Consider the following 72,089-nt stretch of genomic DNA (forward strand, 5'->3'; position numbering starts at 1 on the left):
AGTCATTGACCTTTAACCTGTGTTGAATGAGTCTGGAATCAAACAGACACACAGTACTTAAAATGACTGTGGCTCTCAGTATGGTGGGTTGCAGTGTGTGTCTGTGTCTGTGTGCTTCACCTTAACAAAACCGATACGCAGGTCAAAGTCTGATCTCCGAACGTTAACCTGCATCTCTCCGTCTTATTACAGCCCTCTCTGGCGTGAGGGTCCGTCTGCAGCTCTTTTCCTTCGCCTCACAGCCTGTGATTGATGGAATGAGCCGAGGAGCAGATACAGACAGAGGGAGGCGGATGTATTTACTGAAGCAAATAAAAAATGGATAGAGCGAGGGAGGAAGCAGGAGAGAGAGGGATGAGCTGTCAGGGGTTCTTGAATGGCGCGGCAATTTCCACCTGCAAAAACAAGGCCTTTGAATCCCTGCTGCACCGGCTGAGACACACTGAAAAGATTCTCCCCGCGATGGTATCTGACACGCTGTTATTGCCTTCACTCGCTGCACTTTGAGAGCGCTAATGGATGCCATACATGTACACACACACCGCACACACCTCTCGGAAGTCACTTTTTTTGCATTTCTCAAGTGGAAGCGAAATCAAAGCGTTTTTCTTCCATTTGGGTCATTCGCTGAGTTGGGTGTCACCCCAAAGCTGGCAAAAGGTGACAGCGAGAGGTAGAGCTGCGGTGTGTACGCGCCCACGTAAACACCGTTTCTGCACTCCGAGTGCTCTCACCTGTTCTTAAAGAGGAAACAAAATAGAGGCAGAAGTCAGAAGGCAGACGCAGTGTGAGGAGCTTGTTAAAATCGGTGTCAACAGAAAGTCAGAAGTAAAATAAGGGCCTCTCAGAAGTTCTAGAAGAACCTGATGTCAACAAAATGTTACTCTCTTGAACACTGGTGGACTTGAGGCGGGGGACAGGGCAGAACCCGCCCCAGTCGGCGCCCCCATGTTTGAAAGATGCTGAAGATGTGTCCTCTTGGATTCCCCCGTGGTAGATAATACATGAGAAATTACTTCTAGAATGACCCCCTGTCCAAGACAACTTGATGAAGGGTATTCTAGAGTCCCCTTCCAGTAGACAAAGCATGAAACATGCAGTGGTTCCCAGTCTTTTTTTCCTTGATTCCCCCACTTACCGATTGATTCCACCAAGCGCAGTACGTCTGCACCACGGTTCTGATCCGTCTTCTGCACGGCTGCAAGACTTTCTTCTGTCTTTATGATCATGAGTCTGCACGGGGTCTTTTATTTTGAAAATTAATCAGATTCTCCCTGCCTGCTCTGTGTCTCACTTCCTGCCTGTTCAACCTGCTCTGTGCTCATTTTGTGTATAAAAATGGCACGGCTTTAAGGTGCTGGAAAAGCTTGAAATGCTTGAAAAGTGCTTGAAAATGACTTTGGAAAAAGTGCACAAACCCTGAAAATGTGATTTCAGTTGATATGCGCAAATGTGATTTCCAATACAGCATGATAAACTGCGTTCTAGAGTTCCCCTCCAAGAGACAAAACTTGATAAAGTGCCCTCTAGAGTGGCCCAATTTCCAAGATATCAAGATCAAGTTCCCTCTAGGATGCACACCCAGTGGACAAAACATGAAAAAGTGCCCTTTGGATGGCTTAGTGTCCAAGAAACTCAATAAAGTGCCCGCTTGGGTACTCTTCCACAGGACAAAACATGATAAAGTGCCCACAGGGGGGCCTTCGAGAGAGCAAAACATGAAAAAGGGCCCCCTAGAGTGGCCCAATGTCCTTGAAAGTCTCCTCCAGAGTGTCCTTCAAGTAGACAAAACATGACAAAGTGCCCTCTAGAATGGCCAAATGTTGTCCTTACTAAAGATAAAACATGAAGAAGTGCCCTCTAGAGTGGCCTAGAGCCCTTTCAGTGCACCATTTTAAGTGCACTGGTGCCCCACCACATATAGCTGGAGCCCTCAGCCCCCCCACCCCTGTCCCTCAGACAGCCTGAGTTCACCGCTGCTCCTAAATCTGTTAAGGAGACAAAGCAGCAGAGATAGCCTGGTTACACATTACACCTTTTGGATAAACTTTAGATAACAAAACACCCACTAATGGTTTTACAAATGAAGGAAAGACAAACATTGATGTGCACACTGCAATAAAAAGTGGATGAGTAGCTTAAATGGACAAACAGTAGGTGAAGAGATGTCGGCGAGGCTGGGACAGAGGGACAAGGTGAGGTGAGTTGAGCAAGGGGATGGACCAATCCTCCTCTCCTTGTCCAGTCCCGATGGTGTTGGACTTTGTTCTTCTCTGGCGCGGCCGGCCGAGAGCTGGGTGAATACGTTACCCAGTCCACCAGTTTATAAGTCATCCCCTTAAACCTCACCGGAGAAGAGAGAGGGAGGAGGAGGAGGAGGAGGAGGAGGGAAAAGGAAGAAGGGATGACAGAGAAGGAGAAAGAAGCATCAGGGGAACAAGCAGACGAGTGAGAAGAACAAAAAGACGCAACAAAGTGGAACAGTGGAACTCTGGGGTTTTCCAGCACTTCTGCAACATATTCATCAGATCTGCAGTGGTGTGGTCCAGCAGCTACAGGGATGTGGATTGATACCAAAGCGGAGGTGGAGGCCAGCAGGAGCCGTGCCAGCCTCAGTCGGCGTGCGTTAAACGGTCTGCTGCTGTGTAACGGGGACATGAAGCACCTGGATAAGTACATGCAGGGTAGGAAAACTCTCACTGCTGCGCCCTAATCTTAAACCCAAATATAAAATGTATGAAATTGTTGGACTTTTATCAAACTGCTTTGAAAATACATAATTCATCAAGTCTTTTTATAATGTGATTAAATACAAAACTTTTCAACGAGATAAAAATCTCAAACACTTGAGTTAAGCTGTCTCAATCATGAATAAATGGGGGTGAAATGCTTACGCCGACATTAAAATATGTAGATGTAATCATCACACAACTCCCACGATGAATGCTGCTGCACTCTTCCTCAAACATAAAACACAACATCATTAAACTTGTCTTATAAAACCCCACGTTCACGTCAAGGAACCCAACTGAGAAACAAGTTTTGTGTTGTGTTTGCGTCTTTAGTTCCACTTTTACTACATTTTGAGGGGGGGGGCTGGAAATATTTATTTTTCCCAAAAGGTTTGAGGAGAAAATGCTGCCAAGGAAAATGTGTAAATTGTTTTTCTTTCTGTGTTCTCAGACAAGTTGTTTGTGCTGCAGCTGTCGGTGTGGGGGCTGAGAGGGGTGGCCAGGGTGATTCTGGCCAACAACCCGCTGAGTGGTGCTCTCATCTTGGCTGCGCTGTACTGGGCCTCCCCCTGGCAGGGCCTGCTGGGAACTCTGGGGGTACTGGCCTCTACGCTAACAGCTGTTATCATAGGACAAGACAGGTGGGATACTTACATTCAACACAGGAAACAACAGGTTTAGCAGCAGCAAAATACAGCTGGGATCAAGAAATGTAACAGCCACCTCACTAATGGTTAAAACTGTAAACCAGTAGAAAAATTTATAGTGACCCTTCCTTAGTCCCGCCTTTTTTTTGCTCTGTGCTCCAGTAACTGCTGAGCAAGCTTGCTACCTATCTTTTCATGTTTTTCTGTACTTTGACAGGCTACGTTATCTGCTCTAAGTTGAAAAGGGAATCAATTTTTGCTGGATGACCTGTAAAAGTGACACAACTAACTGGCAGCAGCTAGAAGGAAAAGCACTGAATAAATTCTGGATTGTTGGATTCTAGGTGTTTGAACGTTTTTGGAAACATCTGGGATAACATAAGCACACACACACACAAGTAACTTTACATTTTAATGCATAAATGTTACATAATATGGCTTGAAGATATGACTATATACTGTAAATATATGTCACTTTTAGAGGTCCCTCAGCATTATCTTTTAACTATCTTAAAATTTTGGTTTTCTTTTCAACACACAAGTCTGGCAAATATCATATTTAAGTACAGGAAACAGCCTATGAGAAAGTTTCAAGGCTCCAAAAAGGGGCGGGACAAAAGTGGCAGGAAGTTACCAACATAAGCCACCATGTTCTGAACAAAAGCAATTCATTTAGGAACATAAAATAGCTAACCTGCAAACTACTCAAGCCATGCATGATGGGAAATATGGCACATCACTGCAGTTTTTGATCTGCCCCTTACTGGCCGGTTAAAGTTACTGCAAAATGCCCCCTAGCATTTCAGTGAACAGTGCAAGTTCATCATGAGGTGGTGAGAAACCTTACATTACATTCAGTAAATTTGATTGTTGCTGTGATGTACTTTGCCGTCTTTGCCTTTGCCATAAGGCAAAGCTCTTGATTTACTGGTCAGTCTTCGTTCTTACTCTCACCGATGGTCATGAAGGGTAGGTCACGACCGAAAGAACGATATCATGGATATAAGCGGCCGAAATGGGTTTTCTCAGGAGGGTTTCTGGTATCTCCCTAAGGGGCAGGATGAGAAGCTGGTGAGTTGTGCTGCTGCTCCTTTGTGTAGACAGGAGCCAGTTGAGGTGATTCGGGCAACTTGTAAGGACGCCACCTGGTCGCAACCCGAGGGAGGTGTTCCAGGCACGTCCAGCTGGGAGGAGGCCACAGGGCAGAGCGAGGACTAGTTGGAGGGATTATATCTCCACCTTGGCCTGGGAACGTCTCGGGATCCCCCAGTCAGAGCTGGTTAATGTGGCCAAGGACAGGGAAGTCTGGTGTCCCCTTGCTGGAACTGTTACCTCTGCGACCCAACTCAGGATAAGCAGTTTGAGACGGATGGATGGCTGCGATGTACTTCTATATTGCTATAAATCAGTGTTTATCAGTGGTTTGTTGTGTTCATCATGAGTTTATAAATGTAGATTTTATGGTAATTCCTGACACCTTTGGTATAGAAGCTAAAGAAAGTGCATGTATGTATACACACATTTAATGACCAGGACACTCAAAACCACACAACAGAAAAATTACCCTTTCAAACAGTCGAACCCTCAATAAAAACATCTCTGTTGCTGGGAAGTCGACCCTGTTACACAATCCTGTAATCTGCTCGATCTTATGGCTAAAGTTGATGGAGGATCCTGCTTAAAATTCATGAGAACAACAGCTCCATGACTGATATCACTGCGTTCACCCACACCCACCGCCTAACAATTCTTATTTTAGTTCCTGTCCTAATATTTATGCCATGCACAGTATAATATATGCTAATGCACAACCTTGTTTTAAGGTATTAAAAATAATTCCAGCTGAACTGGGGCTCCTAATTTTGACACACTGAATATGTTTAATGTCACCCTGAGGCCTCTGCTAATTATAAGCCATGCTATGTTTGTGTATATAGAATAAATACAAAACGCAGGATGTATTTGTGAAGAGTGAATCCTCCTGTTCTGTGTGTTTAGTGCTGAGGTGTCGGGAGGTCTCCATGGTTTTAACGGCATGTTGGTGTCTCTACTGATGGGAGTGTTCAGCTCAGCTGGAGACTGGTACTGGTGGCTGCTGCTGCCTGTTTGCTTAGGGTCAGCCACATGGTAAGACACACAAACACACACACATAAAACAATAAATCAAGAAACAAATCAAGAGATTAATTAATCTATCTATTAATTATTAAATAACCATATGATAATCACTCCAACAGACACTATAGCTAATGTCAGTTAGGAGTTTTTACACATATTTCCAGAAAATATTCCAGCAGCCCAACAGAATATGGACACTGCACATGTCTGCAAAGAGCATGTATGTAAACAAGTTCACCCCCTGTCCCCTGTCTCCAGTGTCTTCCTGTTCAGTGGTCTCTCCCAGGTTTTGGACCGCTGGGACGTTCCCGTCGCCGTGTTTCCCTTCAACATCACGATCGTCCTCTACCTCCTTTGCACCGGTCCGGACAACCCCTACTTCCCGCACCGCACGGCCACGCCACCGGGGGCGCTGGAACCCAACGGCACTGAGCTCGTTGCAGCAGAGGTAAGGCGATCCGACGTTGAATTAAATGTTTGTGTTGAATCATACGGGAAGCGGGTCGCTGTTCAAAAGCAGAACCATAAATCATGATTGATCAAATTTATACTTAAGTAACATACTTGAGTAAACACATGTAGTTACAGGTTAAAATGTCATTTAACACGGCTTTAAGGTGCTGGAAGAGCTTGAAAACTCACTTTGAAAGTGCTTGAAAAATGCTTGAATTTGACTTTGGAAAAAGTGTACAAACCCTGAAATTGTGATTTAAGTTAACATGTTGAAATGTGATTTTGAGGACCACAAAAAGTCTTGGGGACAAATGCTGTATAGTACAATAAGATAAGATAAGATTAGATTGGGTATCTGTCCAGTGAAAGGTCAGACCTTAGTTGCAACCTGTTTGATGAGTATTTTTAAATGAGCTTGTCACTTAATACGTGATGATATGATAACAATAAGGACAAATATAGAGGGAAAATAAAAAATAAATAAGAAGAGTTATGTAAGACTAAAATAATAATAGAAGTAAAAAAAAAAACATGTTACACAGTAAAGTGACAGTGATGTGATTAATCACATGAATCAACCAGTCAAGTATGAAAACAGCATACAGCAGAATAATAAATTAAATTACTTCCATTGTTTGGGAGATTCTGCAACACTGTTTTCCTGAGAAACTCCAGCAGTGTTTTGTGGACTAAAAAACTAAACCTGACCTTCAATCAGCATGAGGGTGAGTAAATAATTACTGAATTTTCATTTTTGGGTGAACTATCCATTCAAGTAGGAATAATTTTAATAATAATACTTTGGTTTTATCTATATTAATATTGCAGCATAATAGCAATATGAAATAGTCTATAATAAGAAAAACGTCTGGACATCCACATACCAAAGCAAAGCACAGTATTAGAAATATAGTCTGTAGTTTTGCAGATCACATACATTTTAAATCTTAAATGCAGCAATTCACAGGAATGTTTATGCTGTAGAAAGCTGCATAAACTCCTGACATGATCCTTTTGAACGATTCCACATTATAGAGGTTTTTCCTGCTTTCTTTTCACGATCAAATGACCAACATAGTATTGATTTAACAGTCAAGATGCTGCGTCTCCTCTTTGGTGTATTAAGCTGTTCATGTTTGATGGGTTTTCCCTGCTCTGATGAGAGGGAAAGGACTCTCTGAGGCTCAGTTTGCGCTTTTTCATCATCTGCATCACGATGGGGATCCGTCGGAGTAACATCTGCAGACGGCCGTCAAGTCACACGATCACAAAAACAGGTGCAGATCATTAGTAGTCTCAAAGGGAACTATTAGAAAGGACAGGGTGTATGAAAAAACCAAGCAGAACTTTCCTGTGTGTGTGTTAGTGTGCGTGCATGTAGCAGCTCAGTCTCCAGAGTGAAGTAACTGATAGCAGCACAATATGTATAAGATCAGCCAGCTATGACTCACCAGTTACTTAGCAACAGTCACTGATGGAGCTCCTGTTCGGAAATTATAATCAGCCCAAACTGTTTTAATTAACGATTCTTAGTGATTGAAAGTCACACTGGCTGGTTGTAAGGCGTTGCATTACATTGCACTCGTATTGCAAATAAAAGCGTTAATGTTACTTTTGTTCATTTTCTTTGATTGTGCAGAATAATCAGAGCTTGTGTTTGGACACGGTAGTGCAGGTTTAAACAGTGTGAGTGTTTCCAGGAAGGATACATTCAGGGTGATTTTACAGCCGCTGTTACCTTTGTGCAGGGAGAGGAAAACAAACAACAACAGTAAAACCCAGAGGCCCAAAAATTTACACCTCACTGAAAAGTCCACTTGATTAGAATGCAAGCTGTTGCACAGCACACACTGTAAAGAAAACAGATAGTTCACCTCGACCGCTGAATATAAATGAGATGCGCTCGCCTGGAGCCGCTTCTTGCTGAAACTTTGGCGGAAGAATCCAGACTCTTACCAGCTGCCGCGGTCGTCGTTTGATCTCCGTGAGCCAGCTGGCGTTCGGATGCTTGAGGAGCGACTGGATTTTAATCTCAAGGCTTTTGTTTGGAAGCTGACAGAGCAGATTATGTGATCCGAATCAGTCAGACGAGCTCTGTATCATCCTCCAAATGTAATGAATGTACATAAAGATTACTTGCTAGCATTTGTGCATATAATGACAACAAACAAAATACTGTAAATATACAATACACTGTATATTCATTCAAATTCTATATTTTAGCAGAGTAACACATGATATTGTATTATGCACAATGTTGCAATCATTTTCAAACGACAGTAGCAATGAGTAAATATGTGTAATGTGGGCAGATTCACTCAGTGATGAACACAGAGACCATTATCTGTGTTCCTCTCAGCTCTACAGAGTGATTTAGCATCATTCAGTTAATTGTTTAGGTTTTATGGTCCACAGCTTTACTGTTTGGTCTCTTCTCACCACTCGCATCAAGACGCCCGGCGCCAAATAACAAACAGACAGAGTTAGGGACAAGCTGGTGAACACAGCAACATGATGCGAGATCATCAGTCAATTCGCGTAATATTGTGCTGGGGAGTTCTGTGCGGAGTTTGCATGTTCTCCTTGTGTCCGCGTGGGTTCTATTCGGGTTCTCCAGCTTCCTCCCGCGGTCCAAAGACATGCAGCGTAATAGGTTAGAGTGAGTGGTTGTCTGTCTCTACGTGAGCCCTGCGATGAACTGGCGACTTGTCCAGGGTGAACCCCGCCTCTCACCCGATGTCAGCTGGGATGGGCTCCAGTCCCCCGCGACCCGTCAAGAATTGCAAGAATTAGCAACAAGTAGCTAACTGCTATCTGTCCATCAGCTCAACATTTGACAGTCTAATAAAACATAATGCTAAACAGTTTAATGTCAAGTTGTTATGACAAAGACATCTCAACAGTCACAACTTTCCTAAAGTCTCCTTCATATTCGTGACACGTGTCATGACATGGTTACGACAGTGTGTTACGCAGCTTTCCAGTCGTGGCAGCCAGTAGTGTCCTTAAAAGGACATTTTCTTCCTCTTATTTTCTTCAGCCCTGTTAAGATGGGAATGAGGAGAGGAGGTGTAATTTAATTTTCTCCAGAGCACCTCCATGACTTTAATCCCATCATAATCAGTCATGTCACTACATTGTGCAGCGATGAAACAGAAACTGTGAACAGCAGCAAGATGATGTGCAAGAGAGAAACGGATTGACAAAAAGAAAAAAAAATAGACCACCTGGCAACAGCAGCAGCAACATGTTTGACCCGTGAATACTCAACACTCAGAACTACATTATTACATGACAGACAGGTGTATAAATACCTGTAAAATTACTCAGATAGTCTCTGTGGTAGTTTCCACCACAGTAGGTGTATCCACCACCTCACCTGACTCACAAAGTCGCACAATACCGGCAGCTGGTAATAAACACAGACTGTAAAATCTATAGCGGACGGAGCCTCAGTGAGCTACAGGTTTCTAAAGCTGTTTTGAAACTCACGGTGTGGTGTCTCTGGCCTTCGCTATCTTGGTAGTGTGTGACTCAGCTAACTCCAGGATAATATGAAAAAAACGGGCAAAGAGCGCAGCGTGGGTGGAGCTGAGGCGGTCGAATGAAGCAGCGACCTAGCGTGATGCAATGCATAACTTTAACAATAAATCTCCCCCTGTTGTCATGGATTAGAGACCAAATCAAATTTTCGGACCAATTTTTTGTAAACTTGTTGCTGCTGTACAGTTGGGCATTTTAATATGGGGATTGACTTGCTGTTAAGAGTCTGCCTCAAGTGGCCTTTTGAGGAACTGCAGCTTTTCGCTCTTCTGCCTCGGCTTGACATCTCAGGTTCCAACTTGGGGATGAACTGCATTTTAGAAAATCATTTGAAGTGTCCCTGTGGTCTAAGTTTCCAGTTTGGTTCCACTTGGGGAAGTTTGCTGCATCAAACCTGAATGTAAAAGTCAGTTTATTCATTCACCACATTAACCTAAACACTGTAGATGTACTTTTTTATTTTAAGAGCTCCTTATAAAGTGGGAAAACACATTTATCTCTGTCTCCAGGATGATGCTGCTTCATTCTTTCTTCCTGGAAATACCCTCTTAACATTATACTGAAGACGGAGACGACACCTAACTAGGCCTGTAAGATGATATTAAACCGTCTGACAGAGAACGTGGTCTAAATGTGTTGGATTAATTTACCACATTGTGTGTTTTCGAAGCACGGTGTGAACCAAGAGCGGAGAAGGATGTAGTACATTTCTGCACATCATGATCTGCAAACTGACTGTGAAAACTAGATTAGCCACGCTGCCTAAACCCTCCTGGCGTTGTTAGGTGTCCTGAATATAGAGTCAAGATTTACACACGATTCCATTAACAAGCATCACGCCCCGTGGCGCAGTCTGTCCCTCACACAACATCAGTACTTTCCACAAGTTTCAGCTCCCTGACTCACAGTATCTCCTTCCGTCGCTCGGTTTCTTCCTATATTTAAGACTTCCTCCCTCCATCTGTCCGTCTCTCGCCTCATAAACGCCGTCCCTTTCATTTCATAAATTCCCTCTGGTTTGTTACTTGGGAGATCTGAAACCTCTAAATCCTCCTTTTCATCTCTCCGCTTCCCTCCTCCCCGTTTCTCTGCTCTGCCATGCTAATCTCCTTCCTCCTTCTCCCACTTTCTGCATCACTTTTTTCAATCCTCCTTTTCTCTCCACCATTGTAATCCAACAGTAAACAAGTAGTCTATGTAACCACATTTCCGAGGACGGCACATTTAAGTGATAGATTTTGTTTTGTGGATCAATCTCATCCCCTTCATTCACCTCTCCTCCTATTTTTCCCCTTTTCATTCCTTTTTTTTAATGTTCTGTTGCTCTCCTCCTTCCTTTTCTTCCATCTCCGTTCCCTCCTCCCATCTTTCCCCTGCTCCTCTCCTGAGATGGCGATGACGTCGGTCCTATTTATATTTAATGTCTTCGGCTTTCACTCTGCCGTGGATGGCGCTCCGGCTGCACCGCCATCGCGGCCGCGTATATAATCTCCCTGCGCACCCGTGCACATACACGCAGGAGCACGTTCGTGCAAGGAGTTGTGCGGCAGCAACATAATTAAAGACCATTTATGACTTGTAAATATCAGCGACGGGCAGGTGCACCCATCACGTCGCCATGGAAACGCTTCACTTCTCACTGACTGTTGGGAAAGCAGCATATGTGTGTGTGCGTGTGTGTGCGTGCTTAACTGGGCAAAGAAAAGAGGCTGATTTTGACTGGATAGGTTCCACACATTTTCTCTTCATGTGTTTTCTGAGAGTGTTTCTGCTCTCGGGATTTTACACCTGAACATAAAACTCGTGTTTAATAATTGGCAATACGCTCCATCGTGTAAAACCCTCCTCTAACTCCTCTCGTCCCTTGCTCAGGTCATGCGTGGCATCCCTCTCGGCGTGGGTCAGATCTTCGCCTGTGGAGCCCTGGGGCCCTCCCTCCTGATCCTGGGGGCCGCCCTGCTCTACTCCCCCCTGCTGGCCGTGCACGCTCTGCTGGGATCGGCGGTCGGAACGTTAGCTGGTGAGTCTCCATCCGTGTTTTTGAGTTCCCACATGGGAGGAGTGGGAGAGTTAGTAAAGTGGGGATTTTATTGTGTTCTTTTGTAGGTCACACTGTACATGGTGCAGCAGAAAAGCTTCAGTTGTTTCCTCCATATTTCCACAGAATTTGACACTGGTTGCCATCACCGTGCTGTGATTGGTGATATGATTTACTGCACTGATTAAGGAAACATGCAAAATTGAATTAAGTCATGAATCAGTTGTTTGAAACTTGAGACTCGCCCCTCCTGCCTCATACTAGCTAGTGCGCAATTCTTACATAACCTCTATACTTGATACTGGAAATATATCAATTAAATTTGAGAAAAGCAGCTATTTTGGAGCTTGTATTTCGAGCTGAAGGTCTCCGGTTGCATGAATCACTCACTCACTCACGAACAAGTTTCATGCCGCATTTCGACAACATGAATCACTTCATGATCAGAATTTTATCCACTTTGTCCGATAACATTTGGAAAGTCTAGAAGAGCCGCGCGATTCAATTGTTTTTTTTTCCACTTATGTTAACTCTGACAACAATGCTACAGCCAGTATGTTCTCCTTTTGCTTTTGTTTTTCATGTTTCTGTACTTTACATGGAGCTAAAATTATCACTGAATGTTTGCCGAATGAGTCAGTATCTGTTTGTGAGTCATAAGAAATCATTAGAAATATTTTTAGAAGATGTTTACAACAGATAAACTGAGCGATATGTTAATGGAGTCTGGAACCCTGTTTCCAGAGTGTGAATTGTCAGAGCAGTGCGCTTTTGTTTTTGGAATAATGGGCTTAGATTTGCAAGCTAGATTTTCTTTAACTGGGATTTAGCATTATAATGCCGCCAACTCTCCACCAAAAAAATTTCCACCAAAACAAGTAAGACTGGTGTCCGTGCAACCTGCAGATCTTTGAGTTGGAGGCCGCAGGAAACAAGTCACTCCAATACTTATAATTTAGACTGCAGTACCCATTTTTTGGGTGCAAGGGTGTTACATAGTTCTCCTTTAAACTACGCAGGAATGACGTTTTGGGATGACATTTCAATATCTCTACCATGTATTTTTCAGTGCCAGTATCTCACTGTAACACACACACTTTTGGTATTATTACTTACAAGGAAAGTCCTAAAATCTCACACATAAATGTCAGGTTGGTAGTCATGGGGAGTACTAGTCAGTCTGTAAATAACAGTTGTGTAACACTCTTCTGTGGATCTGGAGGAGCTTTGTTAAGAAAATAACCTCTAATGATATAATCAGGATGATCTCAGCTTTGGCTCGGAGACAACTTTCATAACAAAAGGCCTGTAATATAAGCTGTGGGTGTAGATTTTGAAAGATATTTGTGTTTACAGCGCAGGAAGGATCAAATAAAAAGTAGTTGTAGTAGTATTTGAGGCATTTCTGTGCCTTTGTTATAGACAGTAGAGAGATGACAGGAAGGGGAGGGACAGGGGAGAGAAATGCAACAACGGTTCGCAGCTGGACTCAAATTCTCTCTGTCTCCACGCCTGAGCCACAGGGTCGCCCCCATTCTGTCTTTTAATCTGTCTCTTGTGAGGTCCCCGATTTGGAAATCCATCCATTATTTAACAGCACCTACCCTGCCATAACCAGCTGACTTTGGGCAAGAAGCAGGGTACAACCTGGGCAGGACTCCAGACAAAAATTCACACTCACATTCACACAATTAACCTGAGCTGCATGTCTTTGGACTGTGGCAGAAAACCAGAGCCCCTGATAGATAATGTTAGCAAATCGCTAGCTATCTACCTCTAGCTCTATCTGCAAGTGTTAGCTAGTTAGTTAGCGAGCATTTTGCAAACATTAGCTAACTTAAGATGTGACTATAAACAGATTTATTTTACAGGTTCCTCAGCAACATCGTTTGACAATCTCCAAAATTTGCTTTTCTTTTCAACAAGTAGACCAAAGTGATTTTTTTCACAGGATGGTGAAGGCATGACCCACTTTGCTCTGCCTCTGACTGGCTTCCCTTGGTGTTCTTTTTTGTTGGACTTTTTTTGGTGGGGCTTTTTATCCTTTTATCGACAGGATAGCTATGGATTGAGAGCCACTGCTAAGGCCCCAACCCTTGTGCATGAAGCACACACTCACTCACTGGCAAGTGAGCTACCCTTACCCTGATATTCTTACCCTAACCCTACCCAATCTCACTCATCATACCTATGCATTATCTCCTTCAGCTGCCACTCAAACCATTCAGTATTTCTTAGCAACGCTGGCTGATTAGTAGGTGAAGTCCTTCATTTCCATGCTGGGAAAGAATTTATTTTAATTGTTCACTGGTTGAGCGATTAGAGCCTTTTATACGACAGCGTTTATCGACCATGTTGAAGTTGAAGTTAAACTGTTTTACGGCTAGTTGAACGCGTTGAGGCTACCCAGCTAGATTAGTCGTAACAGTGTACGGGTCACAGCGGGTGTCCTCCTAAGAATAGTCGAAACGCTGTCAGTGCCGTCACATTCCCATTCCCAAAGAGCAATGTGATTGAAAGAACGGGGTTACCTTACCAGCACAGTATACAAACTTACAGTTCAAAAATTAAATAACTTTTAACCCCATCCTAAATTGTCTTATAGTACATTTTATTAATATAAATGAGGAACAATAATCAATAAAACAATAAGAATAAAAGCAATGTCATACTTGTTTGGTTACTGACACTATGTTTGGCAGTTAACACGGCATGAGTCATCATACCTGTGCCAATAGCATAATGCAGTATCATTAACCTTAATGTTAGGTAGCAGTCAGGACCTCTTATAGATGGCAGAATCAGCTCCCTGCATGGCAAATGTGGAATTACGGTACGTTTTAACGGGGTTAAATAAAACAGAATGTCAGCAGCGCGTATGAATATGAAACTGTACGACAGGCAGCAGCAGCAGCAGCCTGTGGGCAGCCGCTCTGAAAGACACAGAACAATTAGCCTCGGCATGGATAACTACTGGCTTATATACAAACACAAAGGCCTGTGGCTGTGTCTGCCTTTTACATTTGCCTCACTGTGACTCCATTCACCGAGACAGAGAATGACAAATGCTAGAAGTCTAAAAGGGTTCTGCCCCCCTGCTTCCGTCTGCTGCTACAATACAGAGTCCTAAAATACTTTGGTGTGTGTGTGTGTGTGCGTGCATTTGTAGCTATGAGTCATACTGTAAAAAACAGCTGAGTGGGAGTGAGCTCGTGCATACACAGGCTTGCACGAACCCGCTGACACGTGCTAACAGTGACAGGTACGCACGCACATGCACACGCTTCTGCAATAAAACAACAGTATGACAAGAAAGTAATCAGAGAGATGTGACTGTGGTGAGTTTGTGTGGAGCCCGAGAGGAAACAGCCTGCTGGAGCGTGGCAGTTAAATGCATAAGAGCAACGCAGCAATCAGGGTCTCTATTGATGCCATTTGTACATTCTCCCTTCTTTACATCCCTTCTTCCTTCTTTCTGCTATGTTTCCTCGAGTGAATTTCATTTTTCTCCAGCTCAGGGTTGCAGCCGAACTGAAAAAGTCAACTGTGCTTCTGTTTCTTTCATCCAGAGCTCCACCAGAGACAATCTTCTATCTTCCCCAAATTTAAAATGCTGCTGTTAGGCTTTTAACTGATTCCAAGGGACCAGGGTATAATACATTAAGTCCTGCTCCTCTTTTCTGGCTGCATTCAAGTTTAAGTGTTAATTTTATTGCTTTGAATATCTGAAGGATAAAGCTTCTGATTGTGGGCTCCATTTTTGTGCAGACACTGCTAACTGGGAAGTTTTAGTAGTAATTTACTGTATTGCCAGTGGGGTTTCTTTAATATTATTACATTTACTACATCACATAATGTGTTACCAAGGGCACTGACTTTATTTTAGAAGGAGGCCCTTTAAATACAGCAGCTGGTGTTGACAATTGACCCTTCTTAAGTCCCACCTCTTTTCTGTCCATCCTCCAATAAGGGGCCTGGACACACACACATAAATTAAAGGGAATTATCTGTTAGTTTGCATTTTTTTTTATTGATAACGAGTTTAACTTTGGTGAACTTTGAGGGGGCAGAGTCACAGACACATCTGTTACAGAAAACTTTTTTTTAATGAAATTATACATTTGTGACATTTTGTTTTGTAAGATCTACATCTTTAGAAGGGATAAATGGGGCTGAGTGAACAGTAGGGAAATTCAGATGTATTGGCAGACTTATTATGAGATTTGTTACTAAAAATAAAAATATGGATTAATACCAGCTTTATCCTTGGCGAGAAACAGCTCCTAACTACATTTTGGATACTGTATGTTAGTCTTTTATGATACACTGTGCAGCTTGAGATCCTCATTCTAAAAAAGTCCTTTCCTCTTTAATCTTTTCTTTAAAATTCTGCTATATAAAGGGAATTTAATGCTTTAATCCTGTGCATTTTTTACCTCTGTGTTTCTTCTTATTTTAGTCACACTTTAACCGTCTTCATTCTTTGTTTGAATCTTGTACTTGCTTGTTATAATTGTTATTTTTATTAGTGACTTTTGGTGTCATTAAATGCGCATTTCACCTTGGAGCTTGGTGAACCGGCTGCCCTGACTAAATGTAAATTCAGTCACACACACCCACGCGCAGAAACAAATGAAGCCGGGGCACACAGTGAGAGAGTTAAGAGTGTGAATAAGTGCTACAAGGTCAGATTCAAAACTTAATCCTGCCTGACAGAGACCCCGAGGGGAAAAGAAGGATCAGTGTCAGGAGACAAAAAGGAAAGTGTCAGAGGGAGATGGAGAGGAAAGAAAAGGGATAAAGAGTTGAAAGGGGGAGAAAAAAAAGCAGGGGGCATAAATTGAGCGAAAGAGAAAAAGTAGTGCCAGAGAGGGGAGCAACAAAAGAGAAAGATGCTGATAAATCCATCAGAGATGAGGACTCCCTACATGATCAAGAGGGCCTGAAAATGTTTGTGCGCTCGTGTGTATTGGATCGGCACCATCCTCTCCAACAAGTTGTGCCCTTGGCTCTGTCTTTCTTCTTCTGCCTTACCTCTCCTCCATGAACAGCCCTTTTCTTCTGTCTGGTCCTCTCTCTATTCTCTTTAAGTCTTATCAGCCTTTAAAGTTCCTCTCATTGTTCTTTTCACTTGTATCTGTCTCTCCTCTGCTGGTCTGAATTCATTATCCTTCAGTTCCTACAAAACGCTGACTGTAAAGATTTAGGGATATTGGTCAACTGTATGATTAAAGGTTGCCACCCTTGCAAGTCAGCACCAGAAATACTAGTCCGTTAAACCATTTATCAATATTTTATTCAAGCACAGTGCCAGTTAATTGTTGCCTCTAAGGTGTTATGCAGCCTCCGGCCACTAGCATGTATGCCTCGGTGGCCCAGGTGTTCCCAGATGTTTTTATCAGCAAAGTCAGACAGATGACAGCTCGTAAAACCAGCGCGGTCTGGCAGTGTTTTAATCTAGAAAATGGAAATAACATTGAATGTAGATTGTGACAGAATAAACTGGAATATTATAATGTGACCACATTAAGCACAGACACAAACATTAACCTGAAAGGAGAGCAGCAGCTGCTGCTAGCACTGCTAACATTAGCCACTCTGTGTAGCAGGCTGGTAGCTAACGCCAGCTCTGGTTTGTTTACCCGCTGAAACTGTAATCCAGATTCCTCAATTTTAACCGCATTCTGAGTGTTTAGACTAGTCGACTAGTTTAAATTAAATATTGCATTTAATCAACAGGGAAATAAGTGCTGTAATGTCGTTAGCAGCCCTGTCCTAGGGTTTACGCACCAGCAAGGTTTAAGTTAAACCCCTTTTACACTGGACAGACCTGCTAACATCCACAAACATCTGGCTTTCTTTCTCAATGGGAAAGTTCACAATCAGCATACGTTCCTGGGTCACATGAATCTGCAGTTGTCAAAGGAATTTTTTTTTCCACCTACAGCTCTTTTGCCCCTTTTCCATACACGTTTCTTGCATTGACTGGGATTACATCTCCACTAGAAGGTGTGTCTTTACTGATGACATGCTTGGCTTGGGTCAAAACGGTGTATAAACACACTCCATTTCCTATAAGTTCTTCACAATAAAAGTCCCTCATAATTTTGTTATTTAAAAGCTTTATGAAGCAGCAAAAGCAGGAAAATGTTGGGTTTTCATCAGCAATAACATAACAAGACTCCTGTAAAGCTGAAAGCATCATCCTCTTCATCCTTCAGCCTACTATCATCATCTTCATCATTTTCATTGACATCATCATTATTTCTTCCAATCATCATCACGAGGATTGTTTCCTTTCAGCACCGTCAGAACAGTTAAGACTTGAGTATCATTGCTGTCGTCACCGTCTCTTTCATTTCGACCTTTGGCGCCGTCGTTTAATCATTTTTTTCAGGGTGAGAGCAGACAGCACCCCTGACAACAGGCAGGGGAATTCACCGCGGCTCTGTATGAGTAATCAGCATCCTAATCATCACCTCTCGATGTCTATTTTATATGTGAGAGGAAGCGAGGACGACGGAGAGATACAGTAACGTGGGTCAGACTGAGGGAGAAAAGAGACATGAAGTTCGCAGAGGACAGGCAGAGTGTGAGGCCATATTTAGAGCTGCCACTCAAACCATTGTGGTGTAAACTATTCCCCTAAGGGGTCTCCAGAGGAGGAGATCAGGGGCTGTATGTAGGCCAGAGCTGTTACCTCCTGCTGCATTCGCGTAACAGGAAAATAATTGTAGAAATGCTTCAAAGTGGGATCAAATTCAGGAGGGAAGTGGATGTGAGGCAGTAGAGAAGTCAGCTGGGGTTCACTGCTGAACTCCGAGCTCTTTAAGTTGCTCCATATTTATTTATTTGATGTGAAACCAGATAAAAGGTATTTTCAAGTGAGAATCTCACATCTGCCGTCTCTGGTGTGACATACTGTAGAGCAGCATCAAACAGGAAAAAAGAGGAGGAAGTGAAGGGCTCTCAGTTTGCCCCCGCGTTCAGGAAGAAAGTATTTTTGTTTATTCATTACCTGCATTAATATCATAATACAACATAATACTTACAGTCATGAGCAAGACCACTGGGTGTTACTGTAGGGGAGACCAGGGCCAATTGTAACCTTCCTCATAACTCACATATTACTTGATGTGCACTAGTCATCTTTTGGTATAAGAAACACACATATGTGCACTGATTAATAATACAGCTGATGCATTTTTACTAAGAAAAACAAGACTGTAATATTGTATTTAATGCTAGAAGTCAGACTGTTATAATTTGCACCCTTGCTGGAGGTAATTGTAACAGTGATGGGGCAGTTGTAACGCTGAGAAAATTAGTCATATTAGCTCTATCACATGCATTTGAAGTAAAAGTCTATTTCTAATTTTGCTTAAGACTATTTAACTATTCTAGTGGTAACTACATTTTAGTTGATGTTAAAATCTACTACAGAAATGTATATCGACATAGACAAACATGCGTGCTTATATTGGGCCAGTTGGCGCAATTGACAACGGCATTAACATATTGGTTTATTATATGTCTTTATCAGTGACGAGTATAATTTTACCTGAGGGCGATCATGCAGGAGACACAGAATGGCCAAAAACTGTGCCTTAGTGAAGCCTCACAGAGCAACTAGCATGGTTATAGACTCTTCATCTTGATTGCAAATTGTTCACACTGTAGTTTCTGTACTCAGTTGACTGAAGAGTTTATACAGCAAGGATATAACTTCCAAAAAAAGAGAAAAGGCCTTCATTGACCCAACGGTAATCTTAGGGGGATAAATCACAAACATAAAATTCTTAGAACACATGAATAGACGCATTAAAGGCCTTCAGACAGAAAGAGGATTGCAGAAATATGCCTATAAAACATCTGAAATTGGCTCTTAGTTGGAGAAACGCTGCCGGAAGTTGAGACTAATCACGCAAACACACACAAAGTAGTTTTTTCACTCAACAGTTCCCTCTGCAGCTCCTGCTGCTGATATCTGGACAGCGCTAACGAATGAGCCCACATACAGAGCAATCCATTTAGCCGCGTCCACAAACAGTTTCCCCCCTCGAAGGCACTGAAGGACAGAATGACGGAGGATTCGCCAGATGAATGAGGAGTAGAGGCCTGAATACAAAGTTAGCCATTAGCCGCTAACACTGGAAAACAAACCATTATGCACAGTACATTCCAACCTATTGCACTATCCTCCATTTAGTCGGTGTGGTTTGATGCAGGCAGCTACTGGAAACGAGGAGGGAGATATCAGGTTTGATATGATAAAAGCTCTCTGACTCATTCTATTAGCATAGACAGCATCACACTGGGAGTGACTCACTCACACACACACACACACACACACACACAAATACACACACACATAGTAAAAAAACTGTAAAAATTTTAGGATCCTCTGGGGGGACCCCTCCCACACTGCCATTAGTCTTTAATGACACCCCTATGTGGGGAGGAGAGCAGAGTGAGAGGGTGTGATGAAGGAAGCAAGGAAGGAAACAAGAGGAACAAAAGATGGAGAGGAAGATAATGAAGTGTAGAGACAAGACAAATGCAGAGAAGAAGAAGAAGAAGAAGAAGAAAAGGAGGGTGGCTGTGGAAGAGGGAAAGCAAAACAGGGAGTGGACAGAGGAGGGGGTGGATGGCGGACACAGAGCGAGGAGGCAGCGCTGGGGTGTGGTCAGTCTGCTTCAGGACCAGACTCGCCAAACTGCAGCCTCACAATGCCTGTTAATGAGGAAATCAATCACAGCACATACCCCCCCCCCCCCCCCCAGGGGCATTTATCTACAGACAAGTCTCCAAAATTTACTGTTGCTGCAGATGAATTCTTTGAAAAATCCTGCAGCATCAGTACGGGGAAGGATCAGGGTGCAGCAGCTGCACCACCGGTTAACAACATGAATTATAACTTACATTTATACTGCTGTCATTTCAGTCGTTTATCTTTTGTTTGGTGTGGATGGTCATGCATTTACAGCTTGGCCACTATTGTCAGGGTTTTGAAACAGCTTCTTTTAACTAACAAGGCTACCGAGCAAAATAATAATTCCTCGTCCTTCACCCAAGAGCACATTCATCTTAGCGCACGTGTGTGTAAATAATATATGCCTGCTACAGCAAATACCGCCGGGCACAGCCAGACAGGGTTCAGTAATATTTCATGGTGTTACTTTTACTCAGGAAGGTAAAAAATACACACTTTTCACCCCAGGGTTCATGCTCGCACAAACATAAGTAGTGTATATATCAGTGAAACAGTCGGTAAGCAGTTTTAAAGCTCATTCCTCTCCAGGCAGCTGCTCTGGGTGGGGCTGCAGGACTGATACGACCTCTGCTTACACACACACACGCACACACACACACACACACACACACACACACACACACACACAGATGCAGTGTTGTTCCCTCTGACTCGGTGTGCACAAAGAAGGAGTCATGCAAGCAGAAATGTTAAGTGCGATTAAATCTTTACCAGTTTATTCAGGGTTTCTGTGGGCCCTTGAAAAGTCTGAAATCCAATAATGTGATTTTTTTTGGCCTTTTAAATGTTTTAAAAGTCTTAAATATGATTTTGACAGATTTTAAAAATGGAATTTAATTTTAAAAAAAAAGTTGCAGAAACTTAAATCTTGTTCTGAACTGTGTTTTCAGAAAAGATCTCGCTGTGACAACTACAAAATGAAACCTTTACTGCTATCACTCTCGTGTACTAATATCCCTCTTACTTTTTTGCCAGTATAATTATGAAAGCGATAATTACCAACACAAACCACCATGTTCTTAACAGACAGACAAAAAGTAGTATTTGTATTTTGCCATATAAAATAGCAATCTTAAAATACACGACTCTAGCCCAGCAAGAATTATTGGAAATGAGGACTGGGGAATAGTTCTGCATACATTGCCTGAACCAGGGATATAATTTCCCCTACTGAGTGTATTTGTGAGAGTTTTTGCAATTGTCTTCCTGTGTGATTTTGGTAGACGTGTTATCTCTGAGTATTCTGGAGGTGCAACACATAGAAAACAACTACAGGGTGAGCCAGTACACTGTGACATCACTGCTGGTTGTAGGAGCGACAGAGCACACTTCTGACCCCGCCCATCGGTGATGGTTTTGTCAGAGCTGCAACAAGATTCAACCAGAAAGGGCGACACAAAAACTATCCACTGGTTATAAATATTTCAAAGTTCAGTAGAGCAAACCATTATGCTGCTGAGTCATTGTGAATGAAGCTTGCCGGCCTTTGCAGCTGAACTCGGGGTCTCGACTCCTCCTGATGTCATTGTGACTTTATTGTTATTCCCCCTCACGTGTGGGCCGAACGACACGGAGCAGCTGCCGCATGAGGCCGGCAGAGAAAAGGTCAATAATTCCGGCCTCGGTGAGATTTATCTGGGCGAGCTTCCCCTCCTGTGCGGTCTGAATATAGCTCCAGCCTCACGGTATAGTGTTTGTTTAGTGTGGATGTGAGTCAGAGGTGAGACATTGACCTGGTTTCCCTCCACCTACAGTCCTGCATCAATACTCTGCAGCAGCAGCAGCACGGAAAGACTGATGATGGAGTCCAAGATGAAAAACGTTCAGAAAAATTAGATACAAACAAGAGGAGAACCCTTTTGGGTACCTGGGAGAACCTTTTAATAAAGGTTTCACCCTTTCAGAGGGGTCTACCTAGAACTCAACATGAAGGGTTATAACTAGAACCATCTATGTGAGCTTCTATCCAGAATTTTTCCACCCTATGAGAGTATGCTAAAAATAGAACTTATCCAGGGGGTTCTACCAAGAACCCTTTTATATTCCAAGGGTTTTATCCAGAGCTCACTCAAGGGGCTCTACTAAAAACATTATATAGATTGCAAGGGTTTTATCTAGAACCAACTCTCAAGAGCCCAATACATTACCTGACTTTTTTCTAGAGCCCAACTATACTGAGAACCCTTTTATATTCCAAGAGTTTTTCCAAGGGTCATTACTGTAAAAGACCTGAAACAAAAAAACATCAAACCATTTATTTTAGTGTAACTCAGCCTCACTGGAGAGGAGACAGGCAGGGTCTTCGTCAGCACTTCCCCTCCCTCATGCTCATCATCATCACATGACCACTGGCTGAACGGGAACGTGGAAAACTCACGGAGAAACAAAACAAATGAATTAAATCTCAGCTCCTCCTCAGTGGTACATCATATCATATAAATACTGTTATTTAAGACTCCAAACTAATAGCTTGCTAATGGCAGATCTGTATTCAAAATATGTTTTTAGCAGGGATTAAGAAAAAAGGCCATCCTCCATGTTGGATCAGATAATCTTTATATCTAGTTACGGGGGAGTAGAAAGGCAAGATCGACATTTTCCCTTATTAGGTTACACACAGATTCAAATTAAAACTGAAGGCAGCAACACAACAGCATGAGTTCAGCACCACCATGTGGTTGATTCTGGCACAGCAGATCTAACAGACAAACACCAGTGTGTATGTGTGTGTGTTGTCCTCCATTTTTCCCTCTGTGACTCCCAGATGTCAACAGCAGTGACTCACTTAACCCTCACTGTGTGTGTGTGTGTGTGTGTGTGTGTGTGTGTGTGTGTGTGTGTGTCTGTGTGTGTGTGTGTGTGCAGGTTTATCCATGGCGGTGCGTCACGCGTCTCTGTACTCTGGTCTGTCGGGGTTTAACGGCGCTCTGGGCTGTATGGCCGTTGGAGGACTCTTCTTCACCTTCAGCTGGAGGACCCACCTTTTTGCCATTGCCAGTGGTGAGACACACACACACACACACACACACACACAGTTGCTGTATACAGTACCCAACATAGTTCAAGTACAAAGCATGTAAAAAAAAACACAATGTTCATATTAAAAGAACTATTTTTTTTTCCAGCAAAACACATTATTTTTTATTTATGTTTGTCCATGTAGACTGAGGTACATGTGACTGCTGTTCTAAATACTTTATTCTAATATCATACTGCTAATCATATGGTTCATCCTTCTAGTTTTGAAATACGGTACAGCTTAGTTGTCACAAATATGCTCAAAAGCATGTGTCAAGCTAGCATGGTGAGCATCATGCATACTTAATACCTTTTTTAAATTAATTTTCTGCAGAAAACCGAGATCCATATTAACATAATTTTCAGATTTTCTAATATTTACATAAGTTACCCTACATGGTTACATGTTGTGTTGGTTCATGGGGATCAGTGTTGGTTCCTGCATGTCACCGAACCATATTTCAGGTCCACCCCAAAAATCCTGAACGCATAAATGGTGAACAACAGTTTAACAGTTTACCTCCACAGTTCAGCGCTACACAGTGCTTAGTTTTCTATTTTCAAACATGTATAATGTGTTTAGAAAAAATCCAAATCCTTCTGGCCTCTCTCATTATTCCTGTGATTATGTTGCTCAGCCACTTGAGGGAGACAGAACTGAGAAAAAAAACAAAAGAAGCTGCTTCAATATGATCTGTCCATGGTGCTGAAATAAAATTTAATCTCTCATTGAGTCTCTCCATAGAGGTGAGACAAATGTAGTATTTATTATTGTCTCTGTCCATGGTGCTGAAACAAATATAATGATTTTTTAAAGTCTGTTGTCTGCAGTTCTTCAACCACAACAGAGTGCATGTCAAATAATATGTTGGACTCCTGGCTGGGGGGGTTTGTGGCTGGGGCAGGACTTTGCGTGTTCTCCTCATGTCCACGTGGGTTCTCTCCGGGTGCTCCGGGCTCCTCCTGTAGTCCAAAGACATGCAGCATAAGACATGTAGCCCCCCCACCCACCATAACTCAAACTGACACCCATTTAAAATGTTGCAACCTTGACCTTGAGCCTTTCACCAGCTCTTTTAAAACTTTTTCTTTGCATTAAATGACTTTATTTACTCATCCTCAGTACTTTTGGGCTATACACATAAACCAAAGACGCTCACACAGAGCAAAAACAAAACATTCAGCTAATTGACCTTTTTCACGTGACCCCTGGTCCCATAGAACCTTTTCATAGATTGATTGGAGCCAATCAACCGAGGCTGGTAAACAGCACAGTTCACACTGGGTCGAATGTGTCACCTGCTTGTGTAAAAGCCATCTGGTTGTGAGTTTATGTAATTTGTGTGAGCCCTTTGAGTAATCACGATGTCGCTAAGTGCATCGCCGCTCTTCTGAGTAAATCATGCTGTTGAATAAATCACACGCCTTCTTAAGGAGGTAAATGCGCTCAAATTACAACTAAAAAGTGTTATTATATTAATATGCAACACATTAGTTTATTCAGCCGGCTCATTTTGCTGTGCACGGACTTGTTTCCCTTCATTCTTATACATCCACTTTACTCCCCTTTGCTTATCCGTCTTTGCATCTCTGCTTATCTAAACCCATTTCCATCACATCCTTTTGCAATTTCTCTGTTTCTCTGTGCCAAATGGCTTTAATTGCAGAGAAGAGGTTAATAATTCTGCAATTTTATCACTTCGGCTTGATTTAATTGATCTATTTAGACTAAACCTTCCTTTGCCTCCAATCATGGATGCAGACAAACTGACAAAATTATGCACAGCGTCCATCTCGCTCACTATGAACATTAGCGCTGACCGGTTTGGCACCGAGCTATCCACACACATTAGGTAAATTTGTTTTAATTGGAGCTTCTGGTGTGTTTCCTATCGAGGCCAACTGCAGGCAAACTCTGGAGAAAGATACAGAGTGAGCGTGTTGAGGATATATTTAGCTTAATCTCCTCTCCTCTGTCCGCAGCCTTCCTCTCTGCATATGCTGACATCGCTCTGAGCAATCTGCTGGGAACCGTAAGTGCACACTCCTCAAGCCCTCGACATGTTTGCCCCGAGCGCAGGACGATTTCAATTTTAGCTTCATTTTTTTGCGTGCTCTGTAGAATAGCATTGTTGGAAAACAATTTCATGCTTCCAACTGGTGGGAACTAAATCTGAAATTGGCATAAAAAGGTTTTTCTTCAAGGCAGAAAAGCATAATTGCTCTGACTTCTGTGAGCCAAAGGTTTTAAGTCTCCTGCGTTATAAAAAAGCCTGAATTTCCTCAGTTGCCATCGCCTTTTCTAAATGTTGACACATTTTTTCCCATTATCACTGACTGCAGATCTAAAACTGTTGCTGGATGGTGTTAAACATGTTATGATGTACAGAAAAAGGGTCTTAAGCAGAAAAGCATCACTGCTCTGCAGAAGGGCTGCTGTGATTGTGAACAGTCCAGTCTATTGCTTCATTACTTCAGGGTGTGAAAACTTTTCTGCATGGCAAAAAGACAGATTTTGGAGCATGTGGACATTGTGATTGGTTCATAGCAATTTTAAGGAACTGAGGATTTGTTGTGTTGCCTCAGACAGTCGGCATTTGGCTGCAGTCCAGCTCTTCTCCTTTGCGGTTTCAAAATTTGCAAATGACTTTTCCTCATAATGAAATCCTGTTTAATGTGTGACAAAGGAAAACTGACGGGGAAGCAGTTATTAATGCTGAAGTGAAGAATTTGTTCTGACTCTCCCTTATTCATTATTTAAAACCTCCTCTCTTTCCTCAGGTTGGTCTCCCAGCATGCAGTTGGGCAGCTACCCTGATAGCCACGCTGATGCTGCTGCTGACCGGCAGCTTAGCGGCTTACCGCATCCCTGTTGGTCAGGTCATGGCTCCCGAACACAACCTGCGCTCCCGCAGCCAATGGGAAGCCGGGAACACGACAGATAGGGAGAGCACTGATGTGTGACACCGAGAGACACACACACACACACACACACACAGAGTGCTGTATCAGTACCTCTGAGGTGGATAACACATATACATTTTTAATATAAACTTTTATAAATAGTTTACATTCCCATCTCATCACAGGGCTTTAAGTGACTGTAAAAAAAACTTAGAACGTGAAGCCTCAGGCCACATTTTGTCCACAAGGTGGCGATATTCAGCAATAAAATGTTGGAAATGTTACCTCAAAGTTATAATATAAGCCTCTGTGTTCAAACCCAAGCATTTCTATTAAATGAGTAACATTTTCATGAATTTGCTGTTTCTGTCCAGTTTCTACTCATCATCAAAAAAAAGACAGACAATTTAAAGGGAAAGAAAACTTCTTTTAATAGGCATGAAATCAACAAGTCAATTCAATAAAATTAGTTTTTAAAATGACAGTTTAACTGTTTATCGTCGATTAAAAACACAGACTGAATTCAACAGTAATTTTTTTTAACCCCTTCATTACCCTGCATAGACATACTACATAGCACTCCACTGGAACTCATTGTATAAACAGACTGTACACGTACCTCGGTGCAGGCGGACAGTGAGACAATGAGTTCACACAGACGACAGGTGATGTGTTTATGAAATGCTCAGCTGCTCAGGCCAGGAGGTTAAAGGGACAGTTCACTCTGAAATCAATATTTTTCCTCCAGCCTGTTAGTGGTGGATGAATGGATAAATAGCACAACATGCTAGGAAAAAATATGTAATTTTGATTTTGGGGTGAACTGTCCCTTTAAAGGCAACTGTTTGAATTTCAAATTATTATTATTATTATTATTATTATTATTATCATTATTATTATTATTATTATTATTAAATGACAAAGTGAAGGTTTTTATTTGTGGTTCATTAGTCTTTTTTCACAGTGCTTCATTTTGCCTGTGTCGATTATTTTTATCTAAATCCTCCTGTCAACATCTATATTCCCCAAAACACATACACACACACACACACACACACACACACACACACACACACAAACCATACACCCCAGTCATGTCAAAATATATTAAAGAATACTAAATATTAAAAGATTATTAAAAAGATTATTTTCTTCTTTTTTTCCCGTACAGGTGAAGTGACACATTCTGCCACAAACATTAACGTCTTCTCTAAACATTTTTTCTTTACATCATGCATTTCTATCTGAGTGCTTTTTTTGAATTATTTTTTTATTTTATTTTTTTGTCTACCTCATTTTCAGGTCTGGGACTAAATTCTTTTTTATCATGAACTACCTCACAGGCGATGATGATGATGAGGTTGGTAACAAAAAGAAACATACAAAAGTGCCTCTCAGTCTGTGTTTGATAGAGCAGAACAACAACAATAATAATAATAATAATAATAATAATAATAATAATAATTAAAAAAAAGAAAAAGTAGAAATATAAATACTTGCACAAACAGTACTTGTGTCTTTTTAAGCTGCATTACAAAATAATGAACATTCGTAGTTCTACATACTTTCAGTTGAAGGTTTGATTGTGAGTGCTGTTGTGCTTCTTTTAGCATGACTGTGCTGTGTGTGTGTGTGTGTGTGTGTGTGTGTGTGTGTGTGTGTGTGTGTGTGTGTGTGTGTGTGTGTGTGTGTGTGTCTGCTTGTGTTCATTATGGTTCAGAGTAAAGGCAGAATGATGCAGCTGCAGAGGCGGCAAAAGTAAAAACATTCTTTACTCAAGTAGAAGAACAGATACTGGTGCAAAAAAAAGGACTTCTTACTCAAAGAAAAAATAAAAAAAATACAGGCTCTGAAACATTAAGTCTGTTGTAGTTTTTTGTCTTGTTACATCTTTTACATTTTTTTTGTTTTCATGTCTTTTATGTCATTTTTCCTCTCCTGTCTTTTGTGTCTTGTTCGGCCTTTTACCTACAAACATCTTTTACATCTTAGTACAACTTTTGTGTCTTGTTTGATCTTTTTATGTCTTTGATGTCGTTTTGTGTTTTTAATGTTGTTACATCATTTGTGTCCTGTTAGGTCTTTTGCATCTTGTTACATCTTTTACGTCTTAGTATGTCTTTTGTGCCTTGTTATGTATTTTTCTCGCATTGTTTCGTCTTTTTCGTCTTGTTGCATCCTATACATCTTATGTTTTGTTTGTCTTGTTAGGTCTTTCACGTTTTGTTACCTCTTTGACGTCTTCTTACATCTTTTATTTCTTGTTATGCCCTTTGTCTCATGTCTTTTACAGCTTGTTACATCTTGTTTTATCCTTTACATCTTTTGTGTTTATCTTTTACGTCTCGTCAGGTCCTACGTGATGTGCACTGATGGATACACCACAGAATAGTCTTTTCTTTATGTTGTTGTTCCGTCCATTTAGAAATCATTCTTGATGCTGGGGAGGCGGCACACAATGATGCAAAATAAAAATAATCAATAATTCCCCTCGAATGCATTTAGTAACAAATAACAGGCCTGTTTTAAAAATATAAAGAGCAGAACATACAGATGTTTGTGTTAAAATGTAGGGAATAAAAGTAAAAGTCATACAAAGAAATAAAGACACCTGAAAACTCCACTTAAGTACAGTAACAAAGGGTTCTTATTTACTTCCCACCTCTGCACAGCTGTCGTAACTGACATGTTTGCACACACTCTCTCACACACACATACACCATGTACAAAGTACCTGCACACACACACGACACTCGCCGCTTATGTTTACAGTATCTGACGATGAAATGGCGGAGAGGTATCTATTATTATATCCAATTGAGCCCAGTGTAAACTTCAGATAAGTGTGTGTGTGTGTGTGTGTGTGTGTGTGTGTGTCATGTCTGTGCGTGCGTGTGTGTGTGTGTGATGCATCTTATCTGTCTGCATGATTGTTGCCATGCACAGAAAATCTGACTAAATTGTTTTTCTGATGGATTTTAGCGTGCATGCAGTCGCATTTTTGTCGTCACGTTTTCTCCTAAGACTTAACAGCTACAATGGCCGCGAAAAGTCCAATAAAAAAAATCTTCGTTAACGTCGCCACGTTGGAGCATTCCGTTGAAATCATGAATGTATGTTTGCGTCGATGTCAGTATACATGTAATCCTACTTTGTGAACAGCCACACAATGTTTTGTTCTTCATGCATGTAAACATTCATCTAATCTAAGCAAGTGTAAACAGTGACGCTGTGCCTGCAGGTCCAGTCTGGAGTTTGTTTTTTTTTTGTGTTTTTTTTTTAGCAGACTCTATTCAACCAACAAGACACGAGCTAGAAAACAACAGCCTAACTTTTAACATAATAATTACGGCTCATGAACAAAGCAGAGGGAGCAGAGCACAAGATCGCCTGTGGCAGCTCAGGCGTGGGATTATTTTGCGTCAGCTTTATTCAGAAATACCTTTATTTGCTTTCTTGCTGAGAATTAGATGAGATGATTGACACCACTCTCTTGTCTTTATGTTAAAAACAGAGCTACAAAAACTGAAATCTGGGGGAAACAACTAGTCTGGCTCCGCTTAAAGGTAACAGATTCCTCCGACTAGTCCAGCCCTGAATGGTTCGGGAACGTTTACTGCTTGGGGTCGTGTGTGACTGAGAGCGAGGATCGATATGCAGGGAAATCTGTACCGACATATATTCCCAACTAAATTCATAGCGACATTGCCGGTTGCGAGGGACAAGCACGCAAAAGGTTACGCCCACCTGACAAAAGACGTTTTCAACCAATCATAAGACTCCAAAAGCAACCGGAGTCACAGTGACTCCAGACATCAAACGTTCTTGAAAATATTGCTTTTAAGGTATCAAATGCATGTTTCTGATTTCCCAGACTTGTGGAATAATAAGAAAATAATATACGCTGATTGCCTGGCAATCACACAGCAACGACAAGAATCCACAAAGTTACTGCGCCTGGCCAAGAAATAGTACCAGAACATGAGGTGTTTGGCTAAGAACAGTAGCTCTGAGGCTCCTAAGGTTTAGGGTCTTGCTTAAGAGTACTTCAGCAGGACGGATCCTTGTTCCTTTTTAAATCAATAAAATGTACATATATCATCTCCAGCTGTATTTCTTAAGGACCCCCCCCCAAAAAAAAAATGCACATATGCCTGTTAAAATACGTATTGCACATTGGAGTTTCATTTCCAGCTTATTTTCACTTAAACCTGCAAGAAGTGATTTTTTTGTGGCCAGTCGGCGAACAAGCCATGAACACGTCACTGCTGAGTTTAAGTTTAATATTTAATCTCCTTGTAGTTTTTGGTAACATATTAAAGCAAAATATTGATTGCAGCTGCTGTGATCTGATGCTCTGCTCCCGTCTCAAACTATTCTGCTGTTGACTTCCTCGCAACTCGACTAAATCTTGTAATCCGTATCCAGCGGTGGAATCCAAGAAAGATTAGCACGGCTCTGCTGAATGTTTAAACTCAAAGCTTATTTTATATTTTGTAAATCCCTCAGAAATCTCTGGGTTCATCCCATTACTGCCACACAGACTCAAAGCAATCCAGGATTGTCTCTCTTGACAGTGGAAAATACAGACCCCGCTTCTTTTTCAAAGCTCAGCCGTCTCTGTGCTGTACTGTACATACTGTGTTTCCAACATCTCTCTCTGAGTGTAAGTGCCTCTGTGTATCTACTGCATGGGTGTGCAAGTGCCTTCATGTGTTTCTGGTGGTGTGTATGTGTGTGTGACCATGTGTGTGTGTGTGTGTGTGTGTGTGTTTATGTTCAGAGCAGCCTCCCCAGCACCACGCCCTCTCTGCTCCTCGCTTCTCCTCTGAGGATCTCCAGGAAGCCCAGTTTTGTCAAGAACTCCAGCCTCTGACGGTCTGTCGGCTGCACCTCGCAGAACACACCCTGAGAACCTGCGCACAGAAAACAAACGCTCGTGATGCACGTGATGTTTTTCAAGACGGCTGCTCTCCAGCTAAATACAAAAATGCACAAACAAATTCTCTTATACGTTAAGTCAAATATCCATACAAAACAATGAACTGTACAGAAGTTAGTCTGCAGTAAAAAAGTTAACAGTTTCTGTGATGCCCCTGTCTATAATGCATTATAATAATTTATTAACATACTTAGACTGTATGTGAATATTTTCCACATTTCTGATTGTACCATATACCTTAATCTTGTCAGAAATAATGGTGCTTCTAGAACTCCATTTCCAAAGTTTCAGACAGACAGCGACATGATCTTACCGTTGGCCTTGAGTGCAGCGAGGAGGGCGGTGAGCAGGGTGCGGCTGACGCTGATGTCCACCAGCTCGGGCAGGGCGTCCAGTCGCAGCTGAGAGGGGAAGTGATAGAGGAGGGAGTCTGGGTACTCTCCCTGGTCCTCCTCCATCAGCTGGATCAAGTCCTACACAAAGGAAGGCAGAGACACAAAGACGACGGTTAGTGGTTGAACACATGTATCTACAGACTTAACAATAGTAGTATAGTATAGATACCTTGGTTTGTTTGTTTTTTATCTAGAAATAGACAACAGAGGAAATCTACTCCATGCCTTCACAATAAGACGAACAGGACATGACATAAATAGTCTTATGTTGTTGTAGTTTCCCACAGCTGCCACTAGATGTTACTAATGGGCCATATTTGACTGATTGTCCCTTATAAACACTCAAAAGCCCAGGATACCTGCAAGTTACCCAGCAACCTAACAACATCATTTACCCTTTCTTAGTAAATCATGTCCCACCAAGAAAAAACTTATCCAAGACAACAACTCACAACTTCAAACAATTTTAAAAAGCCTTCAAAACTAACAACTTTGTTTTAAAAATCGATTATTTATTAAAATGCTGGCCCTTTAAAGTTGTGTCTCAGATTTCTGTCAACTTAGATATAACACAGATATTTACAAAAACACATTCAGGCATAAAACAGCATAATTTAAGAATAAAAATTAAGACCCCCTACAGTGTTGTACCAGTTCTAAAAAAAGAATTGAATTGAGTTGCATACAAACAGACAGTATAGACTAATTTTGAGCCTACATTCAGTGTCTTGTAACGTCAGCAGAGTACCTGCGGTCTTTGTTCTGTTGACATACTGTAGACCTCAGTAATTAGTCTAATGTACCTCCTGTCTGAGAGGCTGGTAAGCAGTTTTTCCTGAAGCGAAACTGCAAGCAGAGAGGTTTTCTCTTCCGAGTTTTTAAGTCATAAATCATATATTAAGGAAGTTATACAAGGGAGAAAAGTATGAGTGACAATAAACCTATTGTAATAACTGATTATGTAAAAATAATAAAGCAGGATAAGATGCCAGTCAAACATTTTCCAAGCTTGTTTGGCTCACTCGGCTTTGAGTGACTGTAAATCCTTCAGCTGGAGAACTTTCCTTACCTTCGCACACCTGTGACAGCAGTGTGAATGATAGTCATCCAGAGTGTGACTGTCAGCGTGCACCGTGACGCACAGAGTGGGCAGCTAAATCCTCCACAGATGTCAAGGACTGACTGTCCCTGTTGCTCACCACCGGCTCTGCTTGGCTCTTTGCCTGAGATCACTCAACTGTGATGCCGTGATGGGCGACAACAACCCTACAGCCAAGTCTGTTATCTCTCGTCCTATGTTCAATCAAGAGGGACAGTTATTTACTGGCTGCGGTGGATGTTCACCCCTACCATTTCTTTAAAAAAAGTCAAATCTGTGTGTACACTGTGTGCATGGGCATTAATCTGTATGTGTGTGCGTTCCTGTGTGCGTTATTTGCTTTGTTTACCTCTGTATGCCTCCCACATTGGTTATTAATCCATCACTGAGGGATCCAGATGGTGTAACTGCAGGTAACCTTAAGTCTAAACACGTGTGCATTAATTCACCTGTGTGTTGTGTGTGTCTGCCCCTCAGAAACACAGGATAGTTATAGTTTAATACCACATATTCACCTGTGTGTTGTGTGTGTCTGCCCCTCAGAGACACAGGATAGTTATAGTTTAATACGACATATTCACCTGTGTGTTGGGGTGTGTGTTGCCCCCTTTGGGAGGGTATTTGTCCCTCATGGCAGGCATCCAGCTGGCCTGGCACCGCTTGGCAAAGGAGCGAACGTCCAAGATGCCCAACACACAGCCGCACACACCCAGCTCGTCCTCCAGGATGAAGCTGTACTCGGGGCACAACGCCAGGCACGGCCCGAGACATCTGTGGAAATTAAAGACATTACCGTTTAAAAGAAAATATGTGAATTCGCTACTACTTGATTTTGATTGGTCATTATGCTCTGTGCACCAATGACCTTGGTCAACTTTCTCCTTTACCTGTAAAAGCGACATATCAAGTCACATGTTAAGTTAGCTAATGTTAGCAAATGGGTGGCACGCGGGTGCAGTTTGCATGTTTTCCTGTGTCTGCTCCAGTTTCTCCACCATCAAAATCACTGTACATTGTCACTTATATAGTATTCTAGTCTGATAAATATTCATTGTGTAAATGTTTTACAGTGCAGACCATTGTTCTGTCTCCTCTCATGTACACACCTGTCTCCTATGACATCTGGGTGAGCAGTGCTGGACTCTTGGCCACCCTGAGTCCTCAGGTGGAGCTGACGCACCATCCGATACAACTCCACCTACAAACACACACACACAGAATGATTATTGTTGTGAGATACAGGTTGTGATTTCATGCCCTTATCAGTCAGTTTCCCCACATAAAACAGAGTCGTTTAAAAACTGTTAAACTTATAAGGATTCTAGCGTGGCACTGACTGAGATTTTCATAAATCTTCCATGACTTTCCATCTCTAAGTCAGAGTGCCCTTAAAATGTCCCTCCTTCCTGGGTTGTTTCCAAATTAATTTTCTAAAGAGTGGTTTTATGTAACTGCAAAAACCTTCACCGATATCCTTTCCCTATCTTAAATGCACCTCTTTGAATCCATGACATTCCAAGAATTATCCCGGCATTATGTGCGAAACAAGAACGTGTGTGGGCGTGGCCTCTCCTACCTTGTCCTTGCTGTGGTAGGGCCTGATGTTATAGAGACGAGAGGTAGGGAAGAGAGGAGGAGGATGAGTGAAGAGTTCACTGCTGCTGCCTATCGGGAGAAGCATCTACACACACACACACACACAGGCACAGAGGCAGTTATAAAAGGACCAAGGTTCAACGTTACGTATTATTAAGAATTTAAGAATAAGAGCATGCACACATACACGGTGACAAAAAAAAAGGGAGGATATTTTACAAAATCCATTCACCTGCACCTCCCCAGACACACCCCCTTTGAACACCCATGGCTCTGATTCCACTCCCAGTAGGTCCGCCCCTGTGGACTTCCCACACCCTACCACAGACAAGAGCCAAACCGTCAGTGTGGTTACATCGTGTGGTGAGGATGGTTGTCAGTGCAAATGGAAAATGATCATACAGTTAAATCAGCTTTAAATATTCATACCAGCATAAAAGTTCCATGTTTTACAGCATTACACAACCTCAAGAGATGCTGGCTGAAATTAACTTCTTTTTTTCGATTTTTATGCTGCTGCCATAAATATTTGAAGTATAACCGGTGGTTCAGTCTTCACTGCACCCTCTGCTCAGCTCCATCGAGCTGGAGCTGAGAAAATAATGACTGGATCTTGGGTTCACAGTGGAAAATGTTCAGACTGGCTTTACTTTAAATGTGAATGATTTGTGCAGCACAGACTACATGTAGGTAGTTTTTGTTCAAACAAAGAGTTTCGAGGTCTCACAGTGGAAGCAGTTCCTCCAGGTGCCCAGGGTGGAGCTGTCACTCAACACTCGTCCATCTGAGTGACACAGATCAGTGGGTGGAGTTAGATTATTATATATAGTATAGTACAGAAAAACAAAAAATACAAGAGCACAGCACTGCATAGTACTATATTACAGTTTACTATACTATACTATACCATACTACAATATAGTATACAAAGATATGCTATGCTATTGCTACTCTATACCACAATATAGTATACAATACTATGTTATGCTATACTATACGATAGTACAATATAGAGTGCAAAGTTACACGATGCTATACAATGCTATACTATACTACAATACAGTATTCAAAGAAATGCCATGTGATACAATGCTATGCTATACATAGTATGATATAGTATACAAAGCTATGCTTTGCTATGCTATACTACAATAGAGTATTCAAAGATATGCTACACTATACAGTGCTATACTATACTATACTATAGCCCAATATAGTATACAATGATATGCTATGCTATACTCCAAAATAAAATACAAAGCTATGCTATGCTATACTGTGCTATGCTATGCTGCAATATAGTATACAAAGATAATCTATACAATGCTATCTGTACTACACTACAATATACGATACAATACTATGCTATGCTATACTATACAAGACTATACTACAGTATACAGGAGTACAGTATACTAATCATTCCATGCTATACTATACTGGACTATACTATATAGACTTGCACCAATTTCAACTTTCTTCGCCGATTCTGATTTCCGATTTTTGAGGGGTCTGACCTACCGATTCCGATTTTGGCTGATTCCGATTTTCAGTCTTTCTAAGAACTGTAATTGACAGCATTCACAAACATTTTTGCAGCTTTTCTTGTAAATATGTTCATAATAAGACACTGACTATTAAATATTCATTTAATACTTTCTCCAAAATCATCCAGATTTCAACCAGGCCTTATTATAGTTTTATATTAAGATTATGAATTGGGTGAACGTGATCTCGCGGGATTTCGCGGGACGCGATATCACGTGATCTCCTGTGGAAACGGATGTAAACAAACCGCAGACTGACGCGGTGCAACAGTTTGCAGTAAAACTTTGCCGTGAGAAAAACAGACACAGAAGTTAAACGAGTCTGGATGAGAAAATGTTTGAGGAGACACATCAACTCAGGTTGTTTATTCTTCAGCCAGAACAGGAGGTGAGATTTTAACTGTCCCTCTGTGAACAGCAGTCTGCTGCTAGCTTGCTAACATTAGCCTGAAGAGCTAGAGAGTTTAAGGCTGTTCTGAGACACTGTCAGCTGCTCTGTCTCGTTGTAGACTGTCTGTCTTCTCTTTATCCTGTTCTTGGAATCTGTCTCTGACACCAGCTTCAAGCAGACGTGTGTCAGTGTGTGTAGCTGTTATCAGCGCTGTGTTGACGTCACGGTCAGTTTGTCTGCTGCGCGCATGACGTGACCATCGTGCAGAACACGTGTGTGACAATGACGGGCACAGAACTGCATTTGTGACGCTGACCGGCTGGTCACCGGTCAGGGCCAGTCACGTGAAAACCGGCCCTGTTCCGAGCATTGCCGATTAATCGGTGCAAGTCTAATACTTTACTTTATTATACTATACTATACTATACTATACTATATGATACTAATACTATATTTTACTAATTTTTGCTTTGCTATGCTATACTACACTAATCTATGCTATGCTATACTGATATACTATAGGCTATATGTTACTGTTTTATGGCAGAACATTACATAGTACATCCTTGTATCAGTAGTACAATAGCATTAGTATAGTATTCTTGTAGTTTCCTTCTTTCATCCTTCTTTATACTCACCCAGCCAGCATATGAATGCTTTTGCCACCAGCGCCATGTTCCTCAGGTCCCATACATACGGATAAAGGTCATAGAGCACAGCCCTGTTGGCTCCACCCACCACGCTGCAGTGGAGCTGAGCTATGTCTTCACACAGAGACAGGAACCTGGAGGCCCGACCTCGCCACTCATCAATCTGAGGACATACAGACGTAATACAAAGTCATGTACGTCTCATCACTCACGTTCATCAGTCATGCACTCCACAATTCAAATTTTACCAACGAAAAATCTACGCGTAACACGCTCCGACCTTCTGAGGCGGTGCCTTCTTGTTGTTCGTGCTGACCAGGTGGCAGTTTGTTTTCAGCCAGGTCAGGTCCTGAAGCAGTTTCTGGGCAGACGGGCCGTGCTCGTGCGGCAGATAATGAAGCCCAACCAGCAGCCGCACCTGGGACTCACTGAGTAAGCCCTTCCCACCGGAGGAGAGTCCCCGACCCTGGGCCTTCTGACCCCTGCCTCCCCCTGAAGGTGCTCCAGGCTTGGATCCCGGAGGTTTTTGACTGGGTTGACCGGGTTGGTTTGACCTCTTCTTCTCCCCTTCTCGTCCCTCCCTCTCCCCCTTGGCCTTAGTCGGGGGCGACGACGGGGGTGAGCTGGAGTTCAGGGGGAAAACGGGGAGTTTGGCCACAGCAGAGGTTCCCCTCACGGAGGAGGGGCAGTCGGATCGGTCAGGAGTTTTGCAGCGAGATGTTGGAGCAGAGGCACGTTGGTCTGCTCGTGAGCTCTGTCGACCTGTGATCATTAAAAAAAAAAGTTTTGGAGTTTCCCTCCAGATTTTCTCTATGATAACTGAGCTGGAGTGTGATGTCAGAAGAAAATGGCAGCTGTGTGAACATGGTGCACGAGCAGCACCACAAAATAATGTTTTACCTGCTTGTAGTGGTTGGTTGAGTTCCTCCATCCAGTCGTGTAGTGCAGCAGACAGAGCTCTATCAGGACAGTATTCACACTCCTCATCTAGAGAAAATACAACATTGTGTTATTATATATTAGCCGACTGAATTACTCATATTCATACAGTAAACGGTGCAGTACATAATCAGTCTGTGACGTTCCTTGCATTCCAGTTGGACAAGGTTGTTGTGGACAAACCTACCCACACACATCGCACATATCCCCCACTTTTTATGCACGACTAGGAGAGACGTCTTGTGTTTTCTGCTGGAGCTACTGTCAGTCGAAACTGAACTGAGAATACATCATTTTATTCAAGTTTCGGAAGGACTTACACTACAGTCTTAGAAATAAGGGTTACAAAGTGGTTCTTTCTGGAGGGCCGAGCTTCTAACCAGAACCATTTTCTTCTTAAGAACCCTTATTTGAAGAAGGGGTTCCTTGTGTGTGAGACCAAGGGCTCGATGAAGAACCCTTTTCAATGAAAGACCCCTTTTTGGAAGGGTTGAAAAGGTTCATCAAGGTTTGTACCATATTATAGAAAGGCTTTTGGTAGAACCCTTGGGGTGGGTACAAGTTAAAACTTCTGGAATATAAAAGGTAAACCTGATATTTTTCTGGTTCCAGCTGGGAACCAGAATGGGACCAGTTCCAGATTGGTGGAAAAAGCCTCTGTGGGACTTCTAGTGAAACCTTTCACAGATAGTTCTATGTATAACTCTTTCTGTTGGGTTTTAGGTAGAAGCTTCCACCAGGAACCAAAAAAGGTTTTCTAATGAGGACGAGCCCAAGAGCCCTTTATGGTTCTAGCGGACGCTCGTATTTCTAAGAGTGTAAAACATGACATTGCAATTCTTGCTTTACATTAATTTTTTTGACCACATGCCCGACTGTATTTACGCTGGAAATACTGCAACACTATGTCATGTGTGAAAAACGATCTATGGGAATAAAGAAATCCACAGCACCAAAAAACAAAAGTCATACCAGGTGAGACAGACAAGACAGGCCTTAACACAAAAATCTGGCAGAGAAAAGGCGCCTACTTGAGGGAGACCATCGGCTTCCCCTCAGACAAAAAAAGGCCCTCCCTCAGTTTACTTGCTTAGTCTCACTCGATTTCCTTTTGATAACTAATGTACTATTTTTTCAATTCCATTCACTGGGCCTCCCCTGAAACTGTTTGGAGGCCCCACCTCCCACTTTGAAAACCTCTGTTCTGATGAATCTGTCAGCTGCCTGTGAGAGGCTTTTTTTTCGCACTTCATGAGTAATTTTTAGAAGCAAAATTGCACGCCTTGATTCAAAGAACTTTCAGATCCAGCGTCTGCTGAGGCTGAACAAAAGATTTTGGTAGTCCTGCAGAGATGAGGGAATTTCTAACAAAGGGAGAAAAAAAGGCTTAATTAGACCTGAAGCGTGTTCTTGTGTTGATCATAATGTTCCGAGTTCTGCTGCCGACATTGGAAACTGATTTGCACATTTGCACAACAGTTAAAGGTCACGTATTATGCAAAATACACTTTTTCATGGTTTTTCATCAAAGATAAGCGTTCCCAGCGTCTCTAAATACCCTCAAAGTTTGAGAAACTTCCTCCTTCTCTGTTTTTTCCTTGCTTCCCCTTTCAGAAAATGTGAAAATGATGTTGAGACAAGATAATGGCAAAAAGAGATAATGAACTGTCAGATCAGCTGGTTTCACTGAGACCAGAACGGTGTTGTGAGACAGGTGAAGTGTTGTAACGTGTCCACTGCACATGGTAGTACATCGTTCTTTATTTTGAAATGTATTTTATAATTGTAATCCTGTTGATAATCTCTGTTTTTACTAAGTGTAACTATAATCTGATTGTCTTTATTTTTTTGTAACTGTAATGTATCCTACTTACACAGTCCTGTTAAATGTAATCATAGATAGTAGATAGATAGAATTACACTTTTTCTCTACTGGAAACATATCAGGATATTATATCGATTTATTGCCCAGCCCTCCTAGTAATCATGAAGTTAGATCCTTCTCATAAAAAAAGACTCAATCCAGTAGTTACTGCATTTACTACTAACACCCCCACGTCTCCCTCCGTCTCATGCTATCATTAAAATTCCTCTTCCATTTCCATCCACATCACAGACATCAGCCTGCCCTTCATCTCTTTTCCCATCCCCTCCCCTAAAGCCGGTTTCTCCTCCACAGAGGGACCTTCCTCTCTCCTCATTTCTTTCCTACATCACACCACACAATTATTCCTCTGCCGCCACACACACACACACACACACCCAGCTCAGGCTTCAGAACAACATCACACGCTACAGCGGTTCTCTCGCATACATTTTTACATCCAACTCCCTTGTTTCCGCTCTCATTCTCTGGTGGTTTTCTCATGTATTTCACTGTCACAGTAAATTTAATACAACAAACGTGAACCAAATGTCAAATTAAGGTGAAGAAACAGCTATTACAGCTCCACACTTACAGAATACTTCAAATACAGACCATCAAGCACTTTGTGCTAAACAGACAGACTAAATGAATCCACTCTGCTGTGAGAGTAGATGAAACTGGTAAATTAACTCTGTTATGGAAATATTTTCATGCTGCTTGTTACCCACGTTCTATCTATTAACATTGGGAGGGTGGTTTTATGACTTTTACTGCAGCCAACCACCAGGGGGCGTCTGAGATGCTTTGGCTTCTCTTTTGGGGAGCTGTAATCCAATCTATTTCTAGATTGTTGTTAGTGGCGGTAGTTGTTTCCTTTTATTTACTTAACAAACATAAAATTAACCAACTTTGCTTTCGTCCCTCATGCTGCTTCTCTTGGGGTCGTAACATATGGCGATCATTCGGGATATGGTCGGACATCCAGTCACAGATTTTTGGTCATTCCCCCTGGTTTTGGTAGTCCTCTGTTTTCTAGTTTGGTGTGGAGACATATAGTCTGTCTCTCTCTTTTGTTTGCTCCACAGTGGGACAGGTTATCTGAGCGAACCAACTGAAGCAACTCCTCAGTTCATCCACCGGCTCACTACTTTATTATTTTGCCTTGTTTGTTTTGAGGTAAATCTCTGGTGAGGGTACGCTTTTTCAGGACCTTTGGTCTTTGTTCTAGGCCAGTGGTTCATGAAGCTCAGCGTTCGCAGTTGCCCAGAGCCTGGCACGCCTTACAAAAGACTACTAGGAATTTCTTTCTAATAGGTAAGGACTGGGGTTTCCTGTGTAAACATGTCTGCAAAATTTGCAAGCTTTGTTTCACTGTTTCGTGTTGTCAGGAGAGCTTTTGTTTTGAACAACTTGGCAGCTCAGGGTTTTGCAGCACTATAGTCCACACTTCTTTTATTTAAGGACTAGTATTTCTCTGAGTTTAAGGGAACCTATTTGTGTGCTACTCACAGTGTTAAGCCCTTTTGTCATCTAACTTCTTGTTGCCGTTTCTTGGTTTTGTGAAAAGAGAGCTTTGTGTTTACCCCTTTGCATTTAGTTGCACTACTTTGGCTGGATACTTGTGTGGTGTTAAGTGGCACTCTTGTTGTTATTGGCGCTGATAAGGTGACGTCTCAGTGATATCTAAAAGATATCTCAGTGTTGTTGAAAGTCTTTATGCCTGTAAGCAGGAGCTTAAACGCCTGTGGACCTTTTGACTTTTTTTGTCGCTGGTAAATAAAGTTGGCAGGTAGCACAGTGCTGCCCACTGCAGTGCCCAATGTGTGCGACTTAAGGTTTGTCAATCAAAAGATTCAGCACCCTTGATCACCATTGCACAGAATTTTGGTCGTCTGTAGGGACCACAATCACTAGTTTTTTAATAGATTAAAGTTTATTGAATAAATTTGTCCAGGGCAACAGATGGAGCTTTCATTTCTTCAAGTTAATTGATTTTTAAGAAATATCAGACAACATTTCTGCCTGGTGGTTAAAATTGTGTTAGTTGCCAAGCAACACTGGCCTATTAAACATTTCTTCAGGAAGCAATGGGACTAACTGTACATGGCTCCGGTCTGGCAGAGCCAATATTAGTTTATTAACTCGAGACATCTCCTGTCTCATCAACGCTACGTCTTCCTTCTTCCAGCTGCTCATTAATCCTTTCTTCCCCTCCACCCATCTCCATCCCCTCACCTTTCCTCTCCTCTTTTCCAGCTCTGTACCAGCTCCCCAGCGTGTGCAGAGGGATGTAGTTGGCTTCAAACTCGCAGTTGGGGTTGAGTAACAGGCCCCTCAGGTGGCTCCTCAGCTGAGGCTCTCTGCCCTTAAAAGGCCCCAGGAAGAGCCGTCTGGAGTCGTAGTCATTAGCGTGCAGGTTGTCCCAGATGAGCGGAGGGCGCTGGAGGACAGACTCCACCTCAGCCAGGCAGTCTACAGACAGTTTCCTGGAAATGACCTTACTGCCTGTGGAGAGAGAAGGGGAAAGATTGACAAAGGGAAGCCTAAAGGTTTGGAAAACAGATGAATTTGAGCCTTGGGGTTGCCCCTTTAAGTTTGATTCTCTAACACAAGAAAGTAAGAAGATTGATGTTGACATCAGGTAACTATCAGTTAATCACAGAAAAATGTTTCCCCAGCCCAGTCCTGAGCGTAAAAGCTATAGCTCATAACAAACATTTCCGATGAAAATTTTAACTATGCTGGAGAAAAATAAAGTTCAAAAACTGAGCTAGAGGAGAGAAGGTGTTATTGTGTGTATATGTGTGTGTTTTTCTATTGTACTTCCATATGCATGTGGGCGACTTACACCTACACTGTCTTTGGAGGAGGTTGTGTGTGGACTTTTGCCTGCACTTATTTGCATGTGCTGTGTTTTGCCAGCGTGTGTGTGTGTGCTATTATTAAGCAGGTCAACTAATGAGGCTAAAAAAACAAGAAACTGTACTTAAATACTGTGGTTTATCTCTGCAGAAATACAGTCACATTATACAGTGGGGTAAAGAAGACAGCTTAAATACTTAATCAGTTAAATCATGATTGTGCAGATGTGTGTGTGTCTCACCTGTCCATACTACTGTTATATTTGGCAGCAGGTCCTCTCCAATAGTCTGCAGGTAGGGGGATTTTGATACGCTGGGAGAACACAGAGAACCACAGTACTCTACAGGGAAACACAAACAGAGGCGTACTTCATCATCGAGCTTCACGGATGGGCAGTAAACACTGCACATTTGTCAAGTTTTACAACGTTCTGCAGACCACCGACACCACAGTTCAGCACACGTACCTGTGGGGCAGAACAGGAAGACGGGCGGTTCCCCCAAGAACCGGTAGATCTCATTGGTTACAGTCACCTGAGCGTGGGCGAATGAAGAGAAGGCCTCGCTGTCGGCCTGACACATGGAGTGATCGATGTCATCAAACAGGATGGCAAATGCCTGGCAGCCCAGGTCTGATACCTGGAGAGAGGCGAGGTCATGCATGAGAGAGGGTCAACAGAGGGTCTATTTGCACCCGGGTGACAATAGGCACAGGGCAGCTATTCAGCTATTCACAGCTCTGGGTTTAACTCCCATCCCAGTTTCTGCTTTTTTCTGTATTAAGTTGTAGTTTAGTTGGGTTTAAACAAAAAAAACACTACTTTGAAAGGAAAGGCCATGTTTGTCTCTGCCATAAAGGGCGTAAATAGCCAATAGCATTGTTGACTACGGACATTTGGGTGCTTGTGTCTGCCATGCTAAGTTGGAAATAGCCACATTAGCTGTTCCACCCTGGGTGCAAATAGCCACTTTGGCTGGTCCACCCTGGGTGCAAATAGCCACTTTGGCTGGTCCACCCTGGTGCAAGTAGCCACTGCTGCAAAAGAAGCACAGGCTCAAATCACAAAAAAGTGTTATTTATTATCTTATTGCGTCACATACCTGTCTCAGCTTGCGTTTGAGCAGAGTCAGGTCACAGGAAGAAGAGAAGACGATGTCCTGACCAGGGGAGAGGGCGTAAACAAACCTCAGGCCTCTCGACTGGGCCTCCACAATCAGGGTACGCAACTGACCTGAGGGGAGGAGGGAAGGGCAGGAGATTTAAAGTGAGACAAAATGAGACACACTTGCCAGCATTTTTTAAAATTATAATTACAGACGAACATCACCAGATTCTTTCTATCACATTTGATTTTTCTGTGTCTCAACAAGAATTCAGCTTGGCTCTGAATGACCAAGGTCTTCAAGGGCACTATAAAAATAATATAATGGACAACATAAAAACTGTTGATGCCTTTAGGATGGTGATGAAAAATAAATGTACCAGTAATGCCAAAGGGACAATGTCATATTTTGGACAGTGAATATTGTCCCTGAATGAAATTCCAAGGGCAGGTCTGGTCACTGTCTGGTTCCAGGCAGGGCAATACAGACTGAACTGAACTGAGGTCTCACTCACTCACTTGCTCAGATTTATGCCAGTCTGTCTTTATGATTGTGAGTCTTTTATTTTGAAAATTAACCAGATTCTCCCTGCCTTTTCTGTGTCTGACTTCCTGCCCGTTCGATCTGCTCTGTGCTAAATGATGCAGCATCCATCAAAAGTAGACTCTGCACATATTTCATCAGAATGTTCTTACCCTCCTCTTCAGGAGAATAGACTTCTCTCCACAACAGTCTGTGTTTCAGGTCATCTTTTGGGCCGTACAGGTACGTGTTCAACCCCCAGTGCTGCATCCTGGCACAGAGAGACATAAAGGGTGAAGGTTTAAGTCATTGCATCGCGTATTTCATTTTCCAATCACTACTGCGATTTGACAGTTGCTTTCTTAGGATATGTGGTATTTTTTACTAAATATTATGAAGATTTCCTGACTTTTTTTTTTAATTCAAGCACCTCCAGGACTTCTTAACAACATAAATTCTAAACTTTAATAGATGATAATAAGTACTATTTTTAGTTTAATGAAGGTTTAATCATTATTTTTTTCTAATTCTGACTGCAGGAGCTTGTGATGATAATGGCAGATTCTCCCGTAGAAGTTTTGATTTCAGCTGATTGCAAAGACCATGTGACATGAGTTACATAATTTGCATACTAAGCAAACTATTCAGTGACCCCTGATGCCCTGTATGGATGTATTGGTTTCTTAAATCAATTATTCAGATTTTTCCATTAATTTTTAAACTTTATTCTGTATTTTATCCAGCTTTTACGCAGTTTGAGGCGATAACTTTAGCTGTCACCTCTCGTCGGAGCCCTGGAGAGAGACAGCTGAGAGAGAGGCGAGGACAGAAGGAGGGAAAAAAACAGCAAAACAACAAGCGGCAAGAAAATAGGTCCACTGTATCGATCGTGGGGCTCCATGGCTGCCTCAGTTACAGGAAATGACCTCCTGAATTATAAATAGAGCATAGTACTAGGAGTGAAACAATATCTGCATCTCTCACACACAAACATGAATATTGCTGTCTGTCTCTGGACACGGACCAGCTCTTGTCTTCCTTGTCATTTGTGGGTGGACCGTGTTCTCACTCTCTCCCTGCTTCGTTTCCTGGACAGATGGTGCGTAAGTCGCCTCCACAAAGCTGCAGCCTACCTCCCTCGAACACACAATCGCTTTCATACTGTACACACATCCACAGGCCTGCTCTGCCAAACTTATGCAACAGTCAGCGTATGAATTTTGCCTGCACCCCACACTCGAGTCTAAAACAGCTGATCTATAAATAAACCTGGAGCCCACACACTCAGCTGCTGCTACACTGACAAAGTTCTGGAAGACAGACTCGTCCTCAGTCTCTTCATGAAGCAGTGACGGCCTCTTTAACCGTAAGCGTCGTTTGCCACGACATAAAACATCATGCATTTAGTGTAATCAACTATCTCGTTCACTAAACTTAAATATATATGTTTTAATAACACACTGAAACATCCTGACCCCTTTACTTTAGCTACGAAAAGTGACAAATCCATTTGTTGTTCAGTTTTTTAAATTATTATTCAGTTTCTATAATTAGATATTATTCAGTTTTCTGTTACAGTTTGGTTAGGTTAAGGAAATAAAAGAATTTGCTTAGCTTCAAGAAAATAAACCACTTGGTTAGGTTAAGACAATAAAGCTACTTGCTTAGCTTTAGGAAACAATTAATTAATTAATTAAATTAAAGCTTGAATTAAAGCTGAATGTTCGCTGAATAAGTGAGTGTCTATTCATGAGTTGTAAAAGATCATTTATAATCCTTTAGTTGGAGAAGATGTTCATAAGAGTTAATTTGAGGAAAAATGTCAATGGAGTCTGGCAGACAGTCACTGAACTCAAACTCCTGTGTGTATTTTTGGAACAGTGGGTGTTTGTTTTCAGCATTGAAAGAAAACCGACGGAGGCACCAGTTATCATCACTTGCTTCAACCACAGACTGTATATTAAATCAGAACTCACCCTATCTATTGCTGCCACTCTCTGTGAGGACTGCAGCACTCATTTTAGCATGCATACCTGTCACATATTTTTAAGGCAGCGGGAAAAGATTCGCTGCATCTGCACAGACTCATAATAAAATATATATCACCTGAAACTCAGTACAGGTTTAGGGACTCGTTATAGTGACTTGCTCGTGGCTACTGAAAGGAACAGAAACAGTGTGCTGTAATGATTTGGTCCGTATATTTAAGAGCAGTGGAAAGCAGAGAGCAGAGGGAACAACTTATCTCCAGGGACGCAGTCGGCTGCCACTATTGGCTGCTGCATCGCAAAAGTGTGTCACTACTCCCAACAGGCATTTATGCAAATCCACTCATTTGCAAGATCAGCGTGTCAACGAGAATTAATTGGTTCTTTAACGACCACGAGGTACACAAAGGGTCATATACAGTAAATCAGGGTTGCATTAAAAGGGCTGCTATTATTTTGACATATTATGATGTGATTCACAGTTAGTGGGAATAATGAGAATTTTCATTTTCACTTTAAAAAGCTATTAAAATCATGATGATGTGACATTTGTTCAGTGGTGGAGAGAGTACTAAAATTCTGTACTCAAGTTAAAGTACTCTTACAATCCTAAAATGTTACTCAATTACAAGTAAAAGCACTGATGTTACAAATATACTTAAGTAAAACAAGTATTTGGTGCAATTTGGTCCATTTTTTAAGTGTAAAAATGGCTGCAAACGGCTCCAGCAGACAAGACAATGTCAAACGAGGTGCAATTACTGCTGAGTCCATTGATCAAATGTCCATGAATACTTTTTTAATTGGTTAAATTCTTAGATTAAACATTAATCAGCATTTTGTTTTTTCCGTCCATATGTCCTTGTTTCCATTGGCCCATTCCTGATCAGATCACCTTATCGGCTACTAAAATGCAAATAAAATGTTTGTATATTAATTCAAATTGTACTTGCGCACAAACAGGACCTATAGACATGCATCTGAGAGAGGTGTCAGAGCGAGCGGGCTGCACACATACATAGAGTCAGGCGCCCTGAGCAGTTAAGGGTTCGGTGCCTTGCTCAAGTGCACCTCTGCAGCTACCAGTCCACACTCCGTTCTTTAGTCCATGTGGGACTTGAACTGGCAACCGTTCGGTTCCCAAGCCAAGTCCTTACAGACTGAGCTACTGTCCCTGTAACTAAGGAGATTACACCTCGTAATGAATACTTAAGCACAAGTACAGACTTGAAAATCTACTCAGAAAAGTACAAGTACCCAGAGGAGTACAAAGGAGAACATACAGGCTGTGGCACTGTCAGTTTAGCATATTTCCTTAACCTCTGATGATATATCATGGTCATTTTATGATTGCTGCTTTTTGCACTTGGATATGATCTGTTTAGTATTCGAGTGCAGTTCACTGTCACTGAAATCTCCGTGGGCTGATTAAAACAGAACGAATCTGTGTTTCTGTGAGAGCTGATGAAACTCTTGTGGCGGTCTCAGTGAGCAGCTGCATCGGTTGTGTTTAGTCGAGATTTAGAGAGACTGGCTCACGACCCTGCTGATTTGATATTGGATTACCGTCCCCCGGGACCGCCTCTTGCTCCACAATAGCACATTTGATTATCTCGAACGTTTTATTTCATCTGGTTTGAATGGCTTTGTTTTTTTGTCTACAGTTTTGTTGTCACAGTGTTTGCAGAAGAGAGCTTATTACGACACTACACCGGTGTCGCTCAGCAGTCTGTGGCCGACCGCTACAGAGTGTGGTTGTGCTGAGCAGCTCCCTGGTGTGAAGGTCTCTGCATGGAAAAAAGATGTTGCTAAATTAAGAGCCATGGGGGCAGTGAAATCTTCCCTCTGTAAAGGCTAAGATGACACATAAATTCTGTATTAGGATGACATAAACATACTGATTATAGTTTAAGACATGTGGTAGGCAGAACTCTCTGAGGGAGGCAGTGAATATTTGAGTTTTGTGCAACTGTCCCCGGTCTCCCCTACCAAATTTCATGGTGATTCATCCGTTGTTGAGATATTTTACTTGAAACCACAGTTGTTGACCTCATGTTGCCACTACAGGAAAAGTCAGCTGCATCATTAGGATTCGTCCACTGGACACCATGAATGTCTGAAAATTTCACGACAGTCCATCAAGTTGTTGCGGGTCGCTGTCCCTCCTTGACAGTCCCTCTAACATGGCTGAAAACTATGGAGCCAAATGATCCGTCCCTCCACGATAACAAAATGCACCCTCTGCCCCCGCCTCTCCCCTCCCTCCCGTCATCCCTGGCTGAGCCTCAGGCCCGAGGACGAGCTTGCCCTCTGCTGCGGAGTCATTCTGCGCCAGTGATTTCTCTCAGGTCTGAAATAGAGGCGTGGAACTGGGTTAAGGCCGCGGGCGTCGGGTCAGCAGCTCCTGAGCTCACGCCACACATGTGATGAAGAACAACAACGCGAAAAACATCCCCTCCGACCAGGTTAACGAGGCATGTGTGACACCTGTGCTCGCACGCAACCTCACAGACCGCAGGTTCATTACGGCGTAGAAGCTGCTTTAAAGCGTGGCGACAGACTTACCACTGGAAGAGGACTTTCCTCTGATCTATGGACCACGGCCTCCCATAGAACCCTGCGGAGGAACCAAAGAGATGAGATGAGAACACATGTCAATAAATCCACACCTTCAGACAGACATAATGAAACACCTTCTGCAGACTATTGATTAGTTCCACAAGGCCACAATTACAGGCTTTAATGGTTTGTGGAAATCCTTTTTGATAATTTAAAGGGACAGTTCAGGGGGTGATGAGGCCGCAGTAGAACAGGGAACCTCAATGAAGAGGAGAGAAGAAGAGGTGACAGCAGCAGAGTGATTGGCTGATGGGGATCGTGCCACAATCTGATTGGTTCAACAGAAAGAAAAGTGAGGAGTGAGAGAGATGGAAGATTGTGAATGAATGAAAAGTAAGGCTGGTCTTGAAAACCAGACTGACTGCAGTTGTGCTGTTTTTGGGGTGAACTTACCCTTTAAATTTCCATTTTATTGATCAATAAATTGCAGAATAGTATTTTTTAGATGTATATCTTCATTCTGAGAACATTTTGAGAATAAAATCGAAACATCAAGGATAAAATCAAAACCATTTTGACATTATTCTTGACATGGAATTTCAAATATATTGTTGACATTTCAATTTTATTCTCATAATGCAAAAATTTAAATAAAATCTTCCTCCTCTGATTTATTTTTCCAATCCCTGGCACTAATATACATATATGCAAAACTTTGAAAAGTTCCCTTAATAATCGGTCAAACATTGTGTGCAACGGTGGACACTCATAAACTGGTATTCTTGATGAATGTTGATATTTTCTCTGCAAACTTCCCACACTTTTAATATTTAAACAGATGTGCATTAACGCTGAATATGCACCATGGTGCGTTCCAGTGCATACATCATATCATGTGGTTCTCTACTTTTTTTTTTAGTTCCTATCTCCACAGCGATTAATCACAAACTGCTCACAGCTCGTGGACACTGTTGGCCGACGTTACGGGCTCATAAAAGGATGTGAGCTCCTCCTCTGCTTACTTGGTCACATCCCCTCTGTGTTTGGCAGAGGCATAATTCATCTCCAGCTCCGCTCTCCATCACATTTTCTATTTTTAGAAATGGGAGCATCTCCAGTGTCCCTCTCCCTCCTTTGTGTTTTTTGAAGAAGTCTGCAATCTGTGTGTGTGTGTAAGAGAGTGTGTGTGTGTGTGTGCATATGTGTGTACAGCAAGTGGGTCATAGTGAGAAGTAAATCGGAGCCGCTAAAAATCCAGACAGCTTTCTCCTGCGTGCCCGTGGGGAGTGTGAACTTTGCTGTGCATGTGCATGATATATGTACCTGTGTGCGTGTGTGTGTGTGTGTGTGTGTGTGTGTGTGTGTGTGTGTATCCTGCAGAACACTCCCCACTAAGCCAGACCCAATTACTGACTCTGCTGGACGCCACCACATGGGACTGAGAAACACGCAGGTTTATGGGGGTCCAAGAATTAGTAATGAGTTGTGTGTGTGTGTGTGTGTGTGTGTGTGTGTGTGTGTGTGTGTGTGTGTGTGTGTGTGTGTGTGTGTGTGTGTGTGTACAGTATGTGTGTGAGTGTTTGTGCTAGAGCTGCATGATGTGTCATACTTTTATTATCACTGTGATATGAATTTCCCAAATAAACACGTCCCAGAGGGCTGTGAAACCAGACTAGCTGTGAATTATGGAGCTGGAAAACCGAGACAGAGGACAAGCAGACCGGTGCTGAAAGAATTAGTCCAAACTATTTTAATAATCAATAATCATTTATTAAGTTATTTAACAAGCAAAAGTGTCAAATATTTGCTGCTTTTCTCTGCTTTATATCACCGTCAATCGTTTATTTCGGGGTTTTGGACAAAGGAAACGTCTTTGTTTCTGCTAACTTTAGATGTGCATTTTTCACTGCGACCAGACACAGATGTAATTAATATATTAAATAATAAAATGTGTATCAGATAAGTAGGTAGGTTAGCAAATTTAAGACTTTCATCTGCACGGCACCTTTTATATAAAGCATTTAAAATGTGCATATTGTTTGACTGATGAGAGGAAAAACATTTATTTCTAAGACTGATTGTGAACTGAGTTGTTATGGTTTGTCATTTTTAAAAATTAGCAGAATTAGCTCATTATCAGTTTAGATAAAGAGGAAGATCAAACATATGTCACAGACTTCCCAGAGTGAGTTTATTTTAATATTAGTGAACTGTATAGTACATAAAAATATAAGAGAGTATATCTGCACCCACTTTCATGCCCTTATTTGCATATTAATCACTGATAACAACCATAGTTTTATTATCATAGATACAGCATCTCCACCATCAGCATCACAATCTGAGAAATAAGGGTTCTAAAAGGGTTCTTTTCTGAAGGGCTGAAACCTTTTTTTAAAGACGGGGTTCCTGAAGTGTTCTTTGTGAGACAAGGGGGTCCATGAAGAGCTTCTTTCATCCAAAGAGCCCTATTTTGGGAGAAAGGGCTCTTTAAGGTTTGTTGAAATCTTTGAACAAGTGTTTTGTGCAAAAGGGTTCTCGACAGAACCCCCATGTGTGAGCGCTAAATAAAACTGTTGGAATATAAAAGGGTCCTTGTTAGAATCGTTGGCACCTGGTGGAACCATACCATAGAAGGCTTCGCCGTAGAACCTCTCACAGGTGGTTCTGAGTGGAACCTTTCACATAGGGTTCCAAGTATAACCTTCAAGGTAAAAAAGGCTCCAGCCACTTAGAGGCTGAAGAACCCTTTATGGTTCTAGTTAGCACCTTTACTTCTAAGAGTGTATTACCACTATCATCATCATCATCATCATCATCATCATCACATTGTTTTTCGTCACCATCAACAATATTTCAATCAATATTTCTGTCGGATGATATCAGTAGTATAATTATATGGGTCTCTAGCGACACTGGTGAAGATGTCCAATATATATATTTTTTTACAGAATAATGTTTTTTGTTGTTGTTTTAGTTTTCTAATCAGCATTTTCCACCTATTTGACACTTTTTCTTGACAGTTTTCTGTTTTTCGTTGCGCTGGTGTCATTTTGGATTTTACATGTAACGAATATCGTCCGATAAATTGAATCACAGACATGATGAAACACCTGCTGCAAAGTATTGATAAGTTCCACGAGGCCATGTAGCTGATCTGTTTACCATCACATGCTTTAATGGTTTGTGGAAATCATTTTGATACACTAAAGAGACAGTTCACACCAAAATCAAAAATACATATTTTTGACTCTGCCTTGTGGTGCTATTTATCCATCGAGATCCTAGATTCTTAAACTGTGGTACCTGTACCACTGTCTGCTACGTGAGCCCCCTCTAGTGGTACGCAGAAGAATATCGGAAATATAATTTTTTAATTAAATAAATTAGTTGAAAACATAATTTGAAAATACCACAAAGTTTCAAATGAAAACATGAGATCACTAAAATGTAATGTGATGTAACTGTCATGTAGTAATGATCATGCACACAGCGTGTACATATGACGTGCATGATAACTGGTAAATTGTGATGGCAACATGGTTAGTGGAGGTAAAAAGAAGAGACCGGAAATAAATGCTTCCAAAACATCCTCCACTATTACTAAGAGAGTTTGATGATAAATCGTGCAGCCGCGTTAAACGTTGCACCAAACGGCGCAAAACAGTAAGGCGGTGATTGCTTGGCTCAATATTTTCTGAGGTGGTACGCAGCATAAAAAGTTGGAGGAACACTGATCCAGACTGTTTTGGTGTGAGCTGCAAAGATGCATAAGCAAAGATCTATGCTTTCTCTTAAATGTAATGAAACGAGATAGCACTTATGATGCTCAGAGCACCAAAAAAAGAAAGAAAGAAAATTAAAACTTCAACACCAGCAGTGTGTCAGCAGTTTCATGTAGGAACTATTTTCTTCCTATGTAAAATCTGCTGGAACTATTTTCTTTCCACTAGAACCACTACACAGATAAATGGCAGATATGCATTGTTGAATTTGGGGTGAAATGACCCTTTAAATTTATTCTTTATCGATCAGTAAATTGTGGTACAGTATTAGGGATATTATGGATTTTTTTATTTTGAGAAAGAAGTCAAAACATCAACAATTAGGTTCAACTTTATCTTTGATATTTTGACTTTATTCTCAGGATGAAAAATATATTTTCCTTGATATCATAATTTTTTAATCCTTATTATTGGCATCAACACCTGCCCCAAAAATCCAGTATGAGCTGGGCTCCACTACTTTAATTATCAAGTTCACCTTCTCCATTATTGTCAGTATTAATATTAAATCATCTTCATTTCTGCCATCATCATCATTAGTATCATTATCATCATCATCTTCATTACCACCAGCCATTATCAGACTATTTCCTTTCCTTGGGCTGCAGCCTTTGAACCAGACATTAGTGGATGCTTTTCACCGCCTGCTCTTTGATCTCCACTTCAAGCCTGGATGATCAGCAGCACATCATCTCAGAAAAGACCTTTACATCCCAACCAACGTCAATTTCCACACACAAACACACACACACACACCGCCACTCCCACGCCCCCCTGCACCTCCAGTAAGTGACAAAACAAAGCTGAAATCTAGGTCAAACGGTGATCTATTCAAAACCATCTCCCCGAGGTAAGAAAAAAAAATCACATGATGTGACAGGAGGTCAGTTATGAAGTCGGCCGCTCTTTTCTTACCTTCCACCACCCCACAAAGAAACTGCTTCTTCTCCTCCATCCTGTCCGCTCCGGTCCGGTCCTGTCCTGTCCTCCGCCCCGCTGCCTCCCTCCGCGTCCAGTGGGCCCCTGACGAGCGAGGCAAGGCGAGATGCTCTCCCCGTCTGTCAGCTCAGATACCGGGGATATTCTTCATGCTTCTCCTCGGTCTGCCTCCACCTCCTCCTCCTCCTCCTCTCCCTCTCCGTCTCTCCCTACATCACTGGAGCCGTCGTGGTGCGTTCAAGTGCGCGGCGGAAGCTCCTGCTTTCAGCTACTTGACCTAATAACGAAAGTGACCCTGCAGAGGCAGTCGATTTTGGTGGCAGAGGTCATTCAGCCAAACTATGATAAAGATAAACCTACCACACATTATACTGTGCCGACTTTTGAGTTTAATGTTGTTCTTTAATATAATATAATTATTTAAAAAAGTAATAATAACTTAATTTGCGTGGCATTACTATACATTTACTGCAGAGTGAAACAATGAAATGTTATTAAAAATAAATAAATAAAGCGACACCAGATAAACACAATTTAAAAAAGTAGAAGTAAACACTTAAATATTAATAGAATAAATAAATATTAATAGATATTGTCAAAGGCCCACTGGATGCATTATCCTACTTTGGGCAGTAGGGGGCAGCAGAACCAAAAGACAAAAGCTAGCTAACACAACAACAACAATATTATAAATTTGTTGAATTTACGTTTGTGGCGACCTGACAAATATAAGTCCAATATTAACTGCCTTAAATCTGCTTCCTCCTCAGCTCCTGGGGAAAATATGTCAGGCCACTATAGCTTAATCTTTGCATAATGATACTGCGTTAAATGTTTATAATTTAATTAAGAGTAAGCTCATTTTTTTAAAGAACTGTTAAGAACCATAACCTCAAACATAAATACTAGATTTTTCACATAAAAATTAGCGATCAGAATAATAAAATGCAAACAATATTATATATATAATATATAATATATCTAATATTGTTTCACACATACAGTTAGAGTTCATTCATGAAATAAACGTGCCAATAATCACGCAACATCTTTAAAATTTCTTCTCTGACGCTCGTAGAGGCCAACTATTTCCCCACGACACACCCCCGTCAAATAAAATGCCAACGTGCTCACTCATCTACCGTCTCCGTGTTTTTGTTTTTTATTATCCCCGACATAATTCAGATTTTCCCGGCAGCCCTGAAGGCAGCATCTGCCTCCGCTTCCAGTCTCCGGTCCGCACAGGCGCACAGGCTCCTTCCAACGAGAAAAGCAAGGTGTGTGTTAGTGCGCGTGTAATAAACAAAAACCGTAAAATAAATAAATAATAAACTAGTAAATAATGCCCATGTTGTAACTGAAAGCCTTATCTGTCATATTTGAATCATGGGGAGAATTGTGAGATGTGGGTGAGGAGGTTCAAATGATCTTTATCTGTTCTCCAGGACACTGTTTCGGTTTTGTTTCAAGACTCAGAATTATAGACATAAAACTATGAGTGTTTTTGTTTGTTTGTTTGTTTGTTTGTTTTTGTTTTTTTAAAGAATTAGGCTACCATGCTGTCTTATTTTCTTCCCTTTTTACTATAATACACATAAAACCCTTTCTCCCTCACTCTTGTACACTTTCAAAAGAACTGATTTGTAAGATGTGTTTACATTCACAGCAGGTTATGTGTATTATATCTTTGAACATTTACTGTGGTATCATTGTGAATTAACAGGCTACTGTATAAATCAGACTCTGAGCACCCCTTGCTGGAATTAAATTAAATTACACCACCACAACAGAGGCTGAATGGATAGTTGGTCTGGTTTATTTCTCATAGTGGAAATCTGGTCAGTGAAAATTAGGGTCAAGTTTTCATAACAACAGAAACTACACTCTAAGAAATGATTCATGGAGTTTGTAAGTATAGCTTAAAATCAAGAGCTTTTTCATCTTAAAAATGAAGTTTGTTACATGTACACATTTTAATGAGCTGATAACTTATTTTATGAAGTTGGTCAAAGTTAAAATGAAGAAAGCTGTCTTAACATCTTGGTTTTGAACAAACATTTCTGCCTTTATTCAGCAACAGAAAGAATTAAGTTAGAGCAGCTTAAATATGTAGTGCGCAAACTTAAAAATGAGTAGAAGGATTTGAATTTGGCCAGACTTGTTTTGCTCCCAGACCGTGCCTGCCTAGGCCCTAGTCTTTTTCATATTTTGTTTTACAGTGGCAGCTAAATGACTAAAAGGCTTAGTTGATCACATTATTTAATATGAGCACTTATATATGAGTATTATCCTACTAATTTCGTTTACATGATTCCTTGGAATGTATTTCAGTTTTGTCGCTGTACATGTAATTACTTTTGGGCATTACTATGAAGAAATGTTTACTTTGACTTTGACATTTCCCTCGGTTTGAGTGGACCTTGAACTCCTCAAGTGTGCGTTCTGTTTGTGTATTGGGTAGCCAGGCCTCAATTTGTTGTTATCAGCCAATCATTGTTCGAGTTCAGATGAACGCTGTAACCTACCGTATTCCTTTGGGGGCGGGACTAAATCTCTGCGCGAGCGGCAGACTGAGCTACAGCGACACGACGGAGAAATGAAGACACGGTGAGCGTTTCGTTAGTTAATTTTGTCAAGTTACCGTCTCTGCCTAAATTAAAAACCGGGGGCTTTTTATGAGAGTTTGTACCCTGTGTGAACAGAGGAATAAGACGACTTTGGAGCGAGTGTTCAGTGAATAACTTTGCTAAGTTAGCATATGCTCTAGCTAGTACTTGTGGACTGTCGTTAGCTAGCTAGCTAGCTAATTTTCGCCCTAGCTTGTCAGGAGGAGGACGGATGAGAGCGAGCGTGTGGGAAACACGGGTTTCTTGCACCAAACTTCTGAGTGAGTATGAACTTTTATTTGGACGTGATATGGATATGTATGGTTAAAAGACGGGGTATTAATCTGTCCTTTTTTTTTTTTAAACTTTTGGATCGTGTGCTTCGGGAGACTGCGCTGCATGCTGCTGCTGCAGAGGTTTTCAGGGTTTGCCACTGCAAAGAAACCTGTTTTTTGAACACGAATCGAGCTTCAGGATGGGTTTTCTTCATCGCTCAGCAGGCCGCTGGATGGAGGGTTTGAACAGACTGTTACTAACAACTCTAACGACGTTTACAAGGAACAGTGAGTACAGAAACAAACTTTCTGAGGATTACACATGAGCTCCAACGTACATGATACCATAAACTGAGTAAATGAAAACCTCAGATATATATATATTTTGTTTTTATTTCATTTTCATTGTATTGGATTATGTAAAAAATATGTTTCTAATTTTGCATTGAATCTGTGTTCTGACATTGATTCATATTTGATAATGATGTAACTAATGTGGTGTAAATGTACTTTGATTTGTAACTGTATCCACATCCCAATGTAATATTTTTGTAGTACTCACCAATTCACCTCCCATGCAAAAGTGTGTACCTGATGTAAAGGTCTGTACTGTATACTTAATCCAAACTGGAATTGAGTGGGTGGGCTACATATGCTAATATTCCTATTAGGTATGTTCTAATTTTGCATCTTGTAACATTTGCGAGGTAATCTTTGATTTGGCATTACTGAAACTTATTTCTCCATTTAACAGTCTGCTCTATAATGTGGATAGGTAGGCAGCTGGCATTTTTGTTAAGTTGGTAATTAATAAAATGGTGTGGTGTATCTTAGAGAAGAGGAGGAGGATCACTTTACAAAGTAGTTGGTAGGTAAATCGCTTCAGTTCAGACACAAATAGTTTTTCCTTTTGTTTTGATGATTCAGGTGTTTACATTGAGTCTGACCTTCTTATACTATGATGGTGGCATCATTAACGACGTGATGAAGAGGTGCCTGATATCCGATTCAGCCAGCATGAGAATCATGATTGAGGAAATGGTCTTAGAAGACCTAGACGTACCTACAGCCTGTGTAATTCCCCGTTAACAGGGCTGATACACACAATCTCACTTACTCAAAAGAGCTGAAAAAGACTTTCAGGTGCTTCAAAAAATATTTCTTGAGCTGTCAGAAAGCCGGTCCAGAGGTAATGTCTCTAAAAAATAAACTGCTGTACTAAAAGAATTTTTTATTTATTTATTTTTTAAGTATTTATATATTTATTTTGGGCACAGATGGTGGTATGAAAATTGTTGTACATAATTTGATCATTGGTTTTAAAATAAAGAGTTTGATCATAAAACTGGCATTATGTGTAATTTATTCTGACTGAAATAAGTTACTAATACTCAAATAAATTAAGGTAACAATTTGCATGGACTTTTCTGAGTAGACTGAAAGTAAAATAAGTTAGAATAACTGAAAAGAAGTGATTTGACCACTTAATAGCAGCAGTTGGTCCAACTTAATTAACCTTGTGGAGGACAAACCAAGTCAAGTTGGTTGTACTAAACTGATTGAGTTGGTCTAACTATAAAAGTCTTGTGGGATTTACTCAAATCATAGCTGTTTTGGAATTACTTGAAGAGATCCATGCAAGTTATTACCTTAATTTTTTTAAGTTGAGCCAGGGTATTAATTTTTAGAGTGTAGTTTGTGTGTTCACTTGTGCTCTATACTGAAGAGAAGTCAAACCAGACATGCAGGCAACTGTTCGCTCACGGCATGTCTCAACTTAGGAGCACAAATGCAGGTCATACATGTATACAGGCAAGCATGTTATGTATATAAGTCCGTGAACTTTCAAGATGTCCCTGAGAAGAATGTGGTATAACTGGTTACTTCGCAGATGTGAAAGTATGTAACAGGAGCAAGATGTGATGACAAGATGTCTGTACATGCCTGAAAAACCATCTCGAAACAAACCAGAATAACTGGCCATGATTTGATGTCTTTAATATTTTACTTTACAGTGGCTTGGGAAGTTGCTTTGTCTTTATTGTCAGAAAAAAAAATGTCTTCAAGCAACAGAGCTAGTAGCATGTAGCTACTACTAAGTTTTTCTGTGTAGCATGTTTTGTTAGTGTTCTAATGAACCATTAGTATACTTATCTTGAAAGATTAAAATGTCTCTATGGTCTGCATTTATACAGAGATCGTTCAGGACTCAACAATGAGGCTTGCCTGCCGGGGCAAGAAAAATAACATGTCGGAAAAAGAATTGGACTATTTTGAAAAGTGCATCATTTCATTGTCAAAGTCCTCTGTGTGTTTGTCTCAGCTGCAGAAGGACTCGGCCTACAAGAAGCATAAGTTGAGCAGCCTTGCCCACAACACAAACATGGTGAATCCAGAACAGATGGAGGAAGTGGAAACGCTCTGTTCACAGACAGTTCTTCAGTCAGGTAATTAAACCCCCTCAGCGTCCTTAAGCACGGCAGTGAATTCTCTGCAGCTTTGGAGGAATCCTGTGGCTGAACCTGACCTCTGACCTCCCTCCTCTCGTTGGCAGTGCTGCTACCTAAAGGGGACGGATGTGCCACTCAGAACGCGTTGTGTCATTTACAGTGAAGAGACTGAATCTTATTTGTTTTATTTTGGGTTTATTTACCTCTCATGCAGTGATCTTTATAGATATACTGATACTGAAGAAAACACAAAAACATGAGTCTCCATCAAATTTGAAGATGTACAGGACAGTAACAGTTTCCAAAAAATATTATCATTGAACAGTGAAAATATAATAATGTGTTGCTGATAACATGATCAGGAATCATAGATGTACTGTATAACTTAATACATTTGTCGATAGTAAAGTGTGTTTTAGTTCATAACCTCAGCACAGAGCATAAAGATGACATGTCCAGGAAGAAAATGTTTCTCAGGTGGCGTGTGATCAAAAATATTTAACAGGAAGCGGGAAACAACATATGTTAGATAACGTACTAGATTGAAAGACTGAAAAAATCAGCTGATATACAAAAAGAAACTGAATCAAATCAGTCAAGATGAGACAGAGGAGGCCTTCAAACTGAGCGACTTTTCAATGCGATAATAATAATTATAGTTACGTTCAGTTTGACACATCAGAAGGTACAAAAATCATTTTGGTCTTTGTTGAAGGGCTACAGGTGTAAGAGGGAGGCAGGGGAAATCCCACGGCACGTGTGGCGCTGCTTCCTCTAAGAGTCGAGAGGGAGATGAATAGCAGGTTAATCATTACTCCAAGTAGTTCCAACTAGGGGTGGGAATCTTTGGGCACCTGCCGATTCGATTACGATTCAGGGGCTACGATTCGATTATAAAACGATTATTGATGCATCTTTATGTATATTGATGCACTTTTTCACAAACACATTTCTTTTTGTCTCACGGAATAAGCATTCGTCACTTGCAATTTTTAAAAACAGCGCATTTGTAATAAGAATTCATTTCGATTATATTTTATTAAACTATTGGAAATATGTGCAAACTGGAAAGTACCAACAGTAGCCACTAGTAGCCGCAGCAACAGCAGCCTGCCGTCTCCCCGACTCCTCCGTCGGGTGGAATCGAGTTACGGCTTCTCATGTTTGTTGTGTTGCCAAAGTATTTTATTTTAGCTTGACACAACTTACATATAACGTGGCTGTTGTCCAGTTCGCTTCCGCCGTCGACATTGTAGAAGCCGAAGTGTTTCCACACGGCTGCTTTTAAATTAGAAGGAGCTGTTCGGACCTCATGGCGAGGTGGCTGCCGGTCGGGCATGTTTGTTTTCCGCTGTGCGCGTGTCGCTCCAGGTGCGCGTCCCAAAGTGTCCCGGCGATGACGCGTACCGCGCTTCTTAGTTCCACATTATTTAGAAGCTTCTGTATCACTGTAATTAACAGATTTAAATAATCGAAATTTGGACGTTTGTGAATCGATTCAGATTCGTCCACGTCCGAATCGCGATGCATCTAAGAATCGGAAATTTCCCCCACCCCTAGTTCCAACAATATGAAAAGACTGACGGAATTATTCTAAACTGAGTTACTGTGAAAGTAGCATGACATTTGCAAAAGGAAAACATTGCACTAAAGTAAGTGTTACTTTTATTTAATTTTGGTGAAGATGATGGTGTAACAACTGTGGTTGTAATGATCCATCGCATGGCTAATAACTGTATTACCCTTACCTTACCTTTTGCTACCTTTTAGTCTTATTAATTTATAATGTTAAGTATTATGTTTGCTGTTTAATAGCTTATTTTTCTTTATATTCATGTTATATTATATATTAGAATCATAAATGAATCCTGTTTTTATCCTGTGAAGCACTATGTAAATAAATGTTTTTATTATTATTGTTAAATAGAAAGCATGAATTATGTGCATCATGCTTAAAAAAATGTGATGGGTGAAAACTTAAATGTAGTGAAGCGATATTCTTCCACTAAAACATGCTTCGTAACACGAAACAATCGAAAGTGCAGTAAAAGTTAACCGGTGACATTAGTGAGTGTTGATGCAAAGTGGCACTTTTACTCATGAGAGCCAGTTATTGTTGATGACACAAAAGACGCGGTTCTGTTCTGCGTAGCGTGACACAAAGGAGAAGAAGCAGGCAGCGTTAAACAGGTTCAGAGTCTGACAAGGTCTGCATACCTTTCCGATCAGTGCCTTTTAAAGAGAAAAACACGAAGGCACCAAATTGTCAGGTTAAGCCTTTACTTCCTGATTCCTGCACGAAGGTCGTTTTGTCACTGTCTTCTTTTTTTTTTTTTGTCTTTTTTAAAGTCTAACTACACCCACAACTAAAGACTGACAGGCTTATGTGCTGATCATCTGAGGACCAATAACCATCACAGTACTTTGTACTCAGCTGCTGTACAATCAGCTCGCAGTAAAGCATCTCCAGTTAAGGTCTGTCCTGTATTTTTAATGGGAAACAGGTTACACAGATAATGGTAAGTAAAATAAATTACTGTGCTATATTTTTCAGGGAAACCTGTGTCTATATTATGACACATATCCACATGGATTTATTGCAAAAAATTAATGGAACTGGTTTACACATTTAAGAAGAAATTTATTTTCATTTTTCAAAGGTGTGACTCATGGATTATAGGCTGATCATCTTTGTGCTCACAGGTCAGTGCTTCTTGTTTGATTATCCTAAATTTTTGTCCTTTTCAAATACTAGTTTTTGTTTGTTTGTTTTTTAACTTAAAGATTAAAGCTTATCGAAAGACGAAAAGAAGAAGAGTCTGAGTTGGGTCAAAAATATAAAACAAGAAAAAGTTGCCATAAAATCTTGAGTTTTCTCAACTTTCTATGATTTGTTCTTTGGTAATTACTTTTTGAATGTCTTTTTATTCACAGTTTATATGCTTTTTGTAGTGTAAGTGGACTTTTGATGAGTTATAAATATGGTACAGTGGTAAAGAAGCTCAGTGTATAATACAATAGAAAGAGAACAGGGTGTGTGCTGTATGACTCAGGCAGTTCTGAACACTGCAAATGTAACTATAGACTCAGTCGAACATATTTCTTACTGTTTATTCACTCCTGTTTTTTCCTCCTGGGGTCCAGAGCCTCAGTCGCTAATGTTTTCTGCTCAGGTCGTTGAACCGGTTCCTTTTTTTTTTTTAAATCATCAGTGGTTGACAGTCATCACTGATCTACTGAGACAGACTGAAACTTGATCTGGCTCGAGATGCGGTGGTGAAATTGTTAAGGCATCAGTCACTAAACGCAGCACGGCTGTTTGGTTCAGGGTCATTGTAAGTGTAAGCCAGTCGATGAAATAGCAGGGATTCTTTTTTTAGCAGTAACTACAAATAAATAAGAGACTTAGTATGAATTAATTATAAGGGCTTTTTAGTGTAAAAACAGTATACAAAAACATCTGAATTCCTTACAAAGGGCTGTTTGCTGTCTAAAAACTCATCAAGAAGTTTTGTAAAACCCCACAGTAATGTTGTTGAATCCAACTGATGCATAGTGCTTCCTCATATTCATAAAAGAAAATAGTCTACATAGTTTATAAGAAAGTAATTTATAAGAAAGTAATTCACTGAAAACTATGCTTTGTTTCAGGAGCACTGGCCAGTGTTGCCTCTGCCCAAACTCGTAAGTACTTCTTTGAAGCTTCACCACGGAACTGGACTGAAGCTCAGAGCTTCTGCAGGCAGGTCTACTCTGACCTGGCCACCATAGAGAGCACAGCTGACGTCAACGCCGTTCTCAGCACCACATCAAACTACTCAGGCAAGTCCTTAATATACACATAACACATATGTACTGTATATAAATTGGCACACCCCCAGTTTGGAGAAGCGGCAGGAGTACCAGCACAGAAGCTAAGCAATGAAATGCCTTGGACAGAGTCAGCCACCTTAAGCCCATTATAAGGCTTAATAAGGCCTCCGAGGGTGTAATTTCAGTTATATGCTCAACTATAAAACCTCACCAACTCCTCTCAAGGCACTGAAGGAGAAGGACCTGGAGGGAGAATTTGATAACAAGACTTGAAACTCCGCACTCGTCCTCTTTTAGTGCAAGGCACTGTTTTATACAGTTTAATGTAGTTCACTGCATTCATCAGTCTAAGGCAGCCATTCCCAAACTTAGGAATGCCACGGCCCAATCTGAAATCTGAAAATCTTCTGCAACCCAAACCTTTAATCACAACTCTGATCAACACACAACAGTGATCGTACCAATGATAGGATACAAGATAGGTTCCAGTGTTAATGAGACGGGTCACCAAATACTGATAAATAAAGTATTACGTGTAGTTTAAATCCTATTGCTTTGTTTTATTGGTTCTGATTACTTTTTAGGTAATTAAAAACTTATAAAATTTAAACTTATTTATTTTTCATGACCAGTGGAATCATTAGTCAAAGGCTAAACTGACTAACCCTACCCTGTCAGATTTCTGAGGGTCTGTTTTAAGATGTTTTTCAGAGATCTTTGGATTGGATTTTCAACCTTGCCCCCTTACACCTATTTTTGGGATGTTACCGGTGGGCTCTTTTGGCTAAATGGGTCAGGTTGCTCATCTGGAAACTTATCTTTCTGACCTCTTACAGTCTCTGGGTCAGAGACTTATTGTGCTGCCTGGATTTGAGAAACATCATTTCAGCTCTGTGGAAAATATTTGTATTAATATATTTTGGGGTTTGTAAAGAATAGAAATGTTGTGTATTTACTTGCTCTGAAGATTGCTATGTGTTCTCTTCTTGATTAAGTTAAATGATGGAAACCAAAAAATATAATAAAAACTAAAATCAGTATCAGTTTAGGTGGTTTAGGTATATATTTAACATCTTTTTGAACAGGCAAAGCTTGGATAGGTCTCCGTGATGATTTGCTAAACAGCTGGCGATGGTCCCTGAATGACAGCAGTTTCTACGGTGACGGGGAGACGGAGTTTAGAAACTGGTATACTGGACAGCCCAACAATCTTGGAGGACAACAGTACTGTGTGGAGCTTTTTACTGGGAGTCCATACTTTGGTACCTGGGGAGACAGTGACTGCAACCAAACACGACCCTTTGTGTGCTACAATGGTGAGTTTTCTTATAGCGTAATAATCTTGTGTCTAGCATTTCCAGAAGCTTCTTGCCACTTAATGTAAAGTAATTGCAAATCATTGCATTCTGCTTTTAAACGACACCTCAAGTTTATTGAAAATAGGGGTTGTTTTTCTTATGTGCAGGTAACATTTAGGTATCTATACTTTATTTTACTGATTCTCCTGCATACACTGAAATGAATGTCGTCTACAAGTCAGTCCTGACACTGTTTACAACTTCTCCTCATCCATATATTTCCAGGTACAGTAAATGGCACAGCATCCTTTGTAAAGGTCAATATAAACCTCAACTGGACCAATGCTCAAAAATTCTGCAGGGAGAATTATGTTGATCTTGTCAGGTACAGCACTAAACTTAAGTTTTTAACTGTTTTGTTCATCAGATCGGACATGCTACTGATTTATTTTGTCCTTTCTGTCCTTTTCCCCATTTCTACCCATGTCTGTTCATTTATTACTATGTTTTAATTCTTTTTCCTGTAAGTTCTGTATTTTTCATCTGTAGTTTTAGGACTCTAAGAAACGTGGAGTCTTGATTAGAAGTAGCATTAGTAGTAGAAGTAGCAGGAGCATGCCTTAACTGCTTAATGGCTACGTCATCCATGTGGTTGAACACATTACCAAATCCTTAAATGATCACGTAAGGCATCATATTGCCAAATGATCACGAAAAATGTATTGTAGTGTACACTCTTTTATGCTCAATCTTCAATGTGTATATGCTACTATTTCTCCCTCAGTATTCGAAATCTGACAGAAAACAACATCATCACGAGCCTGGCAGGTTCGGACTTTGTGTGGATCGGTCTATACCGGGAAAAAGTGTGGTCAGATGGAAGCACCTCTCTGTTTCGACACTGGAGCCCCGGTCAGCCAAACTCTGGTGGAGACGAGTGTGTCGCCACGTCGTTCAGTGACTCAGGACTGTGGTCAGATGATAACTGCAACCTCAGCTTCCCATTCATCTGTTACACAGCAAGTAATGCATCTTATTTCTGTTCTCGTATTTTATAGAGACAGATTCATCGTTGGTTTAAGACAGTTTACAATAGCTTACTGTGGCACAAATGGCTGAAAGTATAATGGGCATGTGATTGTCAGAAAGGGACCAAGCCTCCACAGGTCAGGGCTGTTTTGCAGCACGAGGGGGACCTACACAATATTACAACAGGAGGTTTTAATGTTGTGGCCGATCGGTCTATGTCTCACATCAAGCAGCTGATGAGTTATAACACAATTAGTGCCACTTGATGCAATTTCTGTCCTATAAATTGTCTTCTTTGTCTCAGTTCCACCCGTTGTAGAAAACTTCGGATCAACAGCACAAGACGAGACCAGCATCACTCTGCAGTGGAATAAAGCGGGCATGACTGACAGCTTCGTTTTTGAGTTTAATGGTACAGAGACCAACATCATGGCACCAAATGGAACTGGACCAGTGACTCGCACAGTCTCGTCTCTCACTGCTGGAACTAAATACACATTCACTGTCTTTTCTGTGTTTAAGAACGTCAGAAACAGTGGAATAAACGTTACTGCGGCCACTGGTAAGCTATTGGTCCGAAGTGAGGCAACTTCATTATATGTTGCTGCACAACAGCACAGCTTAAAGTAGAAAGAGGTTCTATTATAATACTGACAGCTCAGAAAATGTTACAGAGCTTTGTTTCTCAAACTTTTTACACTATGAACCACCTCACAAAACCACTTTGTTCAGTTTTGTACCATACTGTGCACTGGGAGGTGTTTTAAATTTTCATTTAAAAAATATTTGTCTGGCATTTCTCTGTATACCACCAGAGTGAACTTGTGTACTACCAGTGGTACACAAATCACAGTTTGAGAATCTAGGTCATAGAGAGTGCAGAGAAAAATAGGAAGAAAACACAAGCTACTGTTTAAAGTGAGCCAAAATAAATGTAGTTATTTTTCTGGACATAACGTCTCTCATCAAATCTCACACTGTTCCTTTTCTTTCTCAGCTCCTCAAAACATAAACAGCTTCGGAGTAACAGAAGGTGAGACCAGCATCACTCTGCTGTGGAATAAAGTCAGCAACACTGTCAGCTACGTTCTCCAGTTTAATGGGACAGAGATCAACATCCCTGCACCAGGTGGAGCTGGACCAGTAACTCACACAGTCTCATCTCTCACTCCTGGAACTAGATACTCATTCACTCTCTTCTCTGTGTTTGAGAACGTCAGAAGCAGTGGAGTAAACATTACTGCAGTTACTGGTGAGATATGTCACTTTTCTGTGTGTTGTATCTGCTGAGTGAGTCATCATTTGCTTGTAGGACAACTAAGATTTTACTTTGCGAGGCAGCTGGATTTGTGAGATCATGGGATCAAACCACCATTATTTATTGTCAAGTTCACCTCCATTGTTAAATAAAAGGCCCTCTCTTGCACCCTGTGGTGGTGCAGATGGCATTGTTATCTTACACCAGGCAGTTTGGTCTGGTCTGTGCAGACACGGATGCGAGGTCTAAAATTGAAAGCAAAACCGCTTGTGCCTTAGACCGTCTAAAACCTGTTTGTGGTGCAGTAGGTCTGCCTGCACAAGATAGCAATCAGCAGGTCTGTGAGCTTCTGTCAGAGCCTGATGCTGGTTGGAGATACCCGTTGGATGTGTGTGGAATTTTGTGCACAGGTTATCACCACCCCTCAGCCGGCGGAGCTGCATATTAGTGTTGATGATGATAATGGATTATAAAATACAGCACGATTTCAAGTTGCTTCAGTAAGCAGTCACATCTTTGCATGACATTTATGGTTCATGTCTTGTATTAGCTTTGGTGTTAATGTACTATTTACAAATCAAACCTGGTTTGGTGACGTCCTGTCGCCTCCATATTTTATTACCTTCTCAAACCAGGAGATCTGTCTCCTTGCTTAAAAATCCTTTCATGCTGCCACCGCTTGCACTCCTAGCAACCTACATCTTAAAGTTGATGAGAGATGTCTTTTTGATTGGCTTATTGCATGTTCAGCCTAAAACACGGCGATAAAATTGTCTGTCTGTATTAAAATTACTTTTAATGTGGGGGTGTGAAATGGATCATTTTGACAGCCAGGGAGAGTGACTTGATAAAATCAGTGTCTGCTCTTCTTGTGTTTCAGCTCCTCAAAACACAGACAGCTTCATATCAGCAGGACAAGATGAGACCAGCATCACTCTGCAGTGGAATAAAGTCGACAACAACGTCAACTTTGTTCTCCAGTTTAATGGTACAGAGATCAACATCACTGCACCAACTGGAACTGGACCAGTAACTCACACAGTCTCATCTCTCACTGCTGGAACTAAATACACATTCACTCTCTTCTCTGTGATTGAGACCATCAGAAGCAGTGGAGTAAATATTACTGCAGTCACTGGTGAGATATTTAATTTTTCTATGCAAAACTAAACTTCTAACTAACTAACTAAACTTCTCTTACTAAAGAATTGTTTTTGTTTTGTCACTTACAGACTGCAATAGGTTGTGATCTTGTGGAGCTGCAAAATCGACTGTGTTTAAGGGCCAGACGAAACACTGACACTTTTACTGACAATCCTGTTTTAATTCATTTTCTTACTGCTCTATTTGTGTTTCAGCTCCTTCAAACACAAACAGCTTCATATCAGCAGGACAAGATGAGACCAGTATCACTCTGCAGTGGAATAAAGTCAACAACTTTAGCTTTGTTCTCCAGTTTAATGGGACAGAGATCAACATTGCTGCACCAACTGGAGCTGGACCAGTAACTCACACAGTCTCGTCTCTCACTGCTGGAACTAAATACTCATTCACTCTCTTCTCTGTGTTTGAGAACGTCAGAAGCAGTGGAGTGAATATTACTGCAGTCACTGGTGAGATATTTAATTTTTCTATGCAGTTTATCTGCAGAGCGACTTGCCATCAGCTTTTCACTGCACCAATGAAAAACAGATGATGACAAACTAAGACTGCAGGGTATAATATTCACTACATGAATTCACTACTTTACATCATGGTTAAGTTACTTCTCATAAGCAATGTTTTGGCGAAGACGATACAGTTTTTACTCCTAGAATGATTATTCTTTAAAACTCTTCTCATGATTTACTGTTGAGTATGTCTCTGTTGTCAAATTAAGTGAGGTGGCTGTGAGTAGAAAATGGGACAGTTGGATAAAGAAAGAATATTCTTACTAAAGAATTGTTTTTGTTTTGTCACTTACAGACTGCAATAGGTTGTGATCTTGTGGAGCTGCAAAATGGACTGTGTTTAAGAGCCAGAGGGAACACTGACACTTTTACTGACAATCCTGTTTTAATTCATTTTCTTACTGCTCTATTTGTGTTTCAGCTCCTTCAAACACAAACCGCTTCATATCAGCAGGACAAGATGAGACCAGCATCACTCTGCAGTGGAATAAAGTCAACAACAACGTCAACTTTGTTCTCCAGTTTAATGGTACAGAGATCAACATCACTGCACCAAATGGAACTGGACCAGTAACTCACACAGTCTCATCTCTCACTGCTGGAACTAAATACTCATTCACTCTCTTCTCTGTGTTTGAGAACGTCAGAAGCAGTGGAGTAAACATTACTGCAGTCACCGGTAAGATAGAGAGAGTACATCACTTTATATTAGTATGCTCACAAATAATGTGTGATGTGTTTAAGTCCTGCAAAAACTGTGACACATTGATTCACAGTTCTTTGAGCGTAAACACCTGCTGCAGGTTTTGTCCCTCATAGTCAACATTACTTCTAATGTGGGGATGTGAAATGGATCATTTTGACAGCCAAGGAGAGTGACTTGATAAAATCAGTGTCTGCTCTTCTTGTGTTTCAGCTCCTCAAAACACAGACAGCTTCATATCAGCAGGACAAGATGAGACCAGCATCACTCTGCAGTGGAATAAAGTCGACAACTTCAGCTTTGTTCTCCAGTTTAATGGTACAGAGATCAACATCGCTGCACCAAATGGAGCTGGACCAGTAACTCACACAGTCTCATCTCTCACTGCTGGAACTAAATACTCATTCACTCTCTTCTCTGTGTTTGAGAACGTCAGAAGCAGTGGAGTAAACATTACTGCAGTCACCGGTAAGATATTTAATTTTTCTATGCAGTTTATCTGCAGAGCGACTTGCCATCAGCTTTTCACTGCACCAATGAAAAACAGATGATGACAAACTAAGACTGCAGGGTATAATATTCACTACATGAATTCACTACTTTACATCATGGTTAAGTTACTTAACGTGAGCAATATTTTGGCAAAGACAATACAAATTTTCCTCTAAGAATGATTATTCTTTAAAACTCTTCTGACACTGTGGCTCATGATTTATTGTTGAGTACATCTCTGTTGTCAAATTAAGTGTGATGGCTGTGAGTAGAAAAAGGGACAATTGGATAAAGAAAGAATATTCTTAGTAAAGAATTGTTTTTGTTATTTTGTCGCTCAGACTGCAATACGTTGTGATCTTGTGGAGCTAAGAGCCAGAGGGAACACTGACACTTTTACTGACAATCCTGTTTTAATTCATTTTCTTACTGCTCTATTTGTGTTTCAGCTCCTTCAAACACAAACAGCTTCATATCAGCAGGACAAGATGAGACCAGCATCACACTGCAGTGGAATAAAATCAACAACTTCAGCTTTGTTCTCCAGTTTAATGGTACAGAGATCAACATTGCTGCACCAAATGGAGCTGGACCAGTAACTCACACAGTCTCATCTCTCACTGCTGGAACTAAATACTCGTTCACTCTCTTCTCTGTGTTTGAGAACGTCAGAAGCAGTGGAGTAAACATTACTGCAGTAACCGGTAAGATAGAGAGAGTACATCACTTTATATTAGTATGCTCACAAATAATGTGTGATGTGTTTAAGTCCTGCAAAAACTGTGACACATTGATTCACAATTCTTTGAGCGTAAACACCTGCTGCAGGTTTTGTCCCTCATAGTCAACATTACTTTTAATGTGGGGATGTGAAATGGATCATTTTGACAGCCAGGGAGAGTGACTTGATAAAATCAGTGTCTGCTCTTCTTGTGTTTCAGCTCCTCAGAACACAGACAGCTTCATATCAACAGGACAAGATGAGACCAGCATCACTCTGCAGTGGAATAAAGTCGACAACAACGTCAACTTTGTTCTCCAGTTTAATGGTACAGAGATCAACATCACTGCACCAACTGGAACTGGACCAGTAACTCACACAGTCTCATCTCTCACTGTTGGAACTAAATACTCATTCACTCTCTTCTCTGTGTTTGAGAATGTCAGAAGCAGTGGAGTAAACATTACTGCAGTCACCGGTAAGATAATTGACCACATTAAAGTGTATTGAGCCAAGCAAAACTCTGTTGTCTCATGAGATGGAGAAAAGCAGTTGAAAAGACTTTGCAAAATGTGGATGAAAGCGAGGGTTAATCATTGTCAGATTGCAGCAGAGAGAAAAACTTAATACATTTCAGTCAGTGGCAGTGATATTACATCAATGACAGCAAAATGTCCAGTGGAATAGGCAGAGCTTTGGGTAGTATGTGTCTAACTGCTGCTTAGTGAGATCTGCCAATGAGCAGCTGATGTGGGTGACTTTAGTGACTTCATATTATATAGAGTGATGCAAAAGTGATCCATATAAACACCTGAGAGCAGCATCTTTAACGACACCCTCTTCACAAAATCTTTATACTGCCCTCTTTTTCTCTCAGCTCCTCCAAACACAGACCGCTTCATATCAGCAGGACAAGATGAGACCAGCATCACTCTGCAGTGGAACAACGTGAACAACAAAGATGCTTTTATCCTCCAGTTTAACGGTACAGAGATCAACATCGCCGCACCAAATGGAACTGGATCAATAACCCACACAGTCTCATCTCTCACTGCTGAAGCTAGATACTCATTCACTCTCTTCTCTGTGTTTGAGAATGTCAGAAGCAGTGGAGTAAACATTACTGCAGCCACTGGTGAGATATTTAACTTTGTTAGTCTTATGAAGCAAGCATAACACTGTTATTTTATATTAGCAATGTGCAAAAGACAACACACTAGATGATAAAATGTATAGAAAACCGGTACAGGCATGTACATAGATAGCTCTTTTCACTATAATCAAGACCATTTTGCAGACCGTTCCTCTTTAAAATTCACCACTTCTCTTTTTCTGTCTCAGCTCCCTCAAACGCAGGAAACTTCATGTCAACAGGACAAGATGAGACCAGCATCACTCTGCAGTGGAATAAAGTCAGCAACAGCGTCAGCTTCGTTCTCCAGTTTAATGGTACAGAGATCAACATTGCTGCACCAGTTGGGAGTGGACCAGTAACTTACACAGTCTCGTCTCTCACTGCTGGAACTAAATACTCATTCACTCTCTTCTCGGTGTTTGAGAACGTCAGAAGCAGTGGAGTAAACATTACTGCAGTCACTGGTAAGATATGTCACTTTGACATCATACTACACAACAACTGGCCAGTCACTGCCACTCAGCAGCAAAGATTTTACAAGCTTTTGCTTTTTGTTTCCTCCTCTTATTCTTCTTTCACCTTGGGGGCTGCAATAGTAAAGAAAGAGCAAAAAATGAATCTAGCAAGGATGTAAGTAGTTAGTTCTTTTGAAGGGAGTCAAGACTATTCCACCGACCTTCCTTTCTTGATAAAACTGATCAATTTTCTTTTTCATTCTCAGCTCCTGCAAACAGAGAAGGCTTCAGGTCAACAGGACAAGATGAGACCAGCATCACTCTACAGTGGAATAAAGTCAGCAACAACGTCAGCTTCGTTCTTGAGTTTAATGGCACAGAGATCAACATCCCTGCACCAACTGGAGCTGGACCAGTAACTCACACGGTCTCATCTCTCACTGCTGGAACTAAATACACATTCACTCTCTTCTCTGTGTTTGAGAACGTCAGAAGCAGTGGAGTAAACATTACTGCAGTCACTGGTGAGATAATTAACTGACTTGCACTATGCAGAGTTAGTAGCAGCAAATTCAAAAGTGAAAGACAGAGCGGCTTAAACAGTCCAAAGGAACGACTTAAGGAATATCTGTCACAAATGTTTCACAGCTGGACACAGAGCAGACTTCCAGGCGTGCATAAGTTTAAAAGAATCCTTTTATTCTTTCTCTTTTACCCTGTTAATACAGAAACACAAGCACATTGGAGAAACGTGGCTGCATTCTGCAGGCTACG

The 72,089-nt window shown here is 41.2% G+C and overlaps 3 protein-coding genes across 3 annotated transcripts in view; 2 read left to right on the plus strand and 1 right to left on the minus strand.

Annotated features, from left to right (window-relative positions):
• Positions 1-2,090: 2,090 nt before the first annotated feature.
• On the plus strand, positions 2,091-26,708 carry LOC146305461 (urea transporter 1). Its single transcript, XM_084712212.1, has 8 exons — positions 2,091-2,684; positions 3,184-3,373; positions 5,378-5,506; positions 5,756-5,945; positions 11,366-11,513; positions 23,170-23,304; positions 25,306-25,355; positions 26,104-26,708. The coding sequence occupies exons 1-8, from the start codon at positions 2,561-2,563 to the stop codon at positions 26,284-26,286; spliced, it is 1,149 nt and encodes a 382-aa protein (XP_084568338.1). The 5' UTR covers positions 2,091-2,560; the 3' UTR covers positions 26,287-26,708.
• A 3,589-nt stretch (positions 26,709-30,297) lies between these two features.
• Positions 30,298-53,600, minus strand: LOC146305462 (protein O-GlcNAcase). The gene is made up of 17 exons (XM_084712213.1): positions 53,387-53,600; positions 48,693-48,744; positions 44,313-44,410; positions 43,615-43,745; positions 42,981-43,152; positions 42,756-42,854; positions 41,888-42,157; positions 37,747-37,833; positions 37,127-37,608; positions 36,835-37,009; positions 34,986-35,042; positions 34,491-34,576; positions 34,239-34,343; positions 33,769-33,860; positions 33,244-33,433; positions 31,482-31,641; positions 30,298-31,142 (listed from the first exon to the last, which is right to left on the minus strand). The coding sequence occupies exons 1-17, from the start codon at positions 53,424-53,426 to the stop codon at positions 31,006-31,008; spliced, it is 2,433 nt and encodes an 810-aa protein (XP_084568339.1). The 5' UTR covers positions 53,427-53,600; the 3' UTR covers positions 30,298-31,005.
• A 3,675-nt stretch (positions 53,601-57,275) lies between these two features.
• Positions 57,276-72,089, plus strand: part of LOC146305463 (tenascin-X-like) — a 25,034-nt gene continuing 10,220 nt past the window's right edge. Inside the window, exons 1-16 of the mRNA XM_084713114.1 lie at positions 57,276-57,350; positions 58,615-58,738; positions 62,393-62,563; positions 64,138-64,237; positions 64,637-64,875; positions 65,186-65,443; positions 65,879-66,133; positions 67,020-67,277; positions 67,498-67,752; positions 68,231-68,488; positions 68,726-68,980; positions 69,454-69,708; positions 69,946-70,203; positions 70,603-70,860; positions 71,067-71,324; positions 71,582-71,839. Coding sequence (XP_084569240.1) covers positions 57,276-57,350; positions 58,615-58,738; positions 62,393-62,563; positions 64,138-64,237; positions 64,637-64,875; positions 65,186-65,443; positions 65,879-66,133; positions 67,020-67,277; positions 67,498-67,752; positions 68,231-68,488; positions 68,726-68,980; positions 69,454-69,708; positions 69,946-70,203; positions 70,603-70,860; positions 71,067-71,324; positions 71,582-71,839 — 3,535 coding nt within the window. The remainder of the gene's footprint in view (positions 57,351-58,614; positions 58,739-62,392; positions 62,564-64,137; positions 64,238-64,636; positions 64,876-65,185; positions 65,444-65,878; positions 66,134-67,019; positions 67,278-67,497; positions 67,753-68,230; positions 68,489-68,725; positions 68,981-69,453; positions 69,709-69,945; positions 70,204-70,602; positions 70,861-71,066; positions 71,325-71,581; positions 71,840-72,089) is intronic.

The sequence above is a fragment of the Lutjanus erythropterus genome, chromosome 23 (assembly GCF_056507025.1).
Source record: "Lutjanus erythropterus isolate fLutEry1 chromosome 23, fLutEry1.hap2, whole genome shotgun sequence".
NCBI lineage: Eukaryota > Metazoa > Chordata > Actinopteri > Lutjaniformes > Lutjanidae > Lutjanus > Lutjanus erythropterus.

Bases quoted from the DNA above. Each gene is read 5' to 3' on its own strand.
- LOC146305461 (XM_084712212.1), top strand. From the start codon at position 2,561: ATGTGGATTGATACCAAAGCGGAGGTGGAGGCCAGCAGGAGCCGTGCC. The intron at 2,685-3,183 runs GTAGGAAAACTC...CTGTGTTCTCAG, and splicing joins CCTGGATAAGTACATGCAGG to ACAAGTTGTTTGTGCTGCAG. The intron at 25,356-26,103 runs GTAAGTGCACAC...CTCTTTCCTCAG, and splicing joins TGAGCAATCTGCTGGGAACC to GTTGGTCTCCCAGCATGCAG.
- LOC146305462 (XM_084712213.1), bottom strand. From the start codon at position 53,426: ATGGAGGAGAAGAAGCAGTTTCTTTGTGGGGTGGTGGAAG. The intron at 34,344-34,490 runs GTGAATGGATTT...GTGTGTGTGTAG, and splicing joins GTGTGTCTGGGGAGGTGCAG to ATGCTTCTCCCGATAGGCAG. The intron at 33,434-33,768 runs GTGTGTACATGA...TAATTTCCACAG, and splicing joins CCAGATGTCATAGGAGACAG to ATGTCTCGGGCCGTGCCTGG.